This window comes from Ruditapes philippinarum, unplaced genomic scaffold (assembly GCF_026571515.1).
Source record: "Ruditapes philippinarum isolate M1 unplaced genomic scaffold, ASM2657151v2 ctg665_1_1_1_1, whole genome shotgun sequence".
In the NCBI taxonomy this organism is placed as follows: domain Eukaryota; kingdom Metazoa; phylum Mollusca; class Bivalvia; order Venerida; family Veneridae; genus Ruditapes; species Ruditapes philippinarum.
In genome coordinates this window covers 62,641-134,729 of record NW_026865684.1, presented here as the reverse complement: position 1 = coordinate 134,729, position 72,089 = coordinate 62,641, and the positions used below count along the sequence as shown (strand labels likewise).

The 72,089-nt window shown below is 29.8% G+C and overlaps 1 long non-coding RNA gene across 1 annotated transcript; it reads left to right on the top strand.

Moving 5' to 3' along the window:
- Nucleotides 1-67,603: 67,603 nt before the first annotated feature.
- LOC132729990 (uncharacterized) lies at nt 67,604-70,098 on the top strand. The gene is made up of 2 exons (XR_009625705.1): nt 67,604-67,958; nt 68,924-70,098. It is a non-coding gene; the product is annotated as an uncharacterized LOC132729990 (long non-coding RNA).
- The last annotated feature ends 1,991 nt before the right edge of the window (nt 70,099-72,089 follow it).

Genomic DNA, 72,089 nt, shown 5'->3' with positions numbered 1-72,089 from the left:
AATTGAATTGACGACTGCATACTTAATGGTGTGTAATGTTAACATTTCTGCACTTTACATCTTCGTTTTGAATGTTTCCATATGTAAAATAGTTAAAAATCAATTCTTTGAATTACCCGTTCTTTCTTGGTTATAAATGGATTTGCCGAGGTAGACCTGGTGTTCTGAGTAATTGCCAAGGTTATAATTTACTTAATTAGTATTAAACAAAATATGTCAATATTAGCGGATATAAAAACGACCGACCGAATACAATTTATTATGAACAATCTGTCTTTTGATATACTGTTGCTTACTCTAGTTAAAATAATAATTTGTTAACATCGATACAAATGTAATATCTGTATTAAATTGTAATTTACGTCCGTGATATATGTAGTAATGTATGATTGTAACATTAATATATTTATTTCAAAAGATCATTGAAAGCCCTTACAAACGAAATGCATTTTTTTGTTATTGTTAATTAGAAATTGATGATACTCCATCTATTAAGAGTCATACATCAATATCTGCCTGCGACAGTTTATGAAATTCCAAAAATCACTTTCACATCACTTTCTCTTAGCACCACTTTAACACGAGTGTTTGTATGTAAACAAAATGTCCTCATTTAAACCAGAATATGATCAACAATGGAAAGTTACAAAGACGAGAAAAAATATTCAGGGAGCCAAAGGAAATTAGTTATACATCATATTTGATTGTAGACATATTACCTAATTCTAGCTTTTATAAACGAGGATAAGATGTAAAAATTTATCAAAATTGCATACTTGTTATACATATGTTTTATTTCTAAATGTTAACTGACAAGAAATGAAGAAACTGGCCGTTTTAGTTGTTTTTATGATATTGATTTTGTTAATAACCAGCACATCAATAATAAATATTTGTTTTTTCTTGCTGTATTTTCGTTTGTCTCTTTCATCATTATTTCAAACTTTCAGGACAGTTGTTCAATTGAATATGGTTGTTTTCGTCTCAAAACTGTCATGGTCATATGGTTATAAATGCTTTCGAATTAAGCCTTTGTTGCCTTTATCTCATGCATGAAGGGGCACTGAAGTTCTTTTTTTTCAATGGGAACATAGGTTCATTACCTCATGCATAAACTGAAACATAGGTATACCATCAATTATTTCCTTGATAGAACCTACATCATTTCTAAACAAATAATAATTATTGAATGTTTTATCCAAATATTTGTCAAACAGAAAATCCGAATTTAGCGCAATTAACTACAGAATGACCAGTATTTTTGTTTAGATACGATATTAATATATGTATAAATGTATATGTCTCCCAAAAGCCTACTTTACCCAATTTGTTGTCTTTCATTTTAGCCTTCAGATACGTATTGGTCTGACTAAATACAAAATTAGACACACTGACCGAAAGATCATTAATACGATTATGGCAAGCGTCCTGTTTTCAAGCCACAAGACGTCAATAGAGGAGAAATAAATGTTATCTCATCTATTTAAAGGGTCAAACGAAAATTCCCAATGATGTGTAGTTTCAAATTTTATATTACAAGGGAATAAGAAGCTAGACATATAAATATTAACATCTTAGATAAATGGCTATTTACAAAAATATTTCAGTGTAAAAAGTAAGTCATTTATCCGAATTTTACAAATATCATTTTCCTTAAGCTTTTAGAACTGTCCATTTTCAATTTTATGGATTTCAAGCAGACAATTCAAAGTTGTTTAGACAAGAGTATCGAGCCTGGTGCAAACAGATACATATTGCAGACGTGCCTGGCTCGTTGGAGCCAATGTCTCATTATTTTTCATCAAAGCAGATCGTTTGTAAGTATAAAACACGATAGAGTACTAACGTTGTAAAATGTTTCAAGTTAATGGGACTGAAAATGGAAATGAACACCAGTAAGTACTCATTATAAATTTGTTATTTCATTGATTACTATATCAGATTTGATGATACATGAAATAACCAATGATTGTGACAAAAATTCTGCATTGGTCAATACAGTTACATAATTGGTATTTTAAAAATATGTCTAATGATAGTCAAAGCCAGTCGGAACGTGATGAATTTTCACAAGAGAGTCACGAAACTGTAAATATTGATTTTCTTGATAGAGAAATTTCTGTGGAAGAGGTCCAAAAAACAATATCTTCTTTGAAAAGATACAAAAGTTGTGACTATAACAATAATGTAGCCGATTTTTTTATTGATGCAAACAATGTTATATCTCCCTATTTATGTACAATATTTAACTATATTTATAATAACTGTTTATATCCTGAAGCATGGTCTAAGGGAGTTATTGTTCCGATATATAAAAAAGGTGATAAAAATATACCTGCGAATTATAGAGGTATTACATTAATAAATGTTTAGGGAAGATATTTTCTTTGATATTAAGAAATCGTATTAATAGATGGTGTGAACAAGAACATGTTTTTAATGACTCTCAGTATGGTTTTCGAGAGGGTCGCTCTACAGCAGATGCTATTTTCCTACTTCATGCTATTATACAGAAGGTTCTATCAAAAAAATCCAAACTCTGGTGTATTTTTATTGATTACCAAAGAGCATTTGATACTGTTTGTAGAGATAAATTATGGAATAAACTGTTACAATCAGGAATTAGCTGTAAAATGACAAATATGATCAAATGTATATATTTAAAGGTTCAAGCTTGTGTGAAATTGTCAAATAACATGAATATGTCAGACTTCTTTAATGTAACGATAGGTTTAAAGCAGGGAAAAACCTTTGTCTCCTCTACTTTTTCTACTTTTTCTACTTTTCATCAATGATATTTCTGAAAATTTGGATTTTAATGCTTTGTCTGAAAGGGACTTTGAACTTTTGTCTAGGTATATGATTTTATTTGCTGATGATATTGTATTATTTACGACAGATCCAAATAGCCTACAGGCTCAAATTAATGCTGTGCAACATTTTTCTAAAAAATGGGCTTTGAAAATAAAAGTTAGTAAAACAAAAATTTGTGTTTTTGAAAAGAGAAAACAAACTGTATATCCTGACTTCTATATAGATAACGAAAAAATTGAAATTGTTGACAATTTTGTTTATCTTGGAATCAAAATTACTTACACTGGTACTCTTGTAAATGCTGTAAAAGCACTGCATGAGCAAGCTCTTAGGGCGTATAATAATCTTTTAAACGTTTTTGATAATGTTAGTCTAGATATTCGTACCAAGTTATCTCTTTTTGATACTATGATTGTCCCTATATTAACGTATGGATGTGAAGTTTGGGGTGCTTATAATTATAAAGAGGTAGATAAATTACATATTCGATTTTGTAAATATATATAGGCGTGAAGAAACAAACTCCTACATATGCGGTATATGGTGAACTCGGCCGAGTGCCTCTGTCAGTTATATGTAAAGAAAGAAGCGTTAAATTTTGGTTGAAAATTATGAAAAGTAATGATTTACCTATTTATCAAATGTTTAATGATTTATGTAATAATGTAAGTACCTCTAGTTGGGCTAGTAGAATGAATTCTATTATAGATCATTTAGGTTTTTCAGATATAAGGTTGACATTTGATCCTAGGGTTAATTATTACCTTTTGATAAAATCTAGAATACGAGATCAATTTATTCAAGAATGGAGTTTAAATATTAATTCTATGTCAAAATTAGATTGTTATTGCAAATATATAAAACTGAATATTGTTTTGAAAAGTACTTGGATGTTATATTGAATGATAAGCTAAGGCAGCATTTGACATGCTTAAGATTGTGCTCACATAGTTTAGATATAGAATTAGGAAGATATAATAATATTGAAAGAAGTAATAGATTGTGCAAACTATGTAACCAAAATGCAGTAGAGTCAGAATATCATTTTGTTATGTGTTGCTCACGTTACAGTAGTATTAGATCAAAATATTTGGGCCAGTGTTCATGGCCAACTTTACAATAGTTCAATGCATTGATGTCAAATAAAAGTAAAAAATATATGTTTAATCTAGCAAAGTATATAAAAGAAGCATTATGTTTACGTCAAAATACCCTTGAAAGTTTACCTGTCTTCTGATCGTATATTGTACTTCATTATTTGTCTATGTTAGTTATGTAATAGTCTTTGCCATAAGTTTTTTGTTGTTTGTAAATGGCCAAAGGCAAATGTATTGCTGATTGCCAATAAATAAATGAATGAATGAATGGTATATTGGCGGCGTGGCCGGGTGGTTAACGCGTCGGACTAGTAATATAAGGTTTGCTGACCGCGTGTGTTCAAACCCTGTCAAGGGCAAGCCGTTGTTTCCTTGAGCAAGAAACTGTACATTCATTGCTTAGTACTGGTTGGTTCCAGGAACGGATTCGAAAGTGTTTCAATAAGTTTATAGCTTCCAAAACAATCGACAATAGAAAATAAATTTGTATACACTAATTTGCGTTACATATTTCTGCTAAATAGATATTAAATGATCTAACAAGCACTTTACGATTCTGTTTTTATCGTGACGGTTTTACTTTTTCTAGTTGTCTTACTTATTTCTTGGATATCATCGTGCTTAGAATATTCCGTGATATGTTATGTAAATCAGAGACATTTAATCTCGTAAATTGCAACTTTATATCGATATCTGAGAAAGCTATGAGAATTCAATTTTTTTTAAACAGTGATAAGAAAATGTGTTTTAAAAACTTTATAGTGTTTCTTAATTTACGAACAATTAGCAAAATGCATTATGAAAGTACAGTTAACAATTATCAAAGTGAAAAATAATAATGAATTCAAGAGGAATCTTTTAAGAAATGATTTTGCTTTTGACAAATATAGAATGAGTACCATACCTTATTGCCTACGAATCAAACACCACATAATTCCATTGTTTCAGTTGAATTTTAGGATTTTTTAAAGGTCTGATTTTCAACATTATTGTCATGTTTAACTTTAAGTTCTGCTTAAAGCAGTAACATGAAATCATGTACGGTATATAGCATTTACCATTGCCGTTCACGATTAGGTGCACAATCAAAAGAAGCATGCAGCATTTTCAATTTTTTGTTAATAGTCAAAACCCCTTTTTTCAAATACATGAGTTGAAGTGTTATTTAAAATGGCAGAGCTTATTTGTCAAGTATGTTCCTGTGAAATTACTAATAAAACACTCTAAACGTCTTTATACTTCCACAACGAAGCGAAAATCAACTTGTACGGAAGAGCGGTATCCATAACATATTTTCTCCATCTTTAATGACACCAAAATGCATTTTCAGACGAAATAAACTGTGAACATTTAGTAGGCTATACTGTCTCAAAGGACTGAAATGTTGCATAGTGTGCAATTACGTAAGAATGTGTTAGGTTAAATGAGTCATAAACTTACCCTATAGGGCAATATCTCGTTACTCTTGGAAAAGTAACCTTACAATTAACTAGAACGAGATCCCTTAACTCCCATTTTGATCTGCTTTATTTTTCCCGTTATCAAACATACAGCGTCATAAAAGTGACTATGATTAAAATGTGTGTCTAGTAGATGTATATGTCGCTGTAAAATATATTGACCTATATGTATTTTGTTTCATTCTTATTTTCAAAGAACGCTTTTGAGATCTTGGCGATGTATTTCATCTTGAGATAATATTTATTAACATTATTACCTCATTGATAATGCTGTGAACTATATTGACCGACATTTTCACATATATTGTTTAACTCAAAAATAAAATAAATTTAATGTAAATGGCACGATATTATTGGAAGTAATTGACAATGGTTTATTTTATTCTTCAAATGGCACTTATAAAATATGGGTTATCTAGATCATCTTTAAAAAAATATTAATTAACAAATATACTTCTTCGTTTTGATTTTGCTTACAGTATATTCTAAAAACAACACAAACTATATACTTGGAAAAGAAAAGAAATTCAAAGAAATAATCGTACACTAAATTAACATTTGATTTGAAAGTGTCGCAGCAATAGCAAAAATTGATGCCAATTTATTTTCTATCAGTTCGGACATTTTGTCACAGATAAGACATATTTTCACATAAAATCAATAATAGACGAATATTATATTACCTAATTTAACATTGACGTAATTTTAATGTGCATCTAGTCAATAGTCAGACTGTTCTTATGATATTAGAACTATTTTCCTCGCTAATCCTTGTCTGATTGAGATATATTAAATGCCAATTGTAGGAAGTTGTCGGCTGCCAATTACATTATTGAAATCATAACGTTATCAGAACAAAACACCCAATTTCGTTAAAAGAATGAATCAATGTACATGTACCGTAGAACTTTGATGTGTCGAACTTCGATAAGTCGAATTGAATTTCTCGATGATGTGTCGAATTAAAATAAATGTCACAATTTTCCCTAATACATTTCTTTTTTTGTAAAGTATAGGTAAATGTTGTTTCAGCATTATTTTCATAGTTCACTTTAAATAATGAAAATAAATTTCTCAAAGCCTCATTTGCTTTAAGAATTTGTACACTATGCCGTATATGCCGTGAAAAACGGCAGCACGCAAAAAACAACAATGTACCTCTACACAGTCAACGGTAAAGTATGTGTGCTTAATTTTTCTTTTTTTTTTTTTATTTTGCCTTTTTTTCAAATCAAATGCCATTTCTTTTAAAAAAGATAATAAAAAGTGACACAAAAATGAGGACTTTATATTTTCAAGTAAATCTTGCATAAGACTTTCGAGCAGCACTAAATTTAAACAAATTTAAAGTTGACCGAGAAATCGTGAGCATATTTTTAATTAAAAATTCATGAAAAAAAAGTCTTTGCCATTATGAGTACCATCAGTATTATTGCAAATGATGATTTGAGAAAGCAAGTTGAAATTTTATAAAACACAAAATTTATTCATTGTGTATCTCTTTACAAAAAAAAATCTATTAGTTTAGTTAATCAAATTTAGCGTAAAGATTGCAACGTAATGAATGCTTTTAGTTTAAAATATAAGCCTTTTACCTGGTGCAACTTTGAAGTCATTTTTAAAACGTTTTGAAAGTTGTGTGATGAAGATGTGATATTTTAAAGTGAAATTTGTTTGGCGATCTTTCGTTGTATTCACTAATCATAGCTTTTGATAAATGACCGTTCCCCTTAAATTTCAAGTATTGTTAAAAGGGGTGCAGCAATTTCAACTTTTTCAGAATATTGCTAGGAAAGACACATTAATTATTGATCTTAAAAGGAAAACAAGATTCTATCTATATCATGAGACAAAAGTTCATAATGCAAAAAAGGTGTATACTGAACATTGAAATGTAGTAAATATAGAGAAAAAGAGCAAGCGTTTGATTTCTTTAATGATGACATAACTAAAAAGCTCAATATCAAAATTTGAATTGTGTCAGTCAAATAAATGAAATGAAAATTGCAATATTCCATGAACTCAATATTTTAGCATTTCATTTATAACACTAAGCGTATATTAAAGACTCATCGACACTGCTGTGTTTTGTCTGAAACAGGATTTGTAAATGCTCACTGTCATCTAACAGAGCTTAAATGCCAATCAATTTCATACATTCTTATTGCGTAAATCGAATGGAAAATTTCTAAACAACTCTTAAACACTAAATGTACAAATATCATATACTAAAACACAACAAATAATATATAACGCTGCTTATTTATAATTTGTTAACGAGTTACGCTGATTAGATGATTAATTTGCCAAGGTCAACTTTCAGACACATTTTGACATGTCTCATGAGCCTGTGAATAAATATGCAGCGATATAACCAAGGAACATACTGCTTCAATTTTCCACATTGCATTTGTATCGTGTTGTGTACATATTTCAATTTAGATAGCAGAGGGAAATTTAATACTTCGTTTCCAGACAAGACATTTTACACTTTTTTTCACAATCCAGAAACTGCACATTTGTATAACTCCTTTTATACAGATAAGCTCGGGAAATTGTGCCCATATGTCTGTCATAAAAACGGATCTACTTTACATTTTAGAGTACTGATGGATTTGTGACATTGAAACGATTTATTTTATCCTTTTACGTTCTTGAGAATAAAAAAAGCAAGTTGATTTATGTATAAATATTACAAGAGACAATTTGAAAGCATTTTTTGTCACAAGTATCTAATGTTCTTAAGCGATTCCTTTTTTACTCTATTTTAAGTTATAATATGTCTAAGCTTCACAATATTTAAAGATTTGTTTCATTGCACACACCCGTTAAAGTCTTACAGCTCATACTATTCAACAAAGTTATCAAAAGTATCTAATGGACAATGCTGCGTTTTTTTTGAAAATCAATATCGTAGTTTAAACATTCTATTGAAGGTGAGAAAAAGGCTTCGAATTCTAAACATATATTCTAATCATTCATTTATTATAATGATATAGATAAAGATTCAATTCAATCTTCTTGCCCTGAGATAACAACTTTCTAGACAATTTTATTATTATAATATTATGAAGTGACCTTTACTAAATATTGCCTGCATATTGTTTGGAATCGTCATATTCAACTTAATATCCAGTCACAGGTATTGTGTATCAGAAATGTCTAGCACGAATGTTCATTGTCAAAAATTTTGAAAATTAAAATTAAAGTACTTAAATTAATATTACACTTTCCCATAAAATAACAAATCAAAAACATTTCACCAATGATACCTTCCGTTTTTAAACCTATAACACCTTCCGTTCTTTTACCAATGACACATTCCGTTTATTTACCAGTCACACATTCCGTTTTCAGCCAGAGCTTTGCTATTTAACAATTTTATTTGCCATGGCGAAATGTAGGTCAAACTAGAAATTAGGTTAAACATTCCACTTTATAAGTCTTGTGACACTATTTTCTATCACACAGAATTAGGTTAGTATTCTGTTAGACATGTTTGATAATCTTGACTGGCATTTTGCAAATATTGGTCGTGGTAATGTCTGTCAAATGTCTATACAATGGATTATTTGCTTAGACGTTTGTTAAGAAATCACAAATAATCTTGTTAATAGCAATATGTCTAATGTTTTAGACATAAAATGCAGCCTAATTTACTTTTCTTTTGTTGATAACTTTAATCTATTATCATCTTATCGTATAACATTACTAATTATCATATTAATTTACTGATTATAAAACCTAGCTTTTAATATATCGAAATTTATCTAATAACCTTACATGGAAAAAAAATGGTTATGTAACGTATAATATGACCTCACTTATTATATAAACTAGTTTTTAAAATAACAAAACTTATCATATAATCAAGCAAATCATATAACCTAACTATTTATGTCACCTTATTTATCACACAAACCTACCTTTTATATTAACCTTATATACTATTAACTCTTAATAAAATCTTGCTTTTTATATTACCGAAATTTATTATTAAAATATGATAAAAAAAATCAACAAGGAAAGGCGGCGTTCAATGAACGCAACTTTTCTTTCACAATTAAAAGTGTCATATAAAGGAAATTAACAAATGTTAAGAAGTATAGTTTTTATTTTTCAACTCCATTATGCTTAAGTACTTATACTTTGATAAATTATTTCTTGTTTTAATTAAATAAACTATTTTTAAGTTCATGCAATCAGTATTGAAATAAATTACACATTTCACATATTCAACAATGCAAATGATATTAAACAACGCTTTTATAAAAATTTTATTCTCTTGCTAGTTTCACCTTTGCGGAAACATAACATCGTATGCCATTTAAAGTTCATTTCACTAAGTTGATAATTATTCTATAAAAAGTATTTTATCTTTCTATAGAAAGAAATTCCTTATAGTTAATGGCCACCTTTTCACACCTAATTACAACGCAATGAATTGCAGAAACGATTTCTTTACAGAAACGCTCTTATTAATCTTATTATTTTAGAATCAATTTAAAAGCCTGTCAAATGGAATCACGTGACATGTCATTAAACAGCTTGATTAATGTCACGTCTGACATAAACCAATCGTGCATTGAAATGTCATTGGGATTATGTAAAAGTTGGGTATAAATCCTCCTTTTGGTGGAAGAAAAAAAAACTCTGGTAATTAAGTACTATGCATACTATAGCGTTGGAAACCTTTAGTAAATTAACTGTGCAGTTACAAAAGAATGATGCCTTAGTGATGAGACAAAACATTGTCTTAATGAACAATCATCTTATACATGAAGTAAAATAAAATGGTAATAATAACGTTATTCGAGAGGTAATTATAATTTTTGCTGTAGAAAGTCTCTCCATAAATGCATTGGCTTTTTTATTATAATCGTTATAATTCTTTGTCCTTTAAATTAAAATTTATTCATTTTCACACACGGTTGGTGCCAATTCTAAAAGAGCCGGTTCTAGGAGGCTCTACAGATGTGTTGTTTTGCAGCTTTAACATTTTCTCTTGTACAAACTCGAACCAAGTTTGTTAAGTTTATTTTTTCCGTTTTTGATTACGGTACTTATTTTGCAATGACTATTACTATTTTTTGAATTTGGTTTTTAAAAAATTGGTCATAGAGATCATATCCTTATTATATACTTTGAATTTTGACTGGCAGTTTTATAAAAATATGAAGAGCAAATTAACAAAATTATCAAAGGTTTGCAGAATATGCATAATCTATATAACAGTTGGATAAAATTGTCCAGCATGTAAATTAAATTGTAAAATGTTAGTCCTAAGATTTAGATGATATAAATCAAATGTTACGGCTTACTTACTGAATATTCAGATTTTGTTGGAATATTTCCGTTTCAAGATATATTTTAATATCTTTAGCATTATGTAATAAACTTTAAAAAATGTATAATAAGATAGCATTCACTGAAAGAGCTATTATTTGTTGGCAAACAGTGCTCGGCTCGTTAGCAAATTTAATCTCATTTAGAGGACCAGACATTGAACTATTTGACTTTTGCAATCTTTCCCGACATTGGCCAATTACAATACTTGATTGATGAGGGCTTCTTTGTGTTTGAAAAACGTGGATGACAAAAGACGCTGCACTTGACAAAAGACAAATAATTCCAAGGCCAAAGGAATTGAAAGCAGTTCTCGGTTTTGTTGAAATCTAGAAGTTACGTAATTACATTTCGTTAAAAATATCTTTTATTATAATTATTATAAAATTATTATCTAGAAGACGGTTAACATTGAAATTGTTCATCTTTTCGACTGATGCATGAGTAATTGGTTTACGAATATATATTTTAAACAAGATAACATTTTCTTTTTGAGTCTGTTTACGACTTGTAATGGTAAAGAAGACAAAGTCCATAATTCCGATCCCGTGCACTTGCTAAAATAAACAAATTCTTATCAGATGTGCTTATGTATTAGATATTTATTTGAGGCTCGATAACAGAATTTCATTTAACTCATTAAACATTCAGTTTCGAACCAACATTCATTCAATATCTTGTACTGTAAATAATTTGTTTGTTTTTATCTAAAGAATGTGATTTAATCTGTCGTTTAATTATGTATCGTGCAATCTTCCAAAGGCATCTTCCAAAGATTAGTAGTAATAACTGGTTATTTTACTTCAAGTCGACACAAGCTTTTTCAGCAATCTTATGGCTATACATTATTCAATTTTAGGCATGATTTTGGCAGATCTGGTTTACATGAAATGTTTGTGAAATGGTAAAAAATATCGTATAATGCACATCAAGGAAAAATTCTCTGAGATTAATTATCACATGTAATGAATTGCATCTATCAATTATTGGTCTTGATTGCGTTACTTCTCCTAAATAACGTAAAATTGTCTTTATTGAACAGTTCCCTTAATTTGTTATTGTTGGTATATCGAACTTTGTTTCATTGTGTCCAAGGTATCTGTTTTAATAAACTTTTAGCTTTACACGTAAAGCAGTTTCTGCTTGCAACACATCATAAATGCAACACGTCATTATGTTGGAGAAGATTTATATCAAATAACCTTAAGTTTATAGTTTTATTGCCATTGAATGGATAATAGATAAGCTACTACTATTTGTAATTTTTAAGTTACCAACCGACTCACATTTTTATATTCTGCTTAAGCCGGTGCTAGGGGCGTGGACGGCAACTTGCACTTTCCAGTACCGTCCATGAACAGGCTCAATCAAACCGAGCCTAAAACATTTGACACTTTTGCTGTGTTGGGCTTTCTTTAGGGATTCTGTTTTTTATTTTCTCTAATTAAAAGCGATGACAGCATATGCATATAACAAGCAATTATTAAGCATTTTTGTTTCTACAGACATTAAGTGAATAAACAAATAAATATTTACACATTTAGATAAATTTTTTACAAACATTATTACAGTGTAAAAAAGAAAGGTTTAAATCCGTATTTTACAAATAGTATTACCCTTTAACTGTTGAATTTCTTAAATTGTCTTGTCCGGATGCTGTCACGTTTCGAACTGTCCATTTTCAATTTTAGGGATTTCAAATAGAAAATTTGAAGTCGGCCAGACAAAAGTAGAGGGCCAGCCTGGTGAAATTACACAGATTGCAGACTGACCTGGTGACTATGTATCATTACTTTTGATCAAAGCAGGGCGTGTTACGTATTGAACACGAAAGCGTTCTAACGTGAAATAATGTTTCAAGTCAATGGGACTATTCAAAATAAATCCCCTGTAATTACTCATTATAAAGTGTTTATTGCATTGATTATTAAATCAGATTTGATCATCTATAAAATGAACAAATAATTGTGACAATTATTTCGCATTTGTTGAAATAGCTACATTTATATATTTCTACTAAATAAACTAATGATATAGCAATACGATTCGTTTTAGCTGTTTAGTTGTCTTTAAGTTACTTATATTTTGGATAGCATCGTGCTTAGAATATTCCGTGATACGTTATGTTAATAAGAGACATTTTATATCGTAAATCGCAACTTAATATTGGTATCTGAGAAAGCTATGAGAATACATTGTATTGATATTTTTTCGACAGTGATAAGAAAATGTGTTTTAAAAACTTTGTATTGTTTCTTGGGTTACGAACGATTAGAAAAGTACATTAATTTTGCATTTGATTTAAAGTAAAATGTATAAATATGATTTCAAAAAAGAGTGTAAAAAGCGCAACCTGTGAAAGTACAGTTTACAATTATCAAAGTGAATAATAATAAAAACGAATTCAAGAGGAACCTTAAAAAAAAACCTGATTTTGCTTTTGCCAAAATAAATATAGAATGAGTAGCATACCTTTAAGCCCAGGACCCCACCTCACATAATTCCATTGTTTTAATTAATTTATCATGAATTCGGTTTTAGGCAAACATTTTCATGGCTTTGAGGGCAATCTAATGAAGGACTGGTACGATTACGGCCATATAAACACAATAGAGAATTTGTTTAAGGCCTGATTTTCAACATTATTGTCATGTATAACTCTAAGTTCTGCTTAAAACGGTAACATGAAAGCATGTACGGGAGATTGCATTTACCATTGCCATTCATGAAATAGCTCAATCAAAAGAAGCATGCAACATTTTCGTTTTACTGTTTATAGTCAAAGGAGTTTTAAAAAATTTTTTGCAGATAATTGCAATGTAGTGTTTTTTAAAATGGCAGAGCTTATTTGTCAAGTATTTTGCTGTAAAATTACTAACGGACACGCATTCAAAGATGAAACACTCTAAACGTCTTAACTCTTTACTTCCCCAACGAAGCGAAAATCACTTTGTACGGAATATTGGTATACATAACTTTTTTTTCTATCTTTAATGACACAAAGATGCATTTTCAGACGAAATTAACTGTGAACATTAAGTGTTTTATACTGTCTAAAAGGACAGAAATGTTACATATTGTGCAATTACGTAAGAATATGGCGGTTTAAATGGGACATAAACTTCTTTTATAGGGCCGTACCTCGTTACTCTTGACACAGTTCCCTTACAATTTACTAGAACAAGATCCCTAAACTCTCATTTTGGTAAGAATTACTTTTTTCCGATATTAAACATTCAAAGTAATAAAGTGACTATGATAAAAATGTTTGTCAAGTAGATATTGCTGTGAAATATTTTTTGTTTAATTCTTATTTTCAAAGGACGCTTTTGAAATTTTGGCGTTGTATTTCATCTTAAGATAATATTTACTAACACTTTTACCTTAGATATCTTAGATATTGCTGTGAAATAAATTGACCTATATTTTCACATATATTGATTAACTCAAAAACAGAATAAATTTAATATAAATAGCACGATATTATTGGACAATCGTTTGCTTTTATTCTTCAAAGGGCATTTTTAAAATCTTGATAATCTAGTTCATCTTTAGAAAATATTTATTAACAAATATACTTCTTCGTTTTGATTCTACTTACACTATATTCTAAAAGAAACACAAAATATATACTTGGAAAAGAAAAGAAATTCAAAGAAATAATTTCACACTGAAATAAACATCTGATTTGAAAATGTTGCAACACCATAGCCCTTGTAATATGTAAATAAAAAATAGCGATTATGATAGTAAAATTGATCCCAATTTATTCTTTATCAGTTCTAAAATTTTGTCACAGATAAGACATTTTTCACAAATAGTCAGCGGTAAATGATAGACAAATAATATATTTCTAGTCTAAGATTTAACATTTACGTAACTTTAATATGCATCTAGTCAAAATTCAGACTGTTCTTATGATATTAGAATTATTTTTCCACGCTAATCCTCGTCTGATAGAGTTATATTAAATGCCAAGTGTAGGAAGTTGTCGGCTGCCAATTATATTATTGAAATCATAATATCATCAGAAAATAATACACAAATTCGCTAAAAGAATGATAAATGTATTGCAGAACTTCCATGTGCCGAACTTCGATATGTCGATTTTCCTGATGTGGCGAAGTAAAACGAATGTCCCAATTTTTCCTGTATACATTTCTATTTTGTAAAACTAAGAATAAAGCTCTCTTATTGTAATAAAATAAATTTCTCGAGGCTTGATTTGCTGAAACACTTTGTATACACCGTGCTGTCGTATGTACCGTGCGGAACCGAAGCTCGCACAAAAACAATGTTCTTCTAGATAGTGGACGGTTAACTATGTGTATGCATCACATTTTATTGCGTTTCGTTCTTTTTGGTATATTTCTCGAATTAAATGTCTTTTCTTTAAAACAATAGTTATAAGTAATACATCAATGGAATTTCGTTTTAATTGACGTAGCCGGTAATTACGTGCACCTCGACTTATATTTATCTCATTCAGGCTATATTATCACGTATATGCCATCAGCAACTTGTATAACATGTATAACTAACATTATTTGCAAACATTTTATGTGTCCAGGTGTATGAATATCAATACACATAATTGTGGTATTCTCATGATTTTTTAACTCATTTGCCAATATTTAATCAATTTATTTAATCTTATAAAGGAATCCGCATTTTTTAGTGAAGTTTGTAAATGCATAAAAAATTTTGAACAAATTTTTATAAATATAGATAATATTTAAAAGATACCCTTTACATTTTCCCCCATAAATTTTTAAATTCCTAAATCAAAAAAAAATAAAAAAAATTTTCGACTGTTAATTTAGTGTATTTTTTTTTGGAAATTGAAAAAACCCGTCACAACAAAACAAAACCCCAAAATTTTGAAAAACATATTCCATGACAGGGAATATCAAAAACATTTTGTTTTTAACGTTAAAATTTTTGATAGCGCTGCCCTTTTTATGACTTTTTTTGTTTACCCTAAATTTTCCTTTTTCCCAAAAGTTTTTTTCCCACATTTATTTTAAACACTTATCCCAAATTTTTTAAATGCATTTTAAATTTTTTAAAATTCCCACAGGTAGCATAAAAAGAAAAATTAAATTTGAATATTACCAAACTTCTTTCGGCAAAGTATATTCAAGCAAATATCCTGTATAAAACTTTTAATTAACACTCAATGTTACAGCATTTTAACAAATTTAAGGTTGACAGATAATTTGTGAGAATAATTTCAATTTAGAAATCACAAATCAAATCTTTGATATTAAGAGTAGCATTGGTAAAATTGTAATTTAAGAAAGCTTGTGAATTTGTAAAATACAAATTCATAGTGCATTTAATTTTTAAAGAATCCATTAGTTCAATCATCAAATTTACCGTAAAAATAATTGGCAACCTAATGAATGCTTTTAGCTAAAAATATAAGCCTTTTATCTGGTTCAACTTTCAAGTCAATTTTATGAACGCTTTGAAAGCTATGTGATGAGTACTTGATAATAAAGTTGAAATTCGTTTTAAGATCTTTCGATGTATTCATGTCATATCTTTTTGTATGAAGATGTAAATTAAAATTGTGTTTAAAGGTTAAAAAGTTTTAAACAAATATGAATTTTTTCTTTATTTTAAATTTTAATTTGGTTAAAAAAGGGAAAGAAAGGGTACAAAAATATGTCAAAAAACAGATTTAAAAAAAGGGTTTTTACAAGTTATTTTTAACATTCAAAAGTAAATGTAGAAAAAAGAGAGTAAGATGTTTTTGTATCTATAATGATGACAAAACTAAAAAGCTAAGTATTAAAGATTAAAATGGGTCAGTAAATATAAGGAAATGAAATTTGCAGTGTTTCCCATTTCCTTAAATCAATACTTTCAGCATTCAATTCATAATATTAAACTATTGGAATCAATATATATTTAAGACTCATCGACACAGCTGAATTATGTTTAAAACAGGATTTGTAAATTATCATATCCATCTAATAGAGCATTTTTTATACAACCTTGTAAATAGAATGGAAAATTTCTAAATAATATCTCAACTACTATAAATAACATATAACGCTGCTTTTTATATGTTTGATTTTTTCACAAGTTACATTTATTAATGAGGATTAATGTGTTAATGTCAACTTTGAGACATATTTTTTTCATATCTCATGAATCTGTGAATAAGTAGGTAGCAATAATATCAAAGGAACATACTGCTTCAATTTTCCGCATTGCATTTGCATCTTGTATGGTACGTATTTTAATTTAGACACCCGAGGGAAATTTAATACTTCGTTTCAAGACAAGACCTTTTACACTTCAATTATTCTTTTCACAATCCGAAAACTGCATATTTGTATAACGCTTTTTATACAGATAAGCTCGGGAAATTGTGCCCATATGTCTGTAATAGAAACGGTGTACTTTAAATTTAAGATGAATTATGACAGCGTGACATTGAAAAGTTTTTCTTTTATCATACTCTAAACTTCAGATAATTTAAAATTACGTAGCAGAGAAATTATTTAATTCATTTCAAATGTTAACTAAGAATAAAATATGATATGATAAACAAGATCAACAAGGAAAGGCGGCGTTCAATGAACGCAACCCCCATATGACCCAGCAACAAGAACCAGTGGCAAGGAGCCCAGGTGGACCCCAAACAAAAACAGGACAGGGCAAAGACAGAGCACGGACAGGTTAATCACTAAATGATAAATAATTTGTAACGGTTAGGAATTCAAAGAAAACAAATAAAAGATTGAATAATAGGCCCACAAAGGGGAAGGGGACAGGAGACCGGGGGAAGGGGGGGGGGTAATCAAAGAAATAAAAACAAGGGGTAATGGGGAAGATAATAACCGTAAACGAGAAAACAACCAGGGACACAAGCAAAAGAGTCACCAAAACTGTATGAAACAACATAGACATACATCTGAGGAACACAGAGGGGCGCCGCCTTGGAACGGTCAGCAGCATAATAATGACTGCTGGGGAGTTTAAACCGGTTATTGGTGCACCAAACCTCGCTCTTAGCTCCACCATGTTCCTATAAACGAGACAGTGTAAATAAAATGAGTCTCCGCCAAGTAAAATTCTAACAGTTGTCATGGTTACAAAAGGTTAAATAAGTAAAACACTAAAATGATCATGTAGAAACATATAAAAGTAAACCCAATGACCATAACAAAAGTACTCAATGTCCTAAAGGAAGACAGAGCAACAAGAAAATCACCTACAAGGACCCGACGAAGCAAGGCAGAAGACGAACATTAAGACAATTCAGTCCCAAAGGGATTTAAGAACTATCCATCATAGAGTCTCCCACTTGGTCCGTCAGATGTAATCAAAAGAGGAAAGCGTAGTGTCCAACTGTAAAAGGGTTGAACACTAAACATGCAGTATGTCTTAAAATAGTAGGGTCTTAACCTCTTTTAAAATAATGTTTAATGATTTTAGTAAAAACGTATCTATAATCACAATGTGCTTTCAGCGGATGATCATTAATAAAAAAAATGTTGCTGTCATTGTAACAGAACTAGAATTCCTATGTTTAATTATGTAAGAATTCATCTTAAGCGATGTCAATTGAATTTTCTTTTCTTGGAAAAGTGTTCAAAATCTTGTTTCATAAAAATACACAAAAAATGAATCCCTAAAGAACGCCCTAAACGACAAAATTAAAAATGTTGCATGCTCGGTTTGATTGAGTCTGTTGACAGTACTGGAAAGTACTATTTACCATCCATGAACACTATCGCCGGCTTAAGAAAAATTCAACATAAAAAAAAGGCTGAAGGTTAATGGAAATTTTAAGTTTATAAATTTTATTGTTGATGACAAGTTTATAAAATATTACTAATGTTTCTAAAGGCCTTTATCTCAGTAATGTGCCCGAAATAAAACCATGATAGCTAAAAGATGGGAAGAAAATTGTCTTCGAGTGGAGTTTATTCATATGCCAAACAATAAAAACAATAAAGAAAACTTTTATGATTTGGGTTAACGTCAGAGCTCCTTTTGGAAGAAATTATTTGGATAAAATATTACATAAATAGATTAAATATGTGAACTTAATGTTCTATTGAAATTGAAAAGAAAGGGTTTATTTATGTTTAATATTTCAAAAGAAGCAAATTGAAAGCACTTTTCCTTCCCAATTACTACATTTTTTTTGATATGAAAGGAATGAAACATTTTCAGCTTTTGTGTCACAAGTATCTAATGTTCTTAAGCTATTCCCTTTTACTCTATTTTAAGTTATAATATGTCTAAGCGTTACAATACTTACAGATTTTTTTCATTGAAATGTAAACATCCATTTTGTTCTTACTGCTTATACCATTAAACAAAGTTATAAAAAGTATTTAATGTAAATAAACATATGGACAATGCTGCGTTTCTTAAAATCAATCTCGTAATTTTACCATTCTGTATAAGGTGAGAAAAACGCTTCTAATTCTAAACATTTATTCTAAAACTTCATTCATCATAATACTAAAGATAAAGATTTAATTCAATCTCCTTGTCCTGAGATAACATCTACATTCCTAGACAATCTTATTATAATGATAATATAATGATGTTTTCATAGAAAGTGACATTCACTTAAAATTGCCAGCACTAAATATTATTTGAACATTGTTTGGAATCGTCATATTCATTTTTGTATTCAGTTACAGATATTATGTGTCAGATATGTTTAGCACGACTGTTCATTGTCCAAATATTTTGAAAATTGAAATTAAAGTTCTTTAATTTATATAACACTTAACTTTATCCATAACATTACAATTCAAAAACATTTAACCAATGACACATTCCGTTTTTTAAACCAATGACACCTTCCTTTTTTACCAATGACACATTCCGTTTTCAGCCAGAGATTTGTTATCTCACAGTTTTATTGCCGTTGAGAAATGTAGGTCAAACTAGAAATTAGGTTAAACATTCCACGCAATAAGTCTTGTGACACTGCTTTCTATCAAACAGAATTAAGTAAGTCTTCTGTTAGACATGTTTGATAATTTGAATGGCAGTTATCAAACATTGGTCGTGGTTATGTCTGTCAAATGTCTATACAATGGATTATTTGCTTAGACGTTTGTTTAGAAATCACAGCAAATCTTGTCTATAGGAATATGTCTAATGTTTTAGTTTAAGATATTTCTTAAAAAAGTATAAAAAGAGCTTAATTTATTCTTAAATTTAAACTTACGTATCATATAACCTTAATTATTATATAACCTAGCTTGTTACATATCGAAACGTATCATATAACCTTAGTTATATAAGAACCTAACAAATAACATTAATCTGATGCATTATATGACATCACTTATTATATAACCTAGTTTTTATATATATTTGAAACTTATCATTTAGCCTAGGTTATGATAGAACCTAACAAATAAAGTAATATAACGTATTATATGACCTCACTTATTATATAACGAAGCTTTTTATATAACATAACTTATTAAATAATGTAGCATATCATGTGACCTAACTTTTTGTGTAACCTGGCTTTTTATATTACCTAAACCAATAATAAAACGACTTTTATTATACAATTCATCTTATGTAGATGTATAGTTTGTACCTTCTATTTTGCTAAGTTCTTATACTTGAAAAAGGTTAGATAAACTATACTCTTGTAACATAAGTTATTGTAAATTTTATGCAATCAGTATCGAAGTAAAATACACATTTCACAAATTCAACAATGAAATTGATATTAATTTAACAACGCTTCAATAAAAAATTCTCCTTTTGTTTGTATTTACTAGTTCCACCTTTGCCGAGAGAAAAAATATGTATGCCACCATAAAATGCTCATTTCACTGAGCTGCTAATTATTCTATAAAAGTATTTTATCTTTCTATAGAAAGACATTCCTTATAGTAAATGGGTACCTTTTCACACCTAATTACAACACAATGAATTGCAAAGACAAAATTTTTAAGAGAAACGCTCTTATTAATCTTAGTAATTTGGAATCAATTTAAAAGCCTGTCAAATGAAATCACGTGACATGTCATTAACAGCTTGATTAATGCCACGTCTGACACAAACCAATCAACCGTTTAAATGTCATTGGAATTATATAAAAGTTAGTGATAAATATTCATTTTGGTGAAAGATAAAAAAAGTCTGATGATAAAGTATAGTTTGAATAGTTTGTCTTTGGAACATTTAAGTAAGTTAATTGCACAGTAAATGTTTATTTTTTTTAATTTTGATTATGGTTCTTTGACTCGAACCATTTTTTAAGAATTTGGTTTTGAAACAATAGGTCATTACGGTGTCCTTATCGTGCCATTTAGAATGTCGTCCGTCGCGTCTAAGGGTAGACACACGACAATGCGAAGTGACATCGCGACAATGCGAAGCGACGCTCGACAACGCGAAGCGATATTCGACAATGCGAAGCGACGCTCGACAGTGTCAAACGATATGTCGCACTGTCGCCTAGAAATGTCGCGGTAAAAAAGGGCGACATTTAAGAAATGTCGCTTCGCGTTGTCGAGTGTCGCTTCGCATTGTCGAGCGTCGCTTCGCGTTGTCGCGATGTCACTTCGCGTTGTCGCGATGTCACTTCGCGTTGTCGCATTCGTCACTTCGCATTGTCGAGTGTCGAGGTTGTAGAAGTGCATACCACGACACTCGACAATGCGAAACGACAACGCGACAATGCGATACGACGCTCGACAATGCGAAGTGACACTCGACATCGCGAAGCGACATTTTTAAAATGTCGAGTAAATGTCGCGTTATTTTTATGATTTTTACACCGCGACGCTCAACATTGCGAAGCGACACTCGACAATGCGAAGCGAAACTCGACAACGCGAAGCGATACTCGACAACGCGAAGCGACACTCGACAATGCGAAGCGACATTTGGAATAATATCGTATCGCATTGTCGTGCGTCTACCGGTGCTTGGTCAGAATTTACTAACTCACCTACAAACGGTGCGATCATGGAAGGGGTCGCACTAAACTGCTGACGAATTAGCTGACGATATAGAATATATAGGAAACTGCTGACCAGTTAAACAAAGAAGGATTATCGAAAACTGCTGACCAGTTACACAAAGAAGAGAAACATTGAAGGTGTCAAATTGCCGTTGGTGATATTACAGGCGAGGTCGAGAAATACTTGATAAAATGTTTTTTCAAGATGTCAATATTACAACTGATACATATTAATTATAAAAAATTCAATTGATATATACTGTATATTTCTCAATTTATTTTGATATAATATTTTATTTAATTACCTTAATGAATTTTCTTCTATGTGTTATATATTGGTTAAAATTTTAAAAATGTAGTCAAAATATGATGTACGAAAAATCATAATTTGTTTCAAGTATGTATAAAACTATGCATCATAGGTTAAAATATATACATGTACATATACGTAATGTATATTTTAACAAAATATAATTATTATGTCGTATTTAGTGCAAATATGAAATAAAGTGATTCTGTTTCCTTATTTGTTGTTCGTATAATTGTATAAGTAATATTGAACAAAAATTAATAATGTGCTAATTGTTATAGTTAATAAGCTTTTATTACATTATAAACAACATGTTTCCACAGATATCCATTAAACTGATAATTTATCGAGATCGATATGCCCCAAGGTCATATTAAAATCGATTTCACACGCGACGTGTCATTCTTGATTTATCTATGACAAAATACAATAAAAAGTCAAAAATATGTTATTAAAATGCTGACCATATTGTAGAATCTGCTGAAAAGTTAGATATATAGAGAAAAATATATATTGCCGTGAAATTGTTACTCATTTTATAATGTATGCAAATTCAATATACTTTATAAAATTATGTCGACATTTAATTAAGTAAAAACACTGCTGACCAATTTAATATTATTTCAAATTGATTTAAGCCGTAAAAGTCTTCTTATTCTATATGGTCAGCAAATTTAACGCTCTTTACATTCAGGGGAGAAAATGCTGACCAGTTAAACATATAGTAGAATCTGCTGACCAGTTAGATATATAGGGAAACTGCTGACCAGTTAGATATATAGAGAAAAATATATTTTGTCGTGAAATTTTAATTCATTTTATAATGTACGAAATTCAATATATTGTATAAAATTTTGTCGACATTTAATTAAGTAAAAACACTGCTGACCAATTTAATGTTAATTCAAATTGATTTAAGCCGTAAAACTCTCTTATTCTATATGGTCAGCAAATTTAACGCTCTTTACATTCAGGCGAGAAAATGCTGACCAGTTAAACATATATAGTAGAATCTGCTGACCAGTTAGATACGAGGGATGTCCGGAAAGTTCATATACATCTTCATTTTTTATTGTAAAACAATACATACGCTGTACAAATTTTGTCAGCATAAAAATACATATCTTAGCGAACACATTTATCAAAAAATTACTGAACTGTGACTAACGTTTGTATTTTAAAAGTATTTACATACAACATATATACATAATCATGGAGCACTTTGACAAACGTCAACGGCGTCAAATTAAATTCATGTTTACCAACTATTTAATTTCTTCCGATTTCAAAAGCCATCATGGTACCTGTCTGACGTATACTTAATACATGTTATTGCTTAATACATTTCATATTTAAAATTATTATTTAAAAATAAAGATTTCACTGGTTCCCATACTGTGTGTAGATGTCTGCCTTTTTCAAAAAATGTTGTAACGCAATCTACGATATTTCAGCCATGCTACTTTTGGTCACTTCTGGAGCGTTTCTTATACAATATCCTGTCATCACCGCTTCTTTATCTTGTTTGACATTTATTTCATTTAAACACAAGTTGCCTTTAACATTTCATGGTTAATTTTGTTTTAAAGGTAAAGATTATAATCTCAGTTGGCGCCATATTAGCGTTTCTATGAAGTTAAAATATCATTACGTTGCTCCGTCCGTTAATTTGACGTCATTTTTGCAACACAAAATGTACGCACCTTCATTGCCTATAATTACGGAATGCCGTTAGGGCCATTGCCTATTAATGTGTTGATCTGAAACGCGATAGCGATAGTACGATGGTGAAAACGCGAAATCACGAAACTACGATTGGTGAAAACGCGAAAGTACGATGATGAAAAACGCGAAAGTACGATGATGAAAACGCGACAGTACGATACTTACGATGATGAAAACGCGATAAACTATCGTTTTTCACCATCGTATTGTCGCGTTTTCACCATCGTAGTTTCGTCATTCGCGTTTTCATCATCGTACTGTCGTGTTTTCATCATCGTACTATCGCGTTTTCACCATCGTACTATCGCGTTTTCATCATCGTACTGTCGTGTTTTCATCATCGTACTATCGCGTTTTCAACATCGTACCGTCGTGTTTTCATCATCGTACTATCGCATTTTCATTCATCGTACTATCGCGTTTTCATCATCGTACTATCGTGTTTTCACCATCGTAGTTTCGTGATTTCGTGTTTTCACCATCGTACTATCGGGACTATCGAGTTTCAGATTAACACATTCATAGGGATGGCCCTAACGGCATTCCGGAATGCCGTTAGGGGCCATCGCCTATGAATGGTTTGATCTGAAACGCGATACTCGACAGTACGATGATGAAAACGCGAAATCACGAAACTACGATGGTTGAAAACGCGACAGTACGATGGTGAAAACACGATAGTTTGTCGCGTTTTCATCATCGTAGTATCGTACTGTCGCGTTTTCATCATCGTACTATCGCGTTTTCATCATCGTACTTTCGCGTTTTCACCATCGTAGTTTCGTGATTTCGCAGTTTTCACCATCGTACTATCGACTATCGCGTTTCAGATCAACACATTCATAGGCGATGGCCCTAACGGCATTCCGTAATAATCGCCGTAAAACAAGCTGTTTATTTACGTATGACATACTTTACACTGAATATCATGTTATACTATCCTATGATGTCACAAAAATTAAAACGAGAGATTGCATTAAAATTACATCTTTTAGCAACTTTTTATTCGAGTAGCTATCATCATGAAATCAAAGTGCTCCCGTGTTCGTTGATCATGTGTTGCCATTGGTGATCGGCGGCTTTGCGAATATTACTTTTATCATGTTTTTTTAATTTAGAAATATGTAGCAGATAAATACTAAGTAAAGTATTAAATCATCATATTGATATGTCTGCTTAAAATAATTTTATAGCCTTGTCTACGAACTTTCGGACAGCCCTCGGATATAGGGAAACTGCTGACCAGTAGATATATAGAGAAAATATATTTTTGCCGTGAAATTGTAATTCATTTTTATTATGTATGCAAATTCAATTTATTTTATATAAAATTATGTCGACATTTAATTAAGTAAAAACACTGCTGACCAATTTAATGTTATTTCAAATTGATTTAAGCCGTAAAAAATCTTCTTATTCTATATGGTTAGCAAATTTAACGCTCTTTACATTCAGTGCGAGAAAATGCTGACCAGTTAAACATTATACACATGTAGTAGAATCTGCTGACCAGTTAGATATATAGGGAAAACTGCTGCCCAGTTAGAAATATAGAAAAAAAATATATTTTGTCGTGAAATTTTAATTCATTTTTATAATGTTAACGAAATTCAATATATTTGTATAAAATTTTGTCGACATTTAATTAAGTTAAAACACTGCTGACTTATTTAATATTAATTCAAATTGCAATTATTGCTTTTGAAAAATACAGTTTTTTTCCGTTACAAGATTTTTCTATTGAAATATCACTAACAAGAGATTTTGATAAAACTCATAACATCATAATTCTTTATAAAACATTAATTCAAATTTTTGCATATCTTTAGAGGTATAAAAAAGCTGTTTAATATAACCCTTTTAAAATCACGGATTTATATTACATGTAGTAATGTAAAACCGTGTTAAAATGTATGATATTATGGTACTTTAAATGTATATATTAATTTAGTTTATAAACATAGTCATATAAATGCAAAAATTAAAAAAATAATTAAAAGAATAAAAGTACAATTTCCCATCTTTTTTATTACCCCCTATGGCGTGTTTATATAACTTCACACCTTCAATGTTTCACTTCTTTTGTGTAACTGGTCAGCATTTTCCGATAATCCTTCTTTATTTAACTGGTCAGCAGTTTCCATATATATCTATATCGTCAGCTAATTCGTCAGCAGTTTAGTGCGACCCCTTCCATGATCGCACCGTTTGTCGGTGAGTTAGTAAATTCTGACCAAGCACCGGTAGACGCACGACAATGCGATACGATATTATTCCAAATGTCGCTTCGCATTGTCAAGTGTCGCTTCGCGTTGTCGAGTATCGCTTCGCGTTGTCGAGTGTCGCTTCGCATTGTCGAGTGTCGCTTCGCAATGTTGAGCGTCGCAGTGTAAAAATCATAAAAAATAACGCGACATTTACTCGACATTTTAAAAATGTCGCTTCGCGATGTCGAGTGTCACTTCGCATTGTCGAGCGTCGTATCGCATTGTCGCGTTGTCGTTTCGCATTGTCGAGTGTCGTGGTATGCACTTCTACCAACCTCGACACTCGACAATGCGAAGTGACAATGCGACAACGCGAAGTGACATCGCGACAACGCGAAGTGACATCGCGACAACGCGAAGCGACGCTCGACAATGCGAAGCGACACTCGACAACGCGAAGCGACATTTCTTAAATGTCGCCCTTTTTTACCGCGACATTTCTAGGCGACAGTGCGACATATCGTTTGACACTGTCGAGCGTCGCTTCGCATTGTCGCATATCGCTTCGCGTTGTCGAGCGTCGCTTCGCATTGTCGCGATGTCACTTCGCATTGTCGTGTGTCTACCCTTAGACGCGACGGACGACATTCTAAATGGCACGATAAGGACACCGTAGGTCATAGATATTATTACATTATAATTATAAACTTTGTATTTTGATTGGTAGTATCATATCTATATGAAGAGCAAATTAACAAAACAGAATATGCATAGTATAATAAAAGTAAGGTTTTAATCCTTAAAGATCGTTCAGCACGACACTATTGTTGTGCTTGTGGTAATTTAGTTCTTTACATTCAGCTTTTTTTTGTTGGGTGGTTCCAGTATTCCTCACTTGAATACTGTTCAATCACCCTTAGGATATGCGGCCTGCTTTTAAAATTTGTCTTTTGACGTATTATCTGTGATATGCAGCTTCATAACCTCAGATCTCTGCCAAAATTCGATTATATTTAGTTCCGCCTATTGTTCTTTCGTTTAGGGCTCACGCAATATTTTACATGGGGATCATATGCCGCTTTTCATGGAATGGCACTTACGTGTGACAATGAAAGTCCCTTGATAACCGCCATATGAACACATTTGCGGATGTTTCAAAATTCCAAATTGTACCAGTTCATGTTAAATGCTGAATTCTGCTTATGCCGGTGCTAGGGGTCGAGGACGTAATTGCACTTTACCGTCCATGAACAGGCGCAATCAAATCGAGCCTGAAGAAAATGTAAATTAAAATGTATCTTGTAAAACGTGAAGTCTAAAATTTAAATGATATAAATCAAATATCTTCGACTTACTTACTGAATATTGCGATTATGTTAGAATATTTTCGTTTCAAAACATTTTAATATCTGTGATATAATACATTTTAAATATTGAACGATATTTTAAGATATTATCCACTAAAGAAACATTTTTGTTGGTATAAAGTTCTCGGCTCATTAGCAAATTTAATATCATTTAGAGGACTAGACATTGAACTATTTGACTTATGCAATCTTTTCCGACATTGGCCAATTACAATACTTGATTGATGAGGGCTTCTTTGTATTTGAAAAAATGTGGATGACAAAAGACGCTGCACTTTACAAAAGACAAATAATTCCGAGGCCAAAGGAATTGAAAGCAGTTGTTTTGTTGAAATCTAGCAATCACATAAATAAATTTCGTTAAAAGATAACTTTTATTATGATAACAAATTTTATATGGCTACAAATTATTTTCTAGCAGACGTTTAACATTGAAATTGTACATCTTTCCGACTGATGCATGAGTAATTGGTTTACAAATATATATTCTAAAATAAGATAGCATTTTCTGTTTGAGTGATTTAATTGAGCATATTTATGACGAGTAGTCGTAAATGATAGGTATTGTCCATAATCCCGTGCACTTACTAAACAAATCAACAAATTCTTAATCAGGTGTGCTGATGTTTTTGATTTATACTTGAGGCTCGCATGTTTTAAATTTATTTAACTCGTTAAAAATTCAGCATCGAACCGACATTCATTCAATATCTTGTACTGTAAATGATTTTTTTAAACTACAAAATGTGTTAAAATATGTCGCTTAATTATGTATGGGGCAACCTTTCAAAGGCATCTCGATAAAGTTTAGTACTATAACTGGTTATTTTAGTTCAATTAAAGTGGACATAAGCTCCATCAGCAATCAAATGGCTATACATATTCCATTCAGAATGATTTTATGCAGATGTGGTTTAGATGAAATGTTTGTGAAATGGTTAAAAAATATCGTATAATGGACATCAAGGAAAATTTGTCTCAGACTAAATTAACACATGTAATGAATTGCATCTATCAATTATTGCTAACGATTGTGTTACGTCTCCTTAATAACGTAAGATTGTCTTCATTGGACAGTTTTCTTAATTTGTTATTGTTGGTATATAGAATTTCTTTCCATGGTGTCTAAGATATCTGTTTTACTAAGTATTTAGCTTTACACGTAATACAGTTTCTGCTTGAAACACGACATTATTGCAAAACGTTGGAGAAGATTTATTGCCTTACGTTTGTATATTTCTCGAATCAAATGCCAATATTATATTACTATAGTAGTATATACATATGGAAACTTATTTCCCTTAAAAGAGATAATCAATAGAAATATAGACATGTGAATTTTGTAAAGATTTGTTACTTGCATTTCTTTAAACAACACAACAAAATTTTTAAAAAAATATCCCAGTGGGCATTATTACATATCTAAAACAATTGTATTTATACAGTATACTTGATAGTCAATGTCTGTATATGACATTTTGATAGCTTATGAAATGATATAATATTAAGATTTGCTTCGTATTAGTAACACACTTACGATATTTGTTATGCAAATTATACATGCATTTATGATAAGATCATGAATTTGAACTTTTTTTTTGGCAAAATATTTTCAAGCAAATATCCTGCATAAAACTTTTATTAGCACTTAATGCTATAGCATTTAAACAAATTTAAGGTTGCCAGAAAAATAATGAACATTATTGTATCTCCAATTTCATAACTCAAAAGTCTTTGAAATTATGAGTAGCATTAGTAAAATTGTAATAAATGTTTAAAAAAACCAATAGTGATTTTGTTAAATACAAAAGATATTCACAGTGTATTCCTTTAAAAAATACATTAGTTAAGTTAATCAAATTAGGCGTGAAAATTGCCAGCTTAATGAATGCTTTTAGCTAAAAATATAAGACTTTTATCGGGTGCGTCTGTAATTTCATTTCTAAGAATGTTTTGAAAGTTGTGGTGAATGTGTGATAATTTAAGGTGAATTTTGTTTGAGGATCTTTCGATGTTTTCATGTCATGTCCATTTTAGTATGAAAACGTAAAAATGAGAAAAAACAGAATCCCTAAAGAAAGTCCAACATGCCAAAATTGAAAATGTTGCAGGCTCGGTTTGATTGAGCCTGTTCATGGACGGTACTGGAAAGTGCAAGTTACCGTCCACGCCCCCTAACACCGGCTTAAGCAGAATTCAACACTTAACAAGAAAATGGTGAAATTTTGAATTTAGAAACATCCGCAGATGTGTTTATACGGCGTTCAAATGTGACACTGTAGTGCCATTCCATGAAAAGCGGCGTATGGTCCCCAAGTAAAAGAGTGCTTGTGCCCTAAACGAGAAAACAATGGGCGGAACTGAATAAAATGGAATTTTGAAAGGAGATCTGAGGTTATGAAGCCTGCATATAACAGATAAGACGTCAAAAGACAAATTTAAAAAGCAGGCAACATATCCTACGGGTGATTATAAGGTATTCAAGTAGGAATACTGGAACCACCCAAATAGATAAAGGCCGAATAGAAAAAACTAAAAGTACCACATATCATGTATACACAACAAGAATGTCGTGCTGAACGATCTTCAAGGATCGAAAATATAACATCATTGATTAAATGTACGGGGAGACTTTTTACAGCCGCCACACGGCCACGGATGTGACAATAAAATAGAGAAAAACAGAATCCCTAAAGAAAGTCCAACACGCCAAAATTGAAAATGTTGCAGACTCGGTTTGATTGAGCCTGTTCATGGACGGTACTGGAAAATGCAAGTTACCGTCCACGCCCCCTAGCACCGGCTTAAGTTAGAACTAAAACAAACTTGCATTATTCATTGTCTTTCCTGTCTTTTTTAGAGTTTCGAACTCAAATTTTGACTACGTAATATAATGTAGAAAAAGAGTAAGATGTTTTTATCTATGATTATTACAAAACTAAAAAGCTAAATATCAGAATTTCAATATTTTTGTGACAGTCAAAATAAAGAAATAAAAATTGCAATATTTCTTTAACTAATTATTTGCAGTATTCAATTCAAAACACTGAACTATTGGAATCAATATTATTATTATTTATTTAAGGCTCATCGATACAGCTGACTTGTCGGAAACAGGATTTGTAAATGATCACTGCCATCTAACAGAGCTTAAATGCCAATCAATTTCATACATCCTTATTTCGGAAATCGAATTAAATATTCTAAAGAATTCTTTACTACTATAAATAACATATCACGCTGATTTATATATGTGTTGTTCGCGAGTTACGTTTATTTGGCGATTAATTATAATATGTCAATATCAACTTACAGACACTTTTTTACTGAGTCAGACCTATTTTTCATATATATTGTTTAACTCAATAAATTTAATGTAAATAGCACGATATAATTGGAAGTAATATATTGACAATGGTTTGCGTTTATTCTTCAAAGGGCACTTTTAAATATTGGTGATCTAGTTCATCTTAAGAGAATACTTATTAACAAATATAATTGTTCGTTTTAATTCTTCTTACATTATATTAAAAAACACAAAATATACACTTGGAAAAGAAAATAAATATGAAGAAATAATAGCACACTAAAATATAATTTGATTTGGAGTGTCGCAGCAATAGCTCTTTTAATATTTAAACAAATTTTAGCGATTATAATAGCAAAATTGATGCAAACTTATTCTTTATCATTTCGGAAATTTTGTCACAGATAAGACAGATTTTCACATGAAATCAGCTGTAAATGATAGACGTAAAATGTATTACTAAAGTTAACATTGACGTAATTTTAATATGCATCTAGTCAATATTCAGACTGTTCTTATGATATTAGAATTATTTTTCCACGCTAATCCTCGTCTGATAGAGTTATATTAAATGCCAATTGTAGGAAGTTGTCGGCTGCCAATTACATTATTGAAATCATAATATTATCAGAAAATAATCTCCAATTTCGTTAAGAACAGGTTCAATTACATTATTGAAATCATAATGTTATCAGAAAATAATCTCCAATTTCGTTAAGAACAGGTACAATTACATTATTGAAACCATAATGTTATCAGAAAATAATCTCCAATTTCGTAAGAACAGGTAAATGTATTTTCAGCATTCAGCATTCAGCATTAATTTCTCGAAGCCTGATTTGCTTTACAAATTTGCTTACTATGCCGCATATACCGTAAAGACCCGAAGCACTCACAAAACAACAATGTACTTCTACACCGTAGACGGTTAACTATCTGTGTTAAAAACAAATTTATTGCGTTACGTTTATATATTTCTCGAATCAAATGCCAATACTTTTAAACAATAGTTAAAAGTGACAAATCAATGATGACTATACTGAAGAACAGTATTATCATAGCTGTTGATTACGTGCACCCCGAGTCTTATTTATCTCATTCAGACTATATGCTTACGTATATCCCATCAGTAATTTGTAAAACTTATAAATATGTCAACATTTTATGTGTGTTCAGTAAGTGAATATTAATTTAACAAAACTGTGGTATTCTGATGAGATGATTCTTTAACTAATTTGCCGATATTTAATCCATTTAGTATATTTTATAAAAGAATCTGCATTTCATTGCAGTTGTTAATGCATATAAATCTTGAACAAAGCATTTCCATATACTCATAATTTTTATAGATATGTGTACATATTCACCATGAAGACTAATGGTATCCCTAAGATAAATGAAAGAAATATCGACATGTGAATTCTTAACATACATGTTTTTAATGCTTGCAAATTGTCAAAATGACACAGCAAAATTGTAATATATTCCATTATAAAATATCTAAAACTGTTGTGTTTATACTGTAAACTTGATAGGCAATGTCTGTAAATGACATTTGCTAAGTAACGTTTCCTGTTATTATGGAATATTTTGAGTTGTGTCACACTTAAAAAAAAACATTTGATTTGACATTTGAATGTACTTCTCAAATATAAACATGTTTTATAATAAGATAATGAATTTGAATATTACCTGCATAAAACTATAAATCAGCTATAATAACATATAAATAAATTTTAGGTTGTCAGAGAAATTGTGAACATAATTTTAATTCAATTTCATAAATCAAAGGTCTTTATTCATTATTCCTCATGTACAGACTCAATCAAACCGAGTCTGCAATTCTCTTGTAATTTTGTTGTGATTAATGCTTCCGAGAGATCAATTTGTTTCAAGATTTTTATACTTCACAACAGCAGGTGTCAAGTGCTGTGTGGCAGCTGTAGAAAGTTGCCCCGTACTTCACTTCAGTTTTGTTATATTTTTCTGGTCCTTCGGGATCATTGATGCCAGCACTATTAAGTGTTGAGAATTGAGTACCGCTCAAACCGATGTTAGGGGGCGTGAGGGATGTTGCACGTAATCATTATTCCTCATGTACAGACTCGATAAAACCGAGTCTGCAATTCTCTTGTAATTTTGTTGTTATTAATGCTTCCGAGGTATCACTTTGTTTCCAGATTTTTTTTTGACAATAAAATCAATCATTATTCCTCATGTACAGACTCAATCAAACCGAGTCTGCAATTCTCTTGTAATTTTGTTGTTATTAATGCTTCCGAGGGATCACTTTGTTTCCAGATTTGTTTTGACAATAAAATCAGTAAAATTGTAATTTTATGTTTTTAAGAAAGTCGATAGTTATTTTGTAAAACACAAAATTTATTCGTAGTGTATTTCATTAATCCATTAGTTCATATAATCAAATTAACCGTGAAAAGTGCCAACCTAATGAATGTTGTTAGCTAAAAATATAAGCCTTTTATCTGGTGCAAGATGAGTCATGTTCATGTTTAAGAACAATTTAAAAAAAATATGATAAACAATATCAACAAGGAAAGGCGGCGTTCAATGAACGCAACCCCCTAGGAAAGTTGTGTGCTGAATATGTGATATTTTAAGGTGGAATGAGTTTGACGATCTGTCAATGTATTCACAAATCATAGCTTTTGATTAACGACCATTTCAATAAAACTGCAAATGTTGTTACTTAGGGGCGCAGCAATTTCAACTATTTCAGAATAATGCAAGGAAAGACACATAATTAATTGGTAGTAAAAGAAAAACAGGATACTATCTATATCATGAAACAAAAGTTAATAATGCCAAAAGATGTATACTGAACATTGAAATGTAGTAAATGTAGAGAAAAGCAATAAGCTTTTAATACCTATAATGATGACAAAACTAAAAAGCTAAATATCAAAATTTAATTTGTGTCAGTTAAAGTAAAGAAATGAAAATTGCAATATTTCATAAACTCAATACTTTAAGAGTTTAACTTATAATACTAAGCTATTGGAATCAAATCAATATATTGTATATTTAAGACTCATCGACACAGCTGAGTTTTGTCTGACACAGGATTTGTATAGGATAACGCTTAAATGCCAATCAATTTCAAACATCCTTATTTCGTAAATCGAATGGAAAATTGCTTAACAATTCTTAATCACTACATGTACTAATAGCATATACTTGAACACAACTAATTATATGTAACGCTGCTTATTTATACTTTGTTAACGAATGACGCTGGTTTGATGATTAATTTGCCAATGTCAATTTTTAGACACATTTTAACATGTTTCATGAGCCTGTGAATAAAAAGGTAGCAATATAATCCAAGGAACATACTGCTTTAATTTTCCATATTGCATTTGCATCTTGTATATTACGTATTTTAATTTAGATACCCGAGGGAAATTTAATACTTCCTTACCAGACAAGACCTTTCACACTTCAATTATTCTCTACACAATCCGAAAACTGCATATTTGTATAACGCCCTTTACTCCAGTGACCTACTTTTTCATCCGAGATGACCCATGTTCAAACTCATCCGAGCTATCACCTAGACAAGCTTCCTGACAAAGTTTGATGATGATTGATGCAAAAATGTGACCGCTAGAGTGTTAACAAGGTTTTTCTATTTTTAGCTCCGGTGACCTACTTTTTCATCCGAGATGACCCATGTTCGAACTCATCCAAGCTATCACCTAGACAAACATCCTGACCAAGTTTGATGATGATTGAGGCAAAATTGTGACCTCTAGAGTGTTAACAAGGTTTTTCTATTTTTAGCTCTTGTGACCTAGTTTTTCATCCGAGATGAACATGTTCGAACTCATCCTAGCTATCAACTAGATAAGCATCCTGACCAAGTTTGATGATGATTGAGGCAAAAATGTGACCGCTGGAGTGTTAACAAGGTTTTTCTATTTTTAGCTCCAGTGACCTACTTTTTCATCCGAGATGACCCATGTTCGAACTCATCCGGCTATCACCTAGACAAGCATCCTGACCCAGTTTGATGATGATTGATGCAAAAATGTGACCGCTAGAGTGTTAACAAGGTTTTTCTATTTTTAGCTTCGGTGACCTACTTTTTCATCCGAGATGACCCATGTTCGAACTCATCCAAGCTATCACCTAGACAAGCATCCTGACCCAGTTTGATGATGATTGAGGCAAAATTGTGACCTCTAGAGTGTTAACAAGGTTTTTCTATTTTTAGCTCTTGTGACCTAGTTTTTCATCCGAGATGACCCATGTTCGAACTCATCCAAGCTATCAACTAGATAAGCATCCTGACCAAGTTTGATGATGATTGAGGCAAAAATGTGACCGCTGGAGTGTTAACAAGGTTTTTCTATTTTTAGCTCCAGTGACCTACTTTTTCATCCGAGATGACCCATGTTCGAACTCATCCGGCTATCACCTAGACAAGCATCCTGACCCAGTTTGATGATGATTGATGCAAAAATGTGACCGCTAGAGTGTTAACAAGGTTTTTCTATTTTTAGCTCCGGTGACCTACTTTTTCATCCGAGATGACCCATGTTCGAACTCATCCGAGCTATCACCTAGACAAACATCCTGACCAAGTTTGATGATGATTGAGGCAAAAATGTGACCTCTAGAGTGTTGACAAGGTTTTTCTATTTTTAGCTCTTGTGACCTAGTTTTTCATCCGAGATGACCCATGTTGAAACTCATCCGAGCTATCAACTAGATAAGCATCCTGACTAAGTTTGATGATGATTGAGGAAAAAATGCGACCGCTAGAGTGTTAACAACAAAATGTGAACGGACGACGGACGGACGGACGACGGACAATCATCGATCCTAAAAGCTCACCCTGAGCAAGCTCAGGTGAGCTAAAAAGCGTGTGCCCTAAACGAGAAAACAATGGGCGGAACTAAATAAAATGGAATTTTGAAAGGGGATCAGAGGTTATGAAGCCTGCGTATCACAGATAAGACGTCAAAAGACAAATTTAAAAAGAAGGCAACATATCCTAAGGGTGATTCAACATTATTCAAATAGGAATATTGGAACCACCCAACTAGAAAATGCCGAAAAGTTGAAACTAAAAATACCACAAGCACAACAATAATGTCGTGCTGAACGATCTTCAAGGATCGAAAATATAACATCATTGATTAAATGTACGGGGAAATAAAGAAATAATCACACACTATAGTAACATTTGATTTGAAAGAGTCGCAACTATAGCTTATGTAAAATGTAAACAATGTGATTATAATAGCAATAATGATCTCATTTTATTCTTTATCAGTTCGGGAATTTTGTCACAGATAAGACATATTTTCACATACAATCAGCGGTAAATGATAGACGTAAATGTATTACTAGAGTTAATATTGACGTAATTTTAATATGCATCTTGTCAATATTCAGACTGTTCTTATGATATAAGAATTATTTTTCAACGCCAATCCTTGTCTAATAAGGTTTTATTAAATACCAATGGTAGGAATTTGTCGACTGCCAATTACATTATTGAAATTACAATATTATCAGAAAATAACCCAATTTCGTTAAAAGAATGAATAAATGTACAGTAGAAATTTTATGTGTCGAACTTCGGTAAGTCGATTTTCGGGTTGTGTCAAAGTCAAATGAATGTCGCAATTTTTCCTATATACATTTTTATTTTGTAAAGTATGGGTAAATATATTTTCAGCATTCTTTTCATACGTTCTTTATAATATTAAAAATAAATTTCTCGAAACCTGGTTTGCTTAAACAATTTGTATACTGTGCCGTATATACCGGGAAGAACCGAAGCACATACAAAACATCAATGTACTTCTACACCGTAGACGGTTAACTATCTGTGTTAATAACAAATTGTTTGCGTTACGTTTGTATATTTCTCAAATCAAAAATCAATACTATATTACTATAATACATATGGAGATTTACTTCCCTAAAAAGAGATAAATTACAGAAATAAAGACTTGTGAGTTCTGTACAGATTTGTTACTTGCATTTCTTAAAACGACACAACAAAGTTGTTTACAAAAATATCCCAATGGGCATTATTACATATCTAAAACAATTGTGTTCATACTGTAAACTTGATAGGCAATGCCTGTTTATGACATTTTGCAAGCTAACGTTTCCTGTTATATTTAGATTTGTTTCGTTTTAGTTAAAAATTTATGATATTTGTTATGCATTTTAAATTCTCAGAATTATACATGAATTTATAATAAGATAATGAATTTGAATATTACCAAACTTTAAGGTTGCTAGAAAAATTGTGAGCAAAATTGTAATTCAAAATTCGTAAATCAAATGTATTTGACATTAAGAGTAGCATCAGTAAAATTGTAATAAATGTTTTAAGAAAATCAGTAGTGATTTTGTAAAATACAAAATTTATTCAAAGTGTATTCCTTTAAAAATCCATTAGTTTAGTTAATCAAATTAAGCGTGAAAATTGCCAGCTTAATGAATGCTTTTAGCTAAAAATATAAGAGTTTTATCTGATGCGTCTGTAAATTCATTTTTGAAGAATGTTTTGAAAGTAATAGAGAATGTGTGATAATTTAAGGTGAGTAAGATGTTTATATCTATGATTATGACAAAACTAAAAAGCTAAATATCAAAATTTCAATACTTTTTGTGTCAGTCAAAGTAAATATTTAAAAATTGCAATATTTCTTTAACTAATTATTTTCAGTATTCAGTTCAAAACACTGAACTATTTGAATCAATATATTATTATATATTAAAGGCTCATCAATACCGCTGACTTGTCGGAAACAGGATTTGTAAATCATCACTGTCATCTAACAGAGCTTAAATGCCAATTAATTTCATACATCCTTATTTCGAAAAATCTTAACTACTATAAATAACAACTCAGGCTGCTTTATATATGTTGCGTTCGCGAGTTACGTTTATTTGGCGATCAATTACAATCTATCAATATCAATTTTCTTTCAGACACTTTTTGACATATCTCGGAAAACTGTGGAAAAAATAGGTAGCGATAAAGTTCCTAGTTCTGCTTCAGGTTTCCAACCGTGTTGTTTGTGCCGTGTGGCGGCTGTAAAAAGTCTCCCCGTACATGCAATCAATGTTGTTATATTTTCATCCTCAAGGGATTGTTCGGCGTTCAGTGTTTGTGTCCCCCTCCATGTCCAGCCTTCATAGCCTGGGCTCCTTGCCACTGGTTATTGTTACTGGGTCGTATGGGGTTGCGTTTATTGAACGCCGCCCTTCCTTGTTGATCTTGTTTATCATATTTTTTCCACATTGCATTTGCATTCTGTAATGTACGTATTTATATTTCAAACTCGAGGGAAATAAAATGCTTCTGTTCAAGACAAGACCTTTTACACTTCAATTATTCGTTTTACAATCGAAGACTGCACATTTGTATAACGCCTTTTTTACAGCTAAACCCGGAAATGTGCACAAACGTCTGTAATAGAAACGGATGTTTTTTTACATTTTAGAGGAATTATGGCTTTGGACATTGAAATGATATATTTAATATTAAATTATGTAACAATTAATCTAAAGCGAATTCATTGAAATTTCTGTTTTATAAATTTGTTCAGAGTATATTTTCATTCAAGTTTTAAAATGTTGTCATAACATACTTTATATAATTATGAATCTACAGCCTTTTAGATAAAATTTACGAAAGAGCCAAAACCATTATCTAAGTAATATGCTGAGATCTAACAGATGTTACAATTTTTCTGAGTAAATTTATCATATGTCAAACAATAAAATACAATGAAGAAAACTTTTAGCTGATTTGTTTACGTCAGAGCTGCTTTGAAGCAATACATAACTGATTGATAAAAATATTACATAAATAGAAAGATATTACATATCATTTTTCCTATTACGTTCTTAAAAATAACAAAATAAACTATTTATGAATAGCCACCGGAAAATCTTTGCACCACCGGAAAAGTGGCAAAATTCACTACCACTTTTAATTGCCCTAAATACTTGAAAATCATTTCATCAGATAGATTTATGGATAATGAAAAATAATTGACCTCATTTAATGCTATTTTAAGTATTTTCTTATTAAAAATTATATTCAAAAAATTGTCCGTGCGCAATTTCATGTATTCCGCCCGGAATTATGCTCTCCGGGAGGAATTAAAAAAAATTCAATTGGAATTTTTTCCAACATTTTTATTTATTCCAACGTGAATTTCAATTTTTCCAGCAACACTTGAACTATAAAAATCATCATTAATATATCCTTTTATGACTTTCTGACTAATTTTGAAGAACTTATTCGATAAAATAAAAAAAACATTTTTAAAGCTGGAAAAAAAAACCGACTGGATTTTGACAGAAATTTTTTAATAAGTATAAAAGCGGTTATAATTAAAGGCAACTCATTGTTTTCGATAAGAATTAACATAATCATACACGTTGAATTACCAATAAGGTGTTTTGAAAAAATTGAAAATCCAATTGGATTTATTTAAAGCGGTATCATGAAGGCATGTACGGTAGATTGCATTTACCATTCATGAAATAGCTCATTTAAAGAAGCATGCAACATTTTCGTTTTTCTGTTTTTAGTCAAAGGAGTTTTAAAAATCCCTTTTGCAAATAAATGAAATGTAGTCTTATTTAAAATGGCAGAGCTTATTTGTCAGGTTTGTTCCAGTGAAATTACTTACTGACTTGCATTCAAAGATAAAACACTCTAAACGTTTTAACTCTTTACTTCCTCAACAAAGCGAAAATCACTTTGTACGGAATATCGGTATACATAACAAATTTTCCCCATCTTTAATGACACCAAGATGCATTTTCAGACGAAATAAACTATGAACATTAAGTGTGCTATACTGACTAAAAGGACTGCAAACATTGCAAAGTGTACAACTACTTAAGAATATGTTAGTTCAAATGGGGCATAAACTTACTCAATAGGGCCGTACCTCGTAACTTTTGACACAGTTCCCTACAATTTACTAGAACGAGATCCCTTAACTCTCATTTTGCTAAGCCTTATTTTTCCCGATATCAAACATTCAATGTAATAAAATTAGTATGATAAAAATGTGTGTCAAATACATATTGCTGTGAAATATAGTGACCTATATTTTCACATATATTGTTTAACTCAAGAACAAAATAAAGTTTATGTAAATAAACTATAAAACCATTTGTATAAATCTATTGACAAAACATGTATTTTGTTTTTTTATTCTTCAAAGGACGCTTTTGTAAACTTGTCGATGTATTTCATATTAAGATAATATTTACTTACAATTATACTTCTTTGGTATTGCTGTAAAAGATATTGACCTATATTTTGACATATATTGTTTAACTCTAAAACAAAACAAAAAATCTAATGTAAATAATATGATAATATTTGAAATAATCTATGACAATATTTTGCTTTTAAGCTTCAAATAAAAAAAAAACAATTGAAATTTGTGTGATCTTATTCATCCTTTAGCTACTGTTTACTAACAACAATTATAGCGCTTATAATAGCAAAATTGTTGCTAAATTATCAAAATATGTTATCTTTATAGACTAAATTTAAAGACAACAAACATCTTTATTCGTCTTCGGGAAATCTTAACATTTTCTTGATGTCATTGTCTTATAAATAATGTATACTATCGTTTTAAAGTTTGAATTGTTCTTACTTAGAAATATAGAAAACAAGAAAACGTTTGCCGTCCGGTCTATCGTCCGAAGAAGTTTTTGCGAATAGTATGTCAAATAAGCGATTATCGTGAAAATTTGTTACGTAAGTTAATATTCACTGTTGTGTTTTCTTATATTCTCACAAAAGGTAAAATAAAATGAAAAGGAGTATATGTAATAAAAAAGAAAATATTAAATGCCACTAAGATATGCTGTAAATGATTTGCACAAAATTTGTTGCGAAAGTTAACATTGACGAAATTTTAATATACATTTAGTCAACATTCAGACTGATCTTATGAAATAAGAATTATTTTTCAACGCTAAGCCTCGTCTGATGAGTTAAAATAATTGCCAAGTGTAAGAAGTTGTCGGCTGCCAATAACATTAGCAACTTGTATAACTAATAGTATTTTCAAACATTTTATGACTGTCCAGGTGTATAAATATCAATACACATAATTGTGGTATTCTCATGATTCTTTAACTCATTTGCTGGTATTTAATCAATTTATTCAATTCTGTAAAGAAATCCGCAGTTTATTGCAGTTGTAAATGCATAATAAAATATGAACAAATTATAATCATATAGTCATAATAGTCACAGATACCTTTACAAATTCACCATGAAGACTAAATTCCTTAAAAAATAATGTAAGAAATATCGACATGTCATTTTTTTACTTTTTACACACATGTATTCATTGATTGCAATTGTCAAAATGACACAACAAAATTGTATTTATTAAATATTCTATCATAAAATATCTAAAACAGTTGTTTTTTACTGTAAACTTGATAGGCAATTTCTGTATATGACATTCTGCTAACTAACGTTTCCTGTTGTGATGGAATAGTTTGAGTTGTGCCTCACTTAAAAAAACATTTGATTTTTATATTCTTATGTACTTCTTAAAATTATAATGGTATCCATAATAATAGAATAAATTGAAATATGACCAAACTTTAAATTGCCAATTAACACTAAATGTTACAGAATTTAAAACGAATTAGATGACAGAGAATTTGTGAGCATTATTTCAATTCAAAATTCACAAATCAAAGGTCTTTGACATTAAGAGTAGACTCTAATGATTTAAGAAAGCCAGTAGTAATTTTGTAAAAGTTATTCATAGTGTATTTTATTTTTTTAAAGAATCCATTAGTTCATATAATTAAATTTACCGTGAAAATTGCCAACCTAATGAATGCTTCTAGCTAAAAATATAAGCCTTTCATGTGATGCAACTTTCAAGTCATATTTTATGAACGCTTTGAAAGTTGTTTGATGAATTTATAAAGATGAAATTTGTTTTAAGATCTTTCGATGTATTCATGTTTTTTTATGAAGATGTAAATTAAAAATGTGTTTAAAGGTAAAAATTTAAAATAAAAATATGAATTAATTTATAATTTTTATATAATATAATTGGTATAAAGAGGATACTATCTATATCGAGAAACAAAATTTAAAACATTCCGAAAGTTTTATACTGAAAATTGAAATGTAGTAAATGAAGAAAAAAGTAAGCTTCTTATATCTATAATGATAACAAAGCTAAAAAGTTAAAAACAAAAAAAATCAATTGTGTTCGTCAAAACTGAAAATGTGTTCAACTCATTACTTTCAGTATTCAATTTATATTCAATCAATATAATCAATATGTTATTATCTATATATATACAGCTAAGTCGATACTTCTTGTCTGAAGGATTTTTAAAATGATCACTGTCATAAAGCATAACTTAAATGCAAATTACATAGACCCTTATTTCGTTAATCAAATGGAAAATTTCCAAACAAGTCTTAATCCCTATAAATAACATATAACCCTGCCTATATATATAAAGTATATATATACTTTGTTAACAAGTTACGCTTATTAGATGATTAATTTGCCAATATGTCAACTTTCAGACACATTTTGACATGTGTCATGAACCTGTGAATAAAAAGGTAGCAATATAACCCAAGGAACATACTGCTTTAGTTTTCCACATTGCATTTGCATCTTGTATAGAACGTTTTTTTTTATTCAAATACCCGAAGGAAATTAAATACTTCCTTTCCAGACAAGACCTTTCACACTTCAATAACTCTTTTAACAATCTGAAAACTGTATATTGATTTAACGCCTTTTAACAGCTAAACTCGGTAAATGTGCTGAATCCGTCTAAATAGAAACGGATGTACTTTAAATTTTAGCGGATTATGGCTGTGCGACATTGATACGATGTATTTAATATTTAATTATGTAACAAATAATCTAATGCGAAATCATTGACTTTTCTGTTCTAGAAATTTCTTCAGAGCCACGTTTCATTAAAGTTATAAACTGTTGTTATAACATACTTAATATATTAATCTATATCCTTAAAGATAAAATGTTTTAATGTGCCAAGGGCAATATCTAAGTAATATGCTGAAATAAGCCTGAGATCTTACAGATGTTGGAATTTGTCTGAGTGAGTTTATCATATGCCAAACAATAAAATATAAAAAAGGAAGCTTTTAGCTGATTTGTTTACGCCAGAGTTTCTTTGAAGCTATTCATAACTTGATAAACATACATGTATTACGTATTACGTTCTTACGAAATAAAAAGGCAAGTTTATTTATGTACAAACATCACAAGAGCCATTTGAAAGCACTTTTCTTTCCCGATTACTATAAATTCTATGATATCAAAGGAATGAAACATTTTCAGCTTATAGGTCACAAGTATCTAAGGTTCTTACGCGATTCCGTTTTACTCTATTTTAATTTATAATATGTCTAAGCTTTGCAATACTTAAATATTTATTTCAATGAAATGTAGACATCCGTAAGGGTCTTACTGCTCATATTATTTAACAAAGTTATAAATAGTACAAATGTATTTAATATAAATGAACAAATAGACAATGCTGCGTTTCTGAAAATCAATCTCGTAGTTATAGCATTGTGTATAAGGTGAGAAAAATGCTTCTTATTCTAAAAATATATTCTAAAACTTCATTCATTATAATAATATACATAAATATTCAATTTAATTTCCTTGCCCTGAGGTAATATCTACATTCATTTACAATTTTATTATTATAATATTATGATATTTAATAGAAAATGGCCTACACTTAATATTTCTGGCAAGTTGTTTGGAATTGTCATTTTTAACTTTACATATATCATGTATCAGATATGTAAGCACAAATGTTCATTGTCAAAATATTTTGAAATTAAAGTAGTTAAATAAATATTACATTTACAATTTTCCCATGAAATGACAATCAAAAATATGTTTACCAATGACACATTCCGTTTTTTTAACTAATGGTTACCAATGACACATTCCGTTTTCAGCCAAAGATTTATTATCTGCTATTTCTGTTTGCCATGGAGAAATGTAGGTCAAACTAGGAATTAGGTTAAACATTCCACTTTATAAGTCTTTTGACCCTGCTTTCTATCAGACACAGTTAGATTAGTCTTCTGTTAGACATGTTTGATAATTTGACTTGCATTTATCAAACATTGGTCGTGGATATGTCTGTCAAATGTCTATACAATGGATTATTTGCTTAGACGTTTGTAAAGAAATCTCAGTAAATCTTGTTTATAGGAATATATCTAATGTTTTAGTTTAAAATATTTCAGAAAAAGTAAAGGAGAACGTAAGTTATTTTCATTTATAACTTTATTCTTAAATTTAACCACACTTATCATATAACCTTCATTATCATATAACCTAGCTTGTTATTAATAATATCTGTCATATGTTGCGGCACATGAGGGGACCCGCCCATTTGGCGGTAACAAGGCTTGCGCGGGTTCCAGAGGGACGGATATTCCGATCCGAACAGCAAACATATGTCAGATATTTTTTCTTGCATTTTCTGGCATATTATTTCATATTTAAAATGGTTTACCTGAATATGATATATGTTCATGGAAATTAAAGTCATTTCATCCATAACTATTGTCTTACAATAGCGTAACTATGAACTTTAAACTTAAATAACAACGGCGAAATGACGCCATCCTAAGCACATATTTCCCTTCTAAAACAACGTCATTTTAACGCGGTTCATTCATAAAATGCGCTTAAATGACGTTGTTGTGTGGCACGCGACTCATCTGGCAACCCCATGCCAGATGAAATTTCCAGCATGAGTAAAACTCACGGAAACGCCAGTCTGCTATGCAAGAAATATCGAAACTTATCCTAATTTTATATATAATAGAATTTAACAAATAACATTAATCTGTTGCATTATATGATATCACTTATTATATAATCTCTTTTTTATATATTGAAACTTATCATATAACCTTATAGTTATAATGGGACCTAACAAAAGATGTAATCTAATGTACTATATGACCTTAATTATTATATAACCTAGCTTTTAATGTAACGAAATTTATTATTCAATTAAGCATATTATTTAACCGAACGCTTTGTGTAAACTGGCATTTTATATTACTTAAACCTATTATAAAATGTCTTTTTTTAAAATTTAAATTGTCATGTAAAGGAAATTGACAAATATTAAGATGTATAGATTTTAACTTTTTAACTTCATTATGCTAAAGTACTCATACTTTGATAAATTATTTCTTATTTAAATAGACTATTTCATGCAATCAGTATCGAAATAAATTACACATTTCACATATTTACATTTGTAACAATGCAAATGATATTAAACAACGCTTCTATCAATTTTTTTTCTTCACATTTTGTTTGTCTTTGCTAGTTTCACCTTTGCGGAAACAAAACATCGCCATTTAAAGTTAATTTCACTGAGTTGATAATCATTTTAAAAAAGAATTTCTATCTTTCTATAGAAAGGTATTCTTTATAGTAAAGGGTCACCTTTTCACACCTTATTTCAACACAATGAATTGCAGAGACGAGATTTTTTAGAGAAATGCTCTTATTATTTCTTGAACAGACTCGAACCAGGTTCGTCCAGTTCATTTTTTCCATTTTTTGATAACGGTACCTTTTTTCTATGACCCTTAGCTTTTTAATGAATTTGGTTCATACAGATCATTACATTATTATAAACATTGTATTTTATTTGTAACCTATCAATATGAAGAGCAATTTAACAAAATAATTAAAGTTTTACAGGATATGCATAGTCTTTATAAAATTTGGGATTTTATTATTGTCCAAAAGTTAATTGAAATGTAACTTGTTAAAAGGTGAAGTCTAAAGTTTAAATGATATATTAAATTAAATAGTTTCGGCATATATTACTGACTAAACATCGCGATTTTGTTTGAGTATTTACGTTTCAAGATATATTTTAATATCTGTTACGTATATAATAATTTCTAACAATTTCCTCAATTGTATTATACGATAGCATTCATTAAAAGAGCAATCATCTGCTGGTATACAGTTCGCAGATCATTAACTAATTTAATCTCATTGAGAGAACTAGACATTGAACTATTTGACTTATGCAATTTCTGCCGACATTGGCCAATTACAATACTTGATTGACGAGGGCTTCTTTGTATTTGAAAAACGTGGATGACAAAAGACGCTGCACTTTTCAAAAGACAAATAATTCCGAGGCCAAAAGAATTGAAAGCAGTTGTTTTGGTGAAATCTAGAAATTACGTAAAACCATTTCGTTAAAAGGTATCTTTCATTATAATAACACATATGATATTGCTACAAATTATTATCTAGCAGACGGTTAACATTGAAATTGTACATATTTCCGACTATTGCAGAGAATAATCGGTTAACAAAATAAGATCAAAAGATTTTCTATTTGAGTTATTTAATTGAGCCTGTTAATGACCTGTAGTAGTAAAAGAAAGGCAAAGTCCATTATTCCATCACTTGCTTAAAACAAACCTTAAATTCTTTATTAGATGTGCTTAATATGTATTTGATATTTAACTTGAGCTCTCGCATATTATTTCATTAAGCTCGTTAAAAATGCTGCGTTTCTGAAAATCAATCTCGTAATTGCAGCATTCTATGTAAAGTGATAAAGGTGCTTCTAATTCTTATCATATATTCTAAATATTCAATCACAATAACAAAGATGAATATACAATTCAATCTCCTTGCCCTGAGAGAACATTTACATTCCTTGACAATTTATTATTATAATATTATGATATTTAATAAAAGTGGCATACAATTACACATTTCACGAATTCAACAATGAAAATGATATTTAATAATGCTTCTATCCAAACTTTCTTTTCCTTTTAGTTGTATTTGCTAGTTCCACCTTTGCCAGGAGAAAACTATGTAACGTATGTCATCATGAAATGTTCATTTTACTGAGCTGCTAATTATTCTATAAAAGTATTTTATCTTTCTATATAAAGACATTCCTTATAGTGAATGGTCACTTTCTCACACCTAATTATAACACAATGAATTGCAAAGACAAAATTTTTAAGAGAAACGCTCTTATTAATCTTATTAATTTGGAATTTATGAAAAAAGCCTGTCAAATGAAATAGCGTGACATGTCATTAAACAGCTTGATTAATGTCACGTCGGACATAAACCAATCAACCGTTGAAATGTCATAGGGATTATGTAAAAATAAGTGATAAATCTTCCTTGTGGTGAAAGATAAAAAGTTTGATGATTAAGTACAGTTTGTCGTTGCAACCTTTAAGAAAGTGTGCAGTGTCCAGTTTATTTTCTATACAAAAGAGTGATGTCTTAGGATTTCAAAGCATATACTTAAACAAATCTTACACTTTAAAGATATTGATAAGAAATAACGTTATTCGAGAGATAACTTTTAATTTTTGTTTGCCCCATAAATGCATTGGCATTTTTATTAGAATCGTTCTAATTCTTCCTTTGTAATATAAATAGAAATTCTTTCATTGTCAAACACGGTTATTGCTGCACCTTTGATTCCAATACTAAAAGAGCTGGCGCTAGCGGGCGCTAGAGATGTGAAGTTTTATAGCTTAAACATTTTCTCTTGAACAGACTCGAACCAAGTTTGTTAAGTTCATCTTTTTTCATTTTTGATAACGGTACCTTTTTTCCTATGACTCTAACCATTTTTTTGAATTTTATTTTTAAATGATAGGTCAAAGAGATCATTACATTAGTATAAACTTTGTATTTTGATACGTAGTTTCATATCAATATGAGGAGCAAATTTACAGAATAATTTTATATTTAAATTTTACAGAATATGCATTATCTATATAAGAATTGGGTTTTGATATAATTGTCCAAAAAGTAAATTAAAATGTAACTTGTAGACGTGAAGTCTAAAATTTAAATGATATATATTAAACATTTTCGACTTACTTACTGAGCATTGCGATTTCGATAGAATATTTTCGTTTCAAAATACATTTTAATATCTGTCATATAATACATTTTAAACATTTTATTTTACGACATTATTCACTAAAGGAGCACATTTTTGTTGGCAAACAGTTCTTGGCTCATTAGCAAATTTGATCTCATTTAGAAGACTAGACATTGAAATGATTTGACTTGTGCAATCTCTCCCGACATCGGCCAATTACAATACTTGATTGATGAGGGCTTCTTTGTATTTGAAAAACGTGAATGACAAAAGACGCAGCTCTTTTCAAAAGACAAATGAGGCCAAATGAATTGAAAGCAGTTGTTTTGTTGAAATCTAGAAATTACGTAATTACATTTTGTTAAAAGGTTCTTTAATTATAATAACCGATTTAATATCGCTACAAATTATTATATAGCAGACGGTTAACATTGAAATTGTATACTTTCCGACTGATGTAGAGAAAAGTTGGTTTGCGATAATATATTTTAAGATAAGATAATATTTTCTGTTTGAGTGATTTAATTGAGCCTGTTTATGACGAGTAGTTGTAAATAAAAGATACAGTCCATAATCTCATGCACTTACTAAACGAACCAACAAATTCTTAATCAGGTGTGCTGATGTATTTGATTTTTACTTGAGGCTCGCATAAGGTAATTTCATTTAATCGTTTAAAAGTTCAGTATTGAACATTGAAATTGTACATATTTCCGACATAATCCCATGCACTTGCTAAAAAAATATATTCTTTATTAGATGTGCTTAATATGTTTTTGATTTTTTGCTTGAGCTCTCGCATTATGTAACTTAATTTAGCTCGTTAAAAATTCAGTATGGAACCAACATTCATTCAATATCTTGTACTGTAAATGATTAGTTTTTTATCTACAAAACGTGTTAAAATATGTCGTTTAATTATGTATCGTGCACATTGCCAAAGCAATCTTGATCAATTTTATTAGTATATAGAGGATATTCAATGCGTATAGGTTTCATACTAAAAGTATTGAATGAGTTGAATAAAATCATATAATGCGAGACTCTGGCGAGCGTAATATTGCTCTATTAAACGAGTTCAAGAAATCTAGTATTGAATCTGCACGAATACAATATTCTATTTATCACATATATAAAATAAGAATGGTAAATTATTAAATAGAGTTTGTTTTTTTATGACGCGCCTATAGTGTAATTCTAAAATTAGCGCTCTAATAACGTTATGTTTATATATAACGCAAATGACGTCACGTCAAAATGATACTACACTTGTGTAATATCGGTTTTATTAATTAGCTTTATTACACTGCTGCGCCGCGGTCTATGTGATAAAACTTATTATTTTTGTTCAATTACAATCTCCATCAGCAATCAAATGGCTAAACATATTCCATTCAGAATTACTTAAGGTAGATGTGGTTTCTTGTTGCTGGGTCGTTTGGGGGTTGCGTTCATTGAACGCCGCCTTTCCTTGATGATCTTGTTTATCATATTTTTAATGAAATGTTTGTGAAATGGTAAAAACATATCTTGTAATGGACATCAAGGAAAATTCGTCTGAGACTAAATTATCACATGTAATGAACTGCATCTATCAATTATTGCTATCGATTGCATTACGTCTCCTTAATAACGTAAGATTGTCTGGAAAGTTCCCTTAATTTGTTATTGTTGGTACATCGAATTTCTTTCCATGGTGTCCAAGGTATCTGATTTAACTAATGACTCAGTGTTTACGCAATTCAGTTCATGTTTTCATTTGGAATTGCAACACGTTATTATTACAACATGCCATAATGTTAAATAAGATTTATTTCAAATCACTTTATTAAATAAGTTTTATTGCAAATGAATGGTTCGTAATTGTAATTTTACAATGTACAATCGACACTCAGCAATGACAGCATATGCATATAACAAGCATTCTCTTGCATGTTTGTTTCTTCAGTCATTCACATCATTAACACCAACAAAATCATATTAATGATTATAACTATTACAAACAATCATTTTACATACGTATTACATACATATTAGTTTTATGTTTAGGTTAATTATTTTCTACCGGTTTTGGTTCTGTTGAACCTCTATTTCATTCTTTTTAAATTTATTTTGGTTGATGGATGACATGTTTTTTTAACCTTTCAAATACTGAACTACAATTAAGCATTTTACATTTATAAGCACTTATATGGTGTACTAAAATTTGATAGGTTTAATATCTCTCTTCATAGTGTAATACTTTTATATGAATCGTTTCATTTACAATTTTAACAACATTGCATAAAAATTATTTCTGGAAAAAAAGTTATTTACTTCACACCTAATATGACCGTAAGATGTTTTATAATATGACAATGTGCATACATGTATATTTATACGAATACGAATACGTATTCGTATTCGTATATTTATAAAACACTTTGCATAATCAAACTCATCAGAGTACATAATTGTTTTAAACAGATTGTTTAAACAAAGTTGAGTGCAGATCGTGCTTTCGTTTGATTGATTGACGCATTGCACTGAAACATGAGCTTAAAATGTGTCACAAGCTAAATGTTTTTTTTAGAATAAATAGCGAAATATGATAATCAGAGCCCGCTCAAGTTATTCATAATATTTATTATCTTAACCTAACCATTAGTTGTTCAATTAGCCTGTATAGAAAGGAATTTTCAACAAGTTTGAACAAACTGATTATATATCATTCATTTATTTATAAGATGTATATACATTGTAACATGGGTTTTTTTGTTAAATTGTGGAAGGACAAAATGTAGTCTTTGTCGGTATACTTCAAAACATTTCAGATATACTGGATGGTAATTGAGGTATATAACACATTGGGAATTGAATAATTTTAGAAAGAATGAATAAGTTTAGATAATAATTACATTTACTCTATTATAACAAATACGATGATAACTTGTTAAATTTGTCACACATCCCCCGCCCCTTTTCCCAAATATAGATATTTACTATATTGTATGCAGTATGTTCTGATTCTTCATACTTATATATTAAGCTGAATTTAAGCTAAGATCTGAGATATGAGACAATGAAGTCGTTGCTATATATGTTACATACATTCTGAAAGCGTGTTTCACCTTACTGTTATAACAATTTAATGACGCTTCAAAATGGGCTTTGATTTTAATATAAAATAAAATAATAATTTTATATTGCATTACGATTTTCTGTACATCAACATTTATTGATTTGTGTTCTTTACATATATCTGCAACCTTCCGTGCCTTTAACATTTTTATTCTTTCAAATACTGGCGCATAATATGAAAATTTAACATTTTCACTGACGTGTCCGTTTGACTTTCTTTCCATTTTATTTTAATTTCAGCACCATTTCAACAGATAAAAAAATAACAATTCTAAATAATTAAATTCTCATTTTGAAAGCCTTATTAAAATTCTATATATCTCCTATAAGATAAATGTAAATGTCGATTTCTCCCAAGTAATAATAAGATTAAAGGCATAGGTTGATTTTTTTCTAAGGAACGCAATTATGAATCCGACAACAAATTAAGATCTTGATTTAAGTCACGTGACATTTCATTTAACAACTTGATTGATGACACATCTCATACAAACCAGACAACCATTCAAACTTTATTCGGTTTCTTGTTCAAATTAAGCAATTATAATGCTAGTTAAATCTCAGATAAGATAATATAAAGAAAGAGTTCCATATAAAGAGGGTCATGTTGACCATGACCTGTGTCTTTTAAGAACGTAAACTTAAAAACAATAACTTAATAATTTTCCAAAAATAGATAAAAAATATTTATTTCATTTATTATACCAATCAAAGTATGTTTGTGTATCAATGTCTGCGACAAACTTGTTGATCTCGTTTACCATATTTTACAGTAGAAATTGAACCTAATTTTGTATCTAACATGATGGCATGGTGTTTTCCGTTTATGACAGTTAATTAAAAACAGCTTGAATTTGTTTTTTTAGGACTGGATCAAATTGAGAGTGTACGAGTTGATATGCGGTTACGAATGGATGATAATTATACAAATTAAGTGTATTGGGGGAATTATATATTTCTATTGGTAATAAGTGAACTATTTAAATTTGTTGTCTTACAAAGATTTTTATTATTATAGTTAGATGGTAATTGAACAGCATTATATTGAATGAAACTTTATTCATAAAAGTTACATTATGCTCATTTTATTTTCGTTGTCAAGTTAAGTTGAATAAGTAAATATTTCAAAAGATTGACTATTATGATGGTGACTGTCTTATAATTGAAAATACAAATGTAATACAATGTTAAAATAACTTAATGATAAATAGGCTGCCCCATTTTTTTAAAAACAATAGCGTTTCCCTTACATACTTTAATGAAATTTATAGAAATTGTCATTGGTTTCATCAACGTTTATTATTTGTTACTTTTTCGGAACAAAAAATATATAATTGAATACAGTTATAGCAAATATTCTAGCAATTTTTACTTTTACCTATTAAATGTCCATTTAGACTTTGATGAGCATAATATGACTTATTATTATTAATAAATTTAATATTAATCGTAATTTCCTACAGTAATTAATTGTAATTGCGGTACACAGAAAATTTTGAAGTATAAGGATAAGCATGCAAACATTGTACCAATATCAAATACATATACCAAATAAGATATAAGTAAATATCTAAAAGAACACCAACATGGTCTAAATTAATAATATTGTATCATTATCATGTTTGTCGACAGTAGTAGTAAATTTAATCTTCATCCGTTATAAATAAGGAAATTTACATTTAATGATAATTAAGGTGAATTAAGGAATTAAGTAACATCGGCTAAGTAAAGCATATATATCAAATGCTTCTTGAATTAAATTCAACTTCATATCTTAATTGATTTAGAATATCTATATTAAATGCTTCTTGTATGAAATTTAACTTGGAATCTTAATTACTTATGAATTCATGTGCATCGTAATGTGCGATATATTTTCTTGTATAGTAAGAGAAAACGATTTTTATTCCGTTGATCGCTCTAGCTTTACAAAATGCAACCTTTCCTTTTTAATTCTTAAAAAATAACAAGTGACATTCCATCTTTACTCTTTACTTCATTTAATTCATAATAATGAGTTTGAATTGATTACTTAATAAATCAATCATTTACATCATATTGATTCAATATTAATTTACAAAATAATAAGTTTGAATTGTTGATTACTTAATAAATCAATCATTTACATCATATTGATTTAATATTCATTTACTTGTATCAACTAATTTAATTTATTTATCGCATGTAAGAGGTCTATTTAAGTGACATATGAATTAACTTTGACTGGCTTTTGTTAATTGTATTTTCACGTTTTGTACTTTACACAATGTCAATATGATAAGTTTTTGGTGACTGACCTAACAAAAGACGGAACGACCGACCAAGAATAACAAGAATAAATCGGATAAACACGTCTGAATGGTTATTTCAACAAAGCTCCTTTTTACACATATTTAGATATTGCTTTTTATATCGATAAACTCTCCCAAAATGTTTTTCTTTTTTATCCCAGTAAACGTGCTCTTTTATCTTCATTATAAAAGCTAGGATAAAAGCATTATCTAATATGCATTTTAATACAATTCAAAATGTTTCGGATGCAAATTTGTCGAAAAACAGTTTGATAATTGAATAATTTACACCGTATAACGTCAATGTAATAAACATGTTCAAAGGATATTTAACTGATAATGGACTAATATTCTCATCATGTCAAGTTGTAGGAAAGAGACAATGTTTGTTGTTTTCTTAAACATTTACGGACCCTTTTCGACATTTTTTTATTTCTATTTCAGGGTTTCTAGAATATCTACCACAGGAGTCAATAAACTGTTTTCGTCGAGTAAAAAATGGCAAAAACAAACAAGATTGGGTTTTGTCACAAAAACATATGACCCTAAAGTATGAACTCTATATCTTGAACAGCAGCGTGTAAATCACACCAGCGGTTTAACATATGAAAGCCGTACAATATTATTTTCCTTTTCTTCTTTTAGCTCTGGTGACAAATTTCGTGCAGCAGTGAAGCAAAACCTATAAAAAATATGCAAACTGAGGGTTGGTAGTAATCACTCTGTAAATATCTCTCGAGTTCCTCCAAACAGTTTGACCTGTGAAAGGTCGACAAGACATTTATATTTCTATTTTTAGGTCAGTGGGAGGGGCATTTTGTACAGCGAAGCAGAAACTGCCACTGATACGCACAACTATGGTTGGTGAAGTTTCGCCGAAGTCCTGTCAGAAGTTTGATCTGTGAACATTGGACAAAGACTTTCTTATTTTAAAACAAATGTACCGACATCTATGAAAAGTTTTCTCGTACTACCCTTCAATATACTTATAATTTTAATGGTATTTCAGGATCATGGATGACGGAACTCCACATAACGGGACAAACATTTTTTTTAAATAAATGCTCCATTAAGTTCATTATTTGTATTTTCCATACATAAATAGCCAGTAAACAGCATTTTAAAAATGTTAATGAATATTAATCAATTAACTTTAATTTCAAAGTTTAATTAAAAAATTAAGAAACACAAAGATTCCATGTTATTGATAACAATTTCTCTAAAATGTGTACTTGTTACAAAGTTAAAACCAAAGCATAACAATGAATTGTAATGATGTAATACACGATAATATCACACGTAATTTAAAGATATTGAAGCTACCAGGAATTGTTTTCTAAGAATATTTCTTCCTAATCTCGCGTGATAAATGAGCTGTTCTGCACATAAGGCTATTTTGATAGAGTTTATCCAATGTTGATTGCTGTGATATGAAATCAATATCTTGCAAATTACATTTATTTATAAATGATAAGGGATTAGCTTTGTATTTTAAAAGATGTATTCAGTGCCAAAAATCAAGCAAAATTAAAACTATATATTTAGGCAAATTTTGACAAAGCTTTTCTTGGTCTGCCCAAATTCACTTCTCGCCAACATTTTATGACATGGAAAGGAACACCTTTGTCTTTAACTGAAACTTTAGTTAAAAGAGTAACCAGGTAGTATAAAATCCCTAATAAATAGCAATACAAAAAATCAACTAGAAAAACTGACTAAATTTCATCTTCGCTCATTAGTACAAATTGAACAATCCTTCTCATTCCTTTATCTGTTGGCAAACACATCTCGTCTTTTCAGCAAATTGAATTTCATGCTAGACAAATAGTAGTTTAGCTTTAGCAATTTGTCCTTATAGTTGGCAAATTGCAGCTCTTGATTGATGACCCTTTCATGTATTTGCAAAATGTAGTTGGCAACAGACAGTGCACTTCGAAAACGACAAACAGACAGCATCCAATTCCAATCGGGCACATATAGTCTAATAGTTAATATTTATTAATTCTTCTCAAACACATTGATGGAATCATCGCTATAATCTTATTTCTAAATAATGTTCTTTGTTAGGTCAATCAAGCGGTTGCGAGTTCAAGAACGGAACATTTTTGCACTCTTTGTTCTACATTATAAATAACATTGTTACATCTCCCTCTAGAGTGATTAGACTTTATGAGAATCTATTCATGTTTTTTTGTTTAAATGTACACCACGCAATCTTGCAAAAATAAGTTCGGATATCAATTGGTAAAATATTGAGTGTATCAGCGATAACACATCGTTTGTTAGTTTTCTTTCTTACACACAATTAACAACAATCTTTCTACTGTTAAACTAAATTAAAATCTGAAATGCTTTGTATAAATCATCAATTCCTAACAGCGGAGTAACGCCTTCAAATAAACATTTCTCCTAGCTTGTCACTTTGCAATAACGATTTCTACATTTTCCAATGAATCCGCATTTAAGACAATAATCCTCTTTCATAAATCATACGGAATTGCATGTTGCACATTGCCTGTTTAGTTAATGAAAATGCGAAATATCGATAAATAAAAAAACCATGTCTAGCATTTCATTTATTTACATGTAACAGAAAGCCATTGCAAGTTACACAATGTTAATCATTAATGGGTGTATAAATCTTTATATTCACGAAGAAGACTTCCATAACATGAAAATTCATTAATCATTTCTAAGGAGAGAAAGGAAATATTCCTGCATTAATTATAATATTAATTGAAATATTAAAACTTGAAAAATTATATTATATAATTATATAATAATAAAACAGAAAAATTTCACAAGCAATTGAATTGGTTCATCAACTGGTTTGTTTTAAAATGACTTATAGAACGAGTCAAGCTTGCGTCATTAATATCTGTATCTAACATGCTTTTCAGTACTACATGTTGAAATGACTTATAAATAATACATAAAATATACAAAAGTGGATCAAAAGATTTAATTGATATTTTATAAAAGGTTTCATTTATTAAAAATTGAAAACGGTACTTTATAATGAAACAAGTTCTCACTGTGTAAAATCCGAATCCATTTAATGTTTAAGTCTTAAACGACATAGTTAATGTTATGATAAGTGTGTTCCTTTAATAGGAATAATCTCAAAGTAAGAACAAACAATGACGACTCCAACATTGTTGCTGTTGCTTAGATGTAATAAAATACAACAATTAATATTCTTGTGAGTAATGGTTAACATCAGGTCATGCTGTAAAAATCATTTTGCATTACAAATGTATAATATAATAAAGGTGGCCATTTGATTTTATCATCTCCTTCACCCTCAATATTGTGTCTGTTAGTTATGAAGATGATGACATGTCAACCTTACACTTATGTGTAAGGCCGTTGTTGACATGCATACATATGTATTATATGTATTATTTCGTTAAAATCATTTGAAAACATAAAAAGAAAACTTAAAAAACGGGAAACAAAAAATAACGCAATACAACAACTTTAAAACTTCATTGTTTTTCGGTTCTTTTATTCTTTTTACGTGGCGACGGTTGTTTCCATTTGGTCCTCATGTGTGCTTTTTGTGTTACTCAGTAGACATGATACTAAACAGAAACAAATTAGAATAAAAATCTCAATTATTTTAGAATTATCATCTCTAAGCTGAGAGTAATTAGATAACTCTAAGTTACTGTATTGTTGTATGACACTGGTATATTCCGTTAATGATTTCCTATATTAAAAAAAGGTAATGCATGTTTGAAATATGAAATTGTCCCAATAAATCATTTTCTATACCGCTCAAACATAGATACAATCCTGGAGATCAGAAGGTGCTATCAAACGCCAAAGAATATCAATAAATGTCTACTAAACACCAAAAATATTCACAAGTAGAGAAAAGGATGTCATATTGTATTTCTAACCGTTTGTTTCGTATTATTCATAATAAATATTGCTTCAGATTTTTTAACACCTAGTGATTTCATGCGTTTTTACTTCAAGTATCATGTAATAGTATGTATACAACAAGATCTTTAAATTATTTAAAACATCGTTGTCTGTGACGTATTCATGTAAGCAGTTAAATCATTATAAAAATAAAATAAGGATAAAATATCCTTTTAAAGCATTTTACGAGTTTGTAAATACAGTGTCATTTAATAATTGGTGTCATTTACTTTTAGACAATGATATTGCTTACGTCAAATTTTAGAATTTAATACAGGCTATCAAATGAAGAAAGAAACAGCAACAAAAATAAACGTTTGTAGTTCAACTGAAGTTCAAATCAGTTGGAGGGTTACAAATAATACACGTTTTTTAATTATTTCTGTGATTTAATATTATAAAGAAATGTTTATATCAATTAAGTTTACTTCATTTAATGTTTTGATGCATTACTTTTGCAAGGCTAAGATTAGACTTGCTTACAAATTGTGTAAGCGTCAGGTAGTCCTTTGACTTTAACATATATCAGACATATCATATCAGATAAAAATAAATATGTATTATCCTCAAGAACCAAACTTTCCATTCCCTTGGCTTAAAAGAGGTTAGTTAAGCTTAAACTTACTCTGACCGATGTGCTTAGCGTTTGGTTATTAAAGTCATCTTGAAATTTAAATTTATACAAATGTCTATTACAATATATACTTTCAAAAAATGTTCAATTTATTTTAAGGGCCATCTATTTCTGTGACAACTTAGTACAATTCTATATGAAAAATATTTCATTGTATTATATTAATCACATTAATACAGCATGCGTTATATTTTAACCGACTATTGTAATCTGGAGTTTGTAATCAATTTTATAATGACGATTAAATTAAAAGAGTTAAATTAATTATGTACAAAATAAAAGAAGTAAAATTTTAATTTGAATGATATGAAAACATTAAAGGGATATTCAGGCAAAATAATGAAAAAAAAAAATATTAAAATGATCTTATGTACTCAAATCACGCTATAATGACGTTTCAGCATGAATTTTTGTTTAAATTCTATATATTTTGGGTTTGAAGCGTAAATATATCTATATATGTTGAACAAAATTTAGAAGCCAAAAGAATCACTGAATACTTTTAAAACAAGTCAGGTGACTTGAACAAACCCTTGATGTTACAATAACAAATATTGTGGATATTGTACGATTGAAACAAGTCTAAGTCATTCATTTGACATGTTCTTTAACGTTTCCAGAGTTCACTGTGACAACTATTGTGAAATCCTAGCGCTTTAACCTGACCCACGCTGACCTAACCCAAGTTAGGAAACCACCATTTTATTCTTTATATTGAGAAAATTTTTGTTCCTTTCACTGTCTAATGTATACATTTTGCGGGCATTTACAGAAAAATGAATGAAAAATTCAAAACTAAGAAATGAAAATTTTGCCTGTGTCTCCCTTTAAAGGAGGTCTATTGACTACCAAACACATGCGACATTTGTAATTTGTGCCATCTTTTTAGTTTAATTTGAATGATATTAGAACGGTTAAGATGTTTATTCAACACAACCGAATACTTGAGACATCTTGTCTTAAGAATTTATCTGATTGAAATTTTATCAATTAAAAACAAAATTACACCTGATATAATTTGACCAGTTGACTTCTCCATATCAGATGCGACATTAATCATGTTGTTGAATGGCATGACCAGCGATTTCATGTGTCTTGTTTTAAGTAAGATTATAAGGGTTTTCCCTTAAAAAAGGCCAACAGCATATTACTTTTTGTCATTATCTTCAGGGATTGATAGTTTTATAGGAGAAATATTTTATCATATTTACAATCTAGACGGAAAGAGCATTCAGTCGTTTAAGTTGGGATTGACAAATAGACCGCAACCTGCAGAAGAAAGACAAAGAGTTAATGAAAACCTCAACAAAATAAAGTTCATAATATTTTGATCTATTTACACGTATAAAATCATTTATGACCTATCAAGTCTGTTATTGAAAAAGGACATAAAATTGGAACTGTTCAATCATTGGATATGGACATTTATAATGCTGGGAATGATTATAAAAAGCTTATATAATTTGAGTTTAAAAAATGATAAATTCCGTTATACTGGAAGCATTTTGAAGTCAATAGTGCTGATATAAGTAATATCATGGTTTTAAATGCCTTATGTGTTTGTCTATACTTGGAAAGCTGTATCAATCATTTACATGCTACGTTTGAATATTTAGAGATATGCATACCTTAATAATACCAATGCAACATTTTGTATCGGCAAGAAAACATCAGTTGAACCGTTTATAGCACTAAAATATCTATTATATTTACATAAATTTTCCTTGGATTGTGTGCTTTTCGACTTAATGTTGGAAAAATATGTCAAACGTGATAATAAAAGTCTTAGCTTATAAATAAGCTGAATATGTACACATTTGAAAATATTATTCATTATCGATACTGCTTATTATTAATGTATTGTTGATGTAATAAAAACAGATAATTTTGCGATCATTTGTTGTCATCATGAAATTATATTCCCAGAATTATCACTGCCAATCTGAAAATCAGTCTATACCGAAAGCAAACGTTTAATAAACACAATCACTGACCACCACTAAAACTGATTTGTTACCACCAGAATAGACATTTATTATATGGTTTGTTATAACCTAATAACATAAATATCTTGTATCATTTACAAATTTTCCATTTTGGTATTTTCCAATTAAATCCAATGTCACAATTACAAAGAGCAATTTGTATATAATTGAGTTCCATGACAAAGCTGTTCTGAAATTTCATCTATTATTACGAGAATAGTAATAAAATTATATAATTTATTTTCGTAATTTTTGTCATAATAGAAATACCAATTAAATACAAAGTCAAATTCAGAATATGTTCAGTGTCTAGAATTTTAAGAAGAATGACATTTTGCATTTGAATGTAATTATATGCATGGCTTAAAACATTGCGTGTACTATCTTATCTGAAATTTTATTATAATTTAAGCAACCTGCAGATGCAAATGCTGTGCCCTTTATACACACAAAATAAAGTGCTCTAAAAGATAATCGTGACAGGGGATTTGACTTTTATTAGATGTACTGCACCTGCACTGTTAAAATCCATAAACAACGAAGTTTTCGTCTTGTTGACTAGACATTATGCTTTAAGTCAAACAGAGACTACGGGCAATATATCTTGAAAATTGGAAATACAATCTATAACGTGATTTATGACATTCTGATGATAATAGCGACTAGACAATTAGATAAGGGACCAAACAAGGCCTGCACAATTTCTTTCATCAATATTTAAAATTCAAATGCCGTGATTTATTTCTGTCAAAATAAAAGTTGAAAAAAGAATATAAAATATTAATGCTATTTCTGAACGGTATTATTCAAATGTCTTAATAATGTTCTTTGTTAGAAAAATCAAGTGGTTTTTGAGTTTAGAACGGAACATTTTGCACTTTTTGACTAACCTATAAAGTATAAAAAAACCTTGTTACACTTTTATTCTTTGTAGCCTTTATGATTATCTAGGCAAAGTGATGCTTTGTGATAAATGTATACCACGCTAGCATGTCAAAAATAAGTTCGGACACCAGTTGGTATATAATGAGTGTCTTAGCGATAACACGCAGTTGTTTTTTGTTTGTTTGTTTGTTTGTTTGTTTATTTTTTTGTTTGTTTTGTTGTTTTTCTTTTGTCTTTTTTTTCTCTTGCACACAATCAAAGCAATTTTGCTACTGTTCAACTATACTAAAATCTGAAAACATTGTATAAATCAACAATTCCTTACAGTTGAGTAACACCTTCATATAATATCTCTCTTAGCTTGCCACTATGCGAAAACGATTTCCAGAGCTTCCAATTTATCCGCATTAAAGACAATAATCCTATTCCTTAAATCATACAGAAGTACATGTTGCACATTGCCTGTTTTTAATGAAGATTTGGAACATCTTATAATAAAAAACATGTGAGCATTAGATTTATTTTACAGAAAGGCATTGCATGTTTTTGTTGTATGACAATATGTTTACCATTAATGTGAGCATAAATCTGTATATGCAAGAAGAAGAATTTCACAGCATGTAATTTCAATTAATCATTTTAAAGGAGAAAAAGGAGATATGACTGCATGATATGATATGATGATCAACTGGTTTGTTTGTCTTATAGAACGAGTCAAGGTTGCATTATTGATATCTGTGTCTAAACTGTTTTATTTCAGTACAATATTTTTTTTGGTATATGCTAAAATTGATTTAAAATAATACAAATGAAAATGATACATTATTACAATGTTGGATGAAAAGATATCATTATTGTAATGTATAACAGTTTCATTGATTGCAAATTGAAACGCTACATTATAATGAAACAACTTTTTACTGTGGAAAAAAGAATCATTCAATGTATAATCTTTTTTTTAAAAAAAGTACATATAAATGTTAAAATAATTGTGTTTATAACAATGAATGTCGTTTAAGAGAAATAATCTCAAATGAATAACAAGCAATGAGGGTTTCAAGATTTTTAATGTTTCTCATTATCTGTAATAATTGCATATCGGTCAAGACACGATAGAAAACAGGATACAAAACGTTACGCCATGCAACGGCTTTAGAAGATGTTTTATGGTTCTTTTATTCGTTTTTACCTGGCCACGGTTATTTCAATCCGTTCTTCCTGTGTGCTATGTGTGTTGTTGAGACGACAGTTTACGTACTTAACAGATTTAAACTGGAACAAAAATCAAAAATGTTTCAGAACTTTCATCTCAAAGCTGAGTATCATACGAGAAATCTACGTAACCGCATTGTTGTATGATATTGGTATAATCATCCTGTGATTTCGGATATTAGGACAAAAGCTTATGTAAGTTTCAAGGACGAAATTGTCCCTATTAATCAGTATCAATACCGCTTAAAAATAGATGAAAGGTGCTATCAAATGCCAAAGAATATCTATTAATGTCTAATTAAGACCGCAAATACTCATAATTAGAGAAAAGAATGACATATTGTATTTCTAATCGTTTGTTTCTTTTCGTTTATCATTGAAGAATCTTGATTTACGGTTCTATTCATTTTTTAACACCTAGTGATTTCATGCGTTTTTTCATAACGTATATAACAAGATTAATAAATGACTTGAAACATTGTTAGCTTTGAAGTAATCATGTAAGCAGTAAAACCATTATAAAAAATATGATAAGAATATTATATCCTTTTAAAGCATCATACGGGTTTGTAAATGCATTATTATCCAATAATTTGTGTGCTTTACTTTTAGACAAAAATATTGCTTACGCCAAATTATGGAATTTAATACAGAGTATCAAATAAAGAAAGAAACACGAACAACAATTATAACGTTTGTAGTTCAACTGAAGTTCAAATTAATTGAACAGTTATAACGAATATATAATTACTTCTTACTTTTTTATGCTTCAATATCATAAAGAAATGTTTATTAAATGTATAAAAATGTTCATGTTTCAACTAAATATACTTCATTAATTGTTTTGATAGACTTTTGCAAGGATATTATTCATTTAACTTGTATATATATTCAATTGACAATGATGAATGACATCAGTAATTATCCGTAGTAAAATAAATATTGATAAAAGTCTGTAGTCCTACGCAGTTCTGCCCGCTCATCAGTATATCATCAGTTAAAAAATTAACAATGTAATGTTTTCATCTCCGGAACGTCGGTTATATAAGTGATATGGTATGCAATGTGGTGTATTTTGTTTCCCTTTGTTTTCCCGTTCCCAAAATTTTTACATAAAGCTTGCCAGAAAAGAGCGGAACAAAACAACCTAACGTTACCGGACACATAAAAAATAATCTAGTTTTTATTATAATGTCTTTGTTATAATAATGAAATTGAATTTATTACATGCTTTTCGGTGGTTTATAGAAATATATCAGTGATAGAAAACTGGTAATTTCACTGTTTGAAACAGTGAAATTACCACTTTGATAATTTCACTGTTTTGAATTTAAGCCCCTTACTTTGTTTCAGTGAAATACCAGCGTGCAAAGTACTGGGTACCAACTTAATGACGTGACGTCGTAAATGACGTCACGTTGTATAATTATTTGGCGCGCTTTTCATTCAGTATTAGATTTAATGTCTTTTTAAAACGTTTATTTGCATATAATAAAAAGAAAATTTGTTTAGTTTAGTGTAAGATCGAAATATATTTCACCTTGTGAACACCAAAAGTTCATATTTCACTCGTGGCTGCGCCACTCGTGAAATATACCTTTTGGTGCTCACTCGGTGAAATATATTCCGATCTTACACTGAACTAAACAAATATCCTCTATTTATTTTGGAATCAGAAGTGTGCAGTGATGATATATACTATAGCACTCTCATTCTCTGTGGTATATTCCTGGTCATTACAATTCTAAAGTTATTTTAAATAGTCTAGGTACATCTTAAGGACAGTGTTCTAACGCTGTGTTAATGTTATATTATCAATATTTATGATATATAATTAGTAACTTTATACTCTGTTAATAATAGTTATATATCAAACGTTTCATAGTAGTTATAAATTTGTGTTCCTCAAAATTTACAATTTAAATATAATAGATCCAAATTGAACGTTAGGGGGGAAGACCTATGAGTACTAGTATCAGGCATTCAGTTAACCAATTTGCAAGATGACATGAAGCGTCATATTACGGTCAGACTTTAAGAGAAAAAAGATTAATTGCGATGTTTCTCTAACAAATGCATGAAAATCGTTTTATTTTCTTATTACGCATAATGGATCAATATGAATTACAGGAGAAGTATCTTCTCTTGAAAGATAATTTGATTATCAGTTCAGTTAAATGAGCATTTAACAGTTCAGGATAATTTATGTCAATTATAATTAAAGTTCCTGTGTTAACATACTAAAATATTACAATATGTTATGTACAATTATCATGAAAGTTACAAATATCATTGGAATATACATCAATGAATATGTCTAAAATTATGATGAAATATGTATATATATTATAGAAAAACCTTGTATGATTAACAAATTTTCTATTGTTGTATTTTCAAATTAAATCAAAAGGCACAATTACAAAATGCAATTTGTATATAAATTAGTTACATGGCAAAGCTCTTATGAAATTTCATCTATTATTTCCAGAATAGTAATGTAATTATAACATTTATTTTTGTATTGTTGTCATTATAGAAAATATTAAATCGAAAGTGAAAATCCGAATGAGTACAGTGTCTAAAATTTTAAGAAGAATGATATTTTAAATGCCATTTTAAGCAAAGCTAAACTATTATTGTATGTACTATCTATCCTATTTCTTTGAAATTTTATGCACGTTAAGTACAAACTAAAGTGTTCTGACAGATAATTGTGTGTCAGGGGATTTGAATGTTATTAGTTGTGCTGCAACCGCACTGTTATAACAATGGTGTTACAGTCTTGTTGACCAGACATTAAAGAGACCACGGGCAATATATTTACAAATTTGAAGTTCAATTTTAAGATTAATTTATGACCTTCTGGTGAAAATAGCGGCTAGACACTGAGCTAAGGGACCAAAAATGTCTGCACAATTTCTTTTATCAAGATGTTAACATTAGAAAACCGTGATTTATTTCTATTTCTTTCTAAATACAAGTAAAAAAATGAGAACAAAATACTTATGCTATTTCTGAACGTTATTATTCAAATGTTACAATTAGTTAGGTTTTTCTATTTTAAAACGTCGTACATAATATATCTCCATTTCGCATGAAATGTCTTTGGTGCAAAGAAAACGGTACATTATAAGGGAACAACTAGAATAAAATTCTCTCTCTATACCGCTTAAACATAGATGAAATCCTGAGAATAAGAAGGTGCTATCAAATGTCAAAGGATATCAATAAATATCTAATTAACACCGGACATATTCATAAGTAGAGAAAAAGATGTCAAATTTTATTTCTAAAACGTTTGTTTCGCTCGGTCTATCATGGAAGAATCTTGATTTATGGTTTCATAACAAATATTGCTTCAGACGTTTTAACATCTAGTGATTCCATACGTTTCTACTTCAGGTATCACGTAACAGAATGTTTACACTAACAATTAAAAGTGACTTGAAACATAGTTAGTTTTGTAGTATTCATATAAGCAGTAAAAACCTTATAAAGATATAATGAAATAAGGACGTTATATTATCCTTTTGAAGCAATATACAAGTTTGTCAATACAGAATCATTAAATAATTGGTGTCATTGACTTTAAGAAAAATATATTACTTACGTCAAATTTTGGAATTAGGCTAACAAATAAAACTACAAAAACAACGAAAATTAAACGTTTGTAGTTCAACTGAAGTTCATTTCAATGGAAGGGTTACTCTTCACGTTTTTTTATTAATTTCTTGTTTAAATATTATAAAGAAAAGTTGATTAAATGTATAAAAATGTTTCTTTCAATCAATTAAATGTACTTCATTTAATGTTTTGGTTATTTATGCAAGGATAAGATTAGTCTTGCTTACAAATTGTGTAGGCGTCAAGTAGTCCTTTTACTTTAAAATACAATGACAAATGATAAAAATGAAAATTTATTATCCTCAAGATCCAAACCTTATATTCCCTAGCATTAAAGAGGCTAGCATAACTTTACCTTAGCGTTTGGTTATTAAAGTCATCTTGAAATCTATACAAATATGTCTATTACAATATATACTTTCATAATTTTTCAATTTATTTAAGCGCCATCTATTTCTGTGACAAGTAAGTATAATATTATATGTATAATATTATATGAATATTACATTAGTACAGCATGAGTTATATTTTAAGCGACTATTGAAGCAACTGTTATAATTGTAGTATTCAAAATGAAGCACTAGTAATTTCAAATGTCGGTACTTTATGAGACTTCATTTTTATGGCTATGTATATTGGACCAATATCATATTTCATTTCCGATTTTTTCTAGTTATTTTAGTCTCGGGTTTATGGTTACGTGAATCTACATATTTAGAAATCATGTTAAAGACAAAATGAACGTCTTAAAACATCAGGTACATGTCACGGTCATCACGTATTATTGTTTGAACAAACTTATCGATCATTCTATCTTTGCTGCAACGAAATATATATCGAGCGTTACATGAATATATTTTCCTTTTAATGTATTTTGTTCAATGTCTTTAAGAAAAGAATGTTAAAACTCTTTCGTTTAAGAGTATAAAAAAGAAATTGTAGAAATAAAATAAAATTAATATAGTACAGTTCTAACGTTTTCATTCAAACTAAGTTTTTGACTACTTTTTGAGAAATATGTCAAGAAAAAGAAAGTTCTTGTTGATAACTGGTCCTCATTTTCTTTGAGAAAAATTCAACATTGACCTTGAACACAATTATCAAAATATAAAATTGATCAGAACCAAAAGAAAGAATTTATTTACCGGTCACAGGCAATGTCATTTTCCTGTTCATAATTATATATAAATCAACATTAATCATGAGTTTGTAATCAAATTGATAATAACTTAAAAGAATAAAATTTATGTAAAAAAATAAAAATAAAATTTAATTCGAATGATATGAGAACATTATAGGAGATCTATTGATTACCAAACACATGCGACATTTGTACCACGTGACATCTTGTTTAATTCGAATGATATAAGAACGGTAAAAATGTTTATTGAACACAACCGAATACTTGAGACATCTTGTCTTAAGAATTTATCTGATTGGATTTTTATCATTAAAAACAAAATTACACCTGCCATAATTTGACTTACATCAGATGCGACAATAATCATGTTGTAAAATGGCATGACCAGTGATTTAATGTGTCATGTATGAAGTAAGATTATAAAGGTTTTCCCTTAAAAAAGACCATCTGCATTTTACTTTTTGTCATTATCCTCAGAGATTGATAGTTTTACAGAATAAAATATATTTATTATATTTACAATCTAGACGAAAAGAGCATTCAGTCGTTCAAGTTGATATCTGACATATAGACCGCTACCGCCACTCGTGAAATATTTATTTTCATACCACTCAATGAAAATAAATTACGTATTTAAAGAAAAAACTTGAATTTTCTGTTTATTATATACTTTTTCTCATTTTCAACCGTACGATTGACAAGACTTCCCCTTTAATTTTGTGTATTGCCTGAACCGCACAACGACTGTAGCTGTTTTTTTTATTTATAACGCTCTAAAAATAGTTCTTCCGCTAGATCGGGATAATTCACCTTTGAGAAAGATTTATTAATTTTAGATAACTTTTAGATTAACAGCAGTTTTTTATTCTATTAATATTAATTTGAAAATTTAAAAATGGTTGTTTTCAAAAGCTTTAAATTCATCCGCTTCTCGATCATTAGTGACGCCATTTTGCGAAAGAAGGCATGTTGATTAGCAGACACGCATTAATTTGGACAAATTTATGTCATTATGGAAGGAGGAATAGGGGAAACACATCTGAAATGTGAGAAAACGTTAACAGCATATGAACATCAAATTATAGACTGTCAATATGTGTATTAAAATTATAACTGATTTACGTTTCAACTGTGCAAAGGGAGACAATCTGTGACATCAGATGATCAACAGACAAAACATGTGTAACAAAACAGGAATTAACGTTAATCAACATTATTGGATCACTGATGCTAATCTTCCAAAGACAGTTTATTCTGAGTCAGAGTCTATTGGAAGTATCCTTCGGCGTTTCCTTACTGGTGGAGAGTTCATGATGGCCTGAACATTTGAATTTGATGTGTTAGACATGTTACTTGTGTGGAAATGGACATTGATATTTCCACTGATCTGGTTTCCACTGAAAAAACCACCTAAAAAGTCATACGGATTCCTGGGAGCCGGTTGTTGAACATGGTCACTGATATGAGTCTCTGTGTGCTGACGACTGGTGTAAACGTGGTGTGGAGCTGAGATATCTCTGGATTTAGTGCAGGTGTTTGGAGGTAATTTACTCAATGTCCTTGAAATATCTTTCTGTTGACTTTCATTCAATGTGCTGTAATTGTTGACACTGTTTACATTTTTGAGGCCACTAATCTGAATGATGTGGTTGGGTGCAACGCCAGTATCATTTAATGTCTGTACCATCCCTTTCCTTATACTGTAAATAAATGGTATTTTTTAATTTTTTTTATACATTAAACTTTTAAGCAAAGTCAATCAAATTTTTTAAGTCAATCACAATATTTTTAAATCTAATTATTAAACAAAAGAAGCTAGCAGCATTTAATGTAATTGAAAATTCATTAATTAAAAAAATAAAGAAATATTATAGATATTTGATGACATATAGAACACCTTATTTTATGTAATCATTTTTTCATGTATACAGTATCATTTTTTAAAATTAATTTACTTATGAGGAATTTTGTTGTCGGCTTGTTTTCAAATGTAATTCTAATAGTAAATCTACTGTTATAATGTTCGCACAAACTTTCAAATTAATAAAACAGTGAGGACGGTTAAATTGAATTTTTTCTGTTTTTTTATTTTATTGAAATATATTTCAAAGAAAATTTCTCTGATTTACGTTAAAGAAAGTTGTAAAAGTAATTTTTGCATGATTTTTAAAATATATAAAACAGGATTTATGGTTAAATAGTAGTTTAATACATGCCACAGTTTGTTTTAATTAAGAATTGAAATGAAAGTTTGTGTAATTTTAATTCAAAGAATAATTTTATATAATTTTTCTAATTTGTATAGGTTTAACATTGTGAAAATATGAAATATTAAAACTTTTTTTCCTATTAATAAAATGTTTAAATGCAATTTTTATTTATTACTTGCCTGTATGGTGTTAAATTTGGCTTATCTATGTTTGCTGCATGCTTCATATCCTTCATTATGCTGTATATTTTGTTAATCCCCATGGCACATTTCTTATACCAAGGTTTTCCATTTTCAGGTACATTAGAAGCTACAGTTAGGAAGAATGGAGAGTTTGGCTCCAACATTGCTTCTGGACGGCTTTTAGCAAATTGCTTATACAAAGCCACTGGACAACGTGCCGGATTTTCAATAACTTCATAAGCTCTTGGCTTTATTTTTCTTGTATCACGAGGATCAGCCCCAGTCCTAGTTTTAGTTTGGCGCTCCTGACTATACACTAGATATTCGGAGCCATCATCATCAGACATCAACTTTACATCTCCCCAACAAAGAGAATGAACCTCTGTGCCAGTCCGCATACCAAAAAAATTGGTGCAAATAAACCACATAGAATTTTGAAGTGCTCTAGGATTGTTTCCACCAAGCTGGTCAGCTGCATAGAATTTCTCTAAATCGTCGGATGTTATGGCAGCAGCAGCATTTGGGTTGTTGCCCTTTCCTTGTGATTTTAAGTGTTTTGTTTTTGCTTTCAACACCTGCTTACATTTCTGGAAAACCTGATCTTTGGATAGTGAGAAGCCATATTGGTTCACATTGAGGAACCTTTGAATGCTTTGGAACTTTGATATGAGAGAGTTTGGCTCATATTCCTGGCCATCTTTTTTCCTTACTGCATAGATAAAATTACTGACATAGGCAGATAACTCTTCAGGAGGGATTTGAAGTATTGGCCTACTTTCAGCCACAGAGACCAAAAATTCTTGGAATAATTTAATGTCTTGGTCAGTTTTAACTTTAGTGTTCTTATTAATGCCATCTTCAAGAAATTTATCAACAACTTCTGTGTTTGAAGTAACAAATCGTGGATTACCAATATTTATTGTGTTGCTGACATCTTCATCTTGTTCAGTAGGATGAACTACCGGTTCATTCTCATTGACATTATTTGGAACTGATTCATCATCCTGTTGCAAGATCATAGCTGCCTCAATCAAATGAAAATCAATGTTAGCCAAGAACTCATCTTCTTCATTGTCTATTTCAATGTCTAACTCAATGTTGCTTTCTTGTGACATTTTGCAGAAGACAAAAACTGATTTTCAAGCTTTTGACATAGCTACTATTAGTCTAATAAGCATCTATTGATACAGATTTTATGTAAGGAATAGAACTGAATAGAACAGAAATTTGTTAAAGGGACACTCTTTTTTGTACTGAATTGTTTTTGATTATAAAATTATTATAAATTAATGTTTTATTTCCTTTTTTAAAAAAAAATATTAATCTGCTGTGAATTAAGAAGAAAGTAGTCCGGCAAAACACCAGTGAAAATACGGAAAATATGTTTCACTGCAGTGAAAAATAAATTTTTATAGTGAAAATACGGAAAATGAAAATACGCATTTTATTTCATCAATATTTCTCAATATTTCATCCATAAGTATATAATAAAATATATTTATTATATTTACAATCTAGACGAAAAGAGCATTCAGTCGTTCAAGTTGATATCTGACATATAGACCGCTACCTGCAGAAGAAAGAAAAATAGTTAATGAAAACCTCAACAAAATAAAGTTCATAATGTTTTGATCTATTTAAACGTATAAAATCATTTATGACCTATCAAATCCTATACTGAAAAGTTGGAACAGTTTAAGCAATGGATATGGACATTTATAAAGCTGGGAATGATTCTCAAAAGCATATATAATTTGAGATAAAAATGATGAATTCCGTTATATTGGTAACATTTTGTAGTCAATAGTGCTGATTAAAGTAATATCATGGTTTTTAATGCTTTATGTGTCTGTCTATACATGAAAAGTTGTATCAATCATTTACATGCTACGTTTGAATATTTAGAGATATGCATACCTTAATAACACCGATGTCACTTTTTGTATCGTCAAGAAAACATCAGTTGAACCGTTTATAGCACTAAATATATATTATACTTACATAACTTTTTCTTGGATTGTGTGCTTTTCGACTTAATGTTGGAAAATATGTTAAACGTAACAATAAAAGTCTTAGCTTATAGATAAGCTGAATATGTGCACATTATTATCGTTACTGCTTATTATTAATGTATTCTGGATGAAATAAAACAGATAATTTTGCGATCATTTGTTGTCATCATGAAATTATATTCCCAGAATTATCACTGCCAATCTGAAAATCAGTCTAAGTATATCGAAAGCAAACATTTCATAAACACAATCACTGACCACCACAATCACTGAAACTGTTTGTTACCACCAGAATAGACAAATATCAAATGGTTTGTTATAACCTAATAACATAAATATCTTGAATGATTTACAAATTTTCAATTTTGGTATTTTCAAATTAAATCCAAAAAATCACAATTACAAAGAGCAATTTGTATGGAATTGAGTTCCATGACAAAGCTGTTCTGAAATTTCATCTATTATTACGAGAATAGTAATATAATTATAACATTTATTTTCGTCATTTTTGTCATAATAGAAATACCAATTAAATACAAAGTCAAATTCAGAATATGTGCAGTATCTAGAATTTTAAGAAGAATGATATTTTACATTTCATGTCATTACATACAAGGCTTAAAATATTGCGTCTTCTATCCTATCTGTTTGAAATTTTATTATAATTTAAGCAACCTGCAGATGCAAATACTGTGCCCTTTATACACACAAAATAAAATGTTCTGAAAGATAATCGTGACAGGGTATTTGAAGGTTATAAGATGTACTACAACTGCACTGTTAAAATCAATAAACAACGAAGTTATCGTCTTGTTGACTAGACTATCGTCTTGTTGACTAGACATTATGCTTTAAGTCAAAAATAGACTACGGGCAATATATCTTGCAAATTTGAAATACAATTTATTACATGATTTATGACCTTCTGGTGAAAATAGCGGCTAAACAATTAGATAAGGGAGGACCAAAAAAGGTCTGGAAAATTTCTTTCATCAATATTTTAAATTCAAGTGCCGTGATTTATTTCTGTTTTTTTTTTGTTTTTTTTTTTTTTTTTTTTTGTCAAAATAAAAGTTAAAAAAAGAGAATATAAAATATTAATGCTATTTCTGAACGGTATTATTCAAATGTCGTATAGGAAAAGCGATTTTCTTTTAAATAAACGTCGTACATAATATATGTCCATTTTTTATGAAATGTCTTTGGTGATAAGAGAAAAAACTGAATAATAAGTAAAATGAACAACAGGAAATCTTCTTATTATATTAT